At 47.8% G+C, this 72,089-nt stretch overlaps 1 long non-coding RNA gene across 1 annotated transcript; it reads left to right on the top strand.

Annotated features, from left to right (window-relative positions):
* Positions 1-16,504: 16,504 nt before the first annotated feature.
* Positions 16,505-59,843, top strand: LOC121142914. The gene is made up of 3 exons (XR_005880066.1): positions 16,505-16,640; positions 20,153-21,139; positions 56,451-59,843. It is a non-coding gene; the product is annotated as an uncharacterized LOC121142914 (long non-coding RNA).
* Positions 59,844-72,089: the final 12,246 nt, after the last annotated feature.

Below are 72,089 nucleotides of genomic sequence, written 5' to 3'. Positions count from 1 at the left end.
TGGCCTCTGATTGGACCAGTCGCCAAGAAGAATCATGAATAGCTATGTTGTATTCTACACATTTTGATGTGAAATAATGTGCACCAAAAAATGCCTTCCTGGGCTGGGCAGTAGTGGCGAACGCCTTTAATCCTAGCACTCAGGAGGCAGAGGCAGAAGGATCTCTGTGAGTTGGAGGCTAGTCTGATCTACAGAGTGAGTTCCAGGACTGACTCCATAGCTGAGAAACCCCGTCTTGAAAAAGCAAGCAACCAACCAACCAAAAACAACAACAAACCTATCGGGATTGGGGCTAGAGGATGGCTCAGTCAGTAGAGTGTCTGCCACACAAGCGTGAAGCCCCAAGTTAGAGCTTGATGCCTATGAAGAAAAGCCAGACTTGCTAGACAGAGCACACTTGTCATCCTAGTGCTTGGGTGGTGGAGACAGAAAAATCCCTGCACTTGCTAGCTAGCCAGCCTAACCTGATTGGGTGACTCTGTTAATTCAGTGAGAGACTTGGTCTCAAAAAAGATGTGAACAGTGTTACCTGAGGCTGACCTCTGCTTGTGTGTGCACACACGTGCAGGTGTATACACACACACACACACACACACACACACACACACACACACCAAAAATAGAGGTCAAAGGCAGCAATACTCTTTTTGCTTGCTGAACAGCAGAAGCATCAATCTGGGAAATGCTGTCTGTTTACCATGACTCCCCTCTGGGCAGAGAGAAGAATTTCTAAGCTAGAAGTCTGTCTTTTAGGGGGAGCTGTAAAATGCATCGATTAAAAGTTCATGTAAGCTCATGAATACTTTTTTATAAAAAATTTAAAATCATACTAAAACACATGACTTTAAAAAAATACTACAGATGCAGGAAAGAGACAGCTAGGCCTTGGATGGAAATGACTCTGTGTGTGTGTGTGTGTGTGTGTGTGTGTGTGTGTGTGTGTGTGTGTGTGTGTACTGTTAACTTCCAGGAACCTAGGACTACCTGGCAGACTGTCTACCTGTGGATCAGGATGTAAAAGTCTCAGTTACTGCTCCAGTGCCATGCCTATCTACTTCCTGTCATGACGATCATGGACAGCCCTCTGAAACTGTAATCAAGTCCCCAATTAAATGCTTTCTCTTACAAGATTTGCATTGGTTATGGTGTTTCTTTACAGTATTAGCACAGTAACTAAGAGAGAAATTGATACCAGGGACTTAGGGTATTGCTGTGACAAGCCTGACCATACTGTTGTTTGGAGAAATATGAACTTTGGAACTTTGGGCTTAAGAGGGACTTAATGTAATGGGCCATTTTAGTAGGAGCATAGAAGACAGTGATGCTGAGGATAATGTGGATGGTGGGAGCCCAGCTGCAGAGGCTTCATGGGGGAGGAGCATTATTAGCTGGCCTAGAGACCATTCTTGCAGTGTTTTGGCAAAGAATGTGGCTGCTTTTTGCCCTTGTCCTAAAAAATCTGCCTGGGGCTAAATTGAAGAGTTTTGGAATAATGGCATTGGCATCAGAGATTTCAAGACACCCTAGAATTGACTGTGTCATGTGGTTATTAGTGATAATCCTTATGCAGATCAATAATGAAACAGAACAAGCTGGGCAAAGAGAAATAAAAAAATGGACCGTGTGAGGAGAAAAAGAAAGGTGATATTGGAGCCAAGTCTTGTGCTATAGGAGATAAAAAAGTTTTAAAAAATCCTTATGCCAAATGGAATAAAGGGAGTGGTGCCCTCAGGGCAACACCCTACCCAGTAAATCGTGCAACCTTTGAAAGAAAAGGCCTGAGGAATTTAAGTACTTATAAAGTTTATGCAACTCTAGTTCAAGGAGAGGGCCATGGGTTAGCCCAAGCAAGCAAAAGAACTCGGCAGTTATAGCTACATGGTTCTGTTTAGAGTCGAGGATACAAGAAAGGAATTGTGGAATCTCCTCTGTGGGGTTAGGAAGTCGAATGTGGTGGTTTGAATGAGAATGGCCTCATAGGCTCATGTATTTGAATGCTTAGTCACAGGGAGAACTGTTTGGGAAGGACTAGGAGGTGTGGCCTTGTTGGAGTGGGTATGGCCTTGGTGGAGAAAGTGTATCAGTGGGAGTAGGCTTTGCAGTTTCAAAAGCCCAGAATAGGCCTAGTCTCTCTCTCTCTCTCTCTCTCTGCCTCCTGCCTGTGGATCAGGGTGTAAAGATTTCAGCCACTGCTCCAGTGCCATGACTTCCTGCTTCCTGCCATGATGATCATGGGATAGTCCTCTAAAACTATAAGCAAGCTTCACTAAATGCTTTCTTTTATAAGTGTTGCCTTGGTCATGGCGTCTTTTCACAGCAAAAGAACAGTAACTAAGACAGAAGTCCTGGAATAAGAGTGTTTCAGGGCCAATAGCATCGTAAGACCAATTGACTACTTAGGGTGTACACAAGTGACACACATTGTGTGAATGCAGATGGGATATGAGTGACCTTCATACTCCAAAGGTGCTGGTGCCATGGAAGAGGTAGGGACACTTACCCAAGACCTGACTGGGAACTGGACATTTCTATATTTTGTTTTGTATGATTGTAACATATCATTGTGTTGTTTTTTTTGTGTGTGTGTTGTTAATTATGATGGTTAGTTTATGATCTAGAAAGAAGCAAGTCTCCATGTGAGGTTGTCTAGATGAGACTGGATGTAGGAAGACCTATCCACTGGGAGTGAGTGGCACCTTTCCCTGGGCAGAGGGATCCAGGACTGTGTCCGACTGGAGACGTCGAGCCCCAGCATGCATGCAGTCACTGTTCTGTTTCCTGACTGTGGATGTGATGTGACTAGCTGCTCCAAGCTGCTGCTGCTGTGACTTCATCAGTGGACTGTGGCCTGGAATTGGGAGCCAAAATAACCCCTTTCTCCCCCTAAGTTACGTCCTTTCAGGACGTTTTATGACAATTCAAAAAAGAAAACCAAGACACAATCAAGACTTAAAAATGCCACCGATAACACTTTCCTGATGATGTAGCCGAGGCCCTTCCGTCCTTTCTTCATTCTCCTGCCTGGTGGTGTCCAGTTCCTCCTCTGCTCTTCTCCCTCTCTTGTTGGTTTCTCAGCATGGCCTCTGGAGCACCCACCCTCCTCCATCTAGTCAAGTTCATGAAACCTTCCTTGACACGCCCAGCTCTCCCTTGTGATCAGAGTGCCCGTGTCCCAGAGGCAGTTTATCTATGTCCTTCTGCTCTGGACTGAACTCTCTAGGACAGGCTGGTCGGTTCCTCCTGGTCCCCCTCGGTCACCCAGGGAAATTCTTCCCACTTCATCTGACCTTGCAGTCCTGCTGAGACAGGTAGCCAAGGCTTTGCATGACCGTTGGCCTTTCAGGTACAGCTGACACAGTGTCTACTTTTCTTGGTGGCCAGAGACCAGGCTGGTGTCCCTACTCAACTCTTGGGGCCATTCCGCCCAGCTCAACATCAGTCCCCAAATTCTGGGCTCTCTGTCAGCTATCGGGTGGTCTATTCAGCTCAGACTCTCCTTGCTGGGCTTTCTTGAGGACAGAAGCTGTGTCCTCTTCCTCAGTCTGTCTCCTCACGCTGGCCTAGTGCCAAGGACACAGTGCATGCTCAGTGAACAGCACACACGATGTTCAGACACTGTCATCTTGGCATTGAGATGCTCTCCCTCCCCCCACCTTCATCTGGAACCGAGGATCCGATCTCAAACTTGGCAGATCTGAACACAGAAGCTGACTTTGATAGACCTTGAGGGATTCTACCAGCTACTCCTGGAGACTGAGAAGCACAGGGAGAGGAGGGATAGCATTTCAGAGCCTCAGGGGGAGGAAGGGCAGTGGACACAGGTAGAAATCCTCTGTTCATTCCGGCTCTCTCCTCAGCAGCAAAAGAAGCTGTCCGAGCTTCCCATAAGGGATAGGTGTAAGCAGAGAGGGCCTTGGAGATGCCCAGCTTCTTTGCCTCCTCCCCAGTATGCCATACCCACTGTGGGCATTCAGGAGTGAGGTTGAAGGTTTGTCACCTGCCCCACCTCAGGCTCCATTACCTGCCTTTGGAGAGATAAACCTAGAACCCAATCCTGGAGACCAGGACAGGAGACACTTTTACCAAGGTCCTTTTATCACAGCTCACATGCTATTGAAGCATTCTTGTCATCTCAGAGTGCTCCTTTCCATCTGTGTCACAAACGGAGTCACTCTCAAGGGGTTAGGTGAGCAGACACTGTGCAAAGTGAAGTGTCTCACAGGCTGGCAGCAACTCACACTGCTTGTGGTAGGCACGTCATATGACCGTGTGTGTGTGTGTGTGTGTGTGTGTGTGTGAGTGTGTGTGTGAGTGTGTGTGTGAGTGTGTGTGTGAGTGTGTGTGTGCGTGCGCGCATGCACGCACATGTGTAAAAGAGAGGGAAGGAGAGGGAGACAGAGAGGGAGAGAGAGAGGGAGAGGGATACAGAGGGAGAGAGATGGAGAAAGGGAGAGGGAGAGAGAGAAACAGACATATGGAGAGAGAGAGAACAAAAGCAGGGAGAAGGGGACAGGACAGGGAACCTTAGATGAAGGCTTACCCCCCCACACTCAGGCTCTCTCACCATTTGGAAGCTCCTGGTTTGGTGATCCTGTCTGTTTTCTCTCACACTGAGTTTCTGTGCCCCCAGATGCTAACTGAGCCTGCTGGGACTAACCATCAGACCCCTGGAGTTCCCATCTCCTCTTCTCCTTGCCTTGTCCAAATTCATTCATTATGACACAGCCCTGTTGAGCTCTGCTGCCTTTCAGTCCCAGAACACAGGATTCTCAGAGCTTCAAGGAACCGTCAGGGCCAGGTGGCTTCTTTGTAGCCAGCTCCTCTGCTCCCCTCACCTGTTTGTCTTTCTGGTTGCAGAGTTACACTGTGATAAAATTCTAGAGCTAGTTGTGTCAAAGGCCCTTCCAGCCTCAGATAGGAGTAAACTGTTCTTCATGGTGGTACTCTCTTGGTGGAACAGGGTGAGACTGAGCCCCCCTCCTCTCCAAGGGGCACTTCTTGGGGCTCACTGGGTATCTGCTAAGTCAGGGAGCAACCTGTTTCCACTTTTAATTTAATTATTGATTGCTTCTGCCTTGATAGCAGTAAAGCTTCCGAGAAATGCAATTACTGCCTTCTACCTGAGGCTTTGATCGGCTAATGATGTCTCCGAAAGCACCCTGCATCCATCCTGCTTTTAATTAAACTAGCCTGCTAGGGAGGGAGCCAGCCAGTCTCCCACCTGCAGGGTTAAGCCACACTTGGGGGAGAATGTTCCTCTGTCCCCCAGCCATAGACTGTGGGGTCCTAGACCCTGCTAGGTATCCCAGAACCTGAATGGCATTTGATGAGCCATGATGCCATCCTGGAATTGCAACACCAATGAGACAAGTAACCTTAATGGGCCTGTCTCTGTCCCTCAAAATAAAGCCAGGTGTCACCATACAAATATGAAGTTCTTACCAAGCTTTCACTGCAGTACTCTCAAGTCAGAGGTTCCCATTGGAAGCCAGGCAGGCACAGGACCGGGTTGAGACAAGGGCCCAGGTACTGGGTCAGAGTTGAACTCTTTATGACTTTGGCAGCATGCCCTGGAAGAGAGACACCTGTCTCTCCACCACTTTTTTTTGTCTACACCAGAAGGATGACAGTCAGGGCTGCAGTGTCTTAGCTGCAGCCTTGGTGACAGGTAAGTTTCCCATTGCTGCTGCTGCTTCTTCCTCCCGGAGTTGGGGAGTATCATATGGCATATATCACAATTCCTAACGTTGCCTGTGGGGTTCAGAGTAAATACTCCCCAATTGAATTTATTCTAGAAGCAAAGCATGACTATTCAAACCAAGAAAGTAACTAAAGATTCCAGGCCATCTTGAGAGACACCAGGATAGATTTTTTTTGCCAAGTAACTTATGAAAAATCTTTTATATTTTGTTCTCTTTACACTTTGGAATGGAAAAAAAATCATGCTCTTGGGAGGCCAAGGAAAGAGGCCAGCCTGAGAAACATAGTGAATTCTAGGATAGCCTGGGATATGCAGTAAGACCTTGTTATTTTTGTTATTGTGTGGTGTTGGAGATTGAACCCTGAGTCTCACAGATGTTAGCCAAGGCTACACCACCCTGCGTAGACTCCTATCCTTAAGCCACTCAAATCTGTTTGTGTGTATGTGTGTATGCATGTTTGCATATGTGAGTACAGGTACATGCAAGCCACTATGTCCACATGCCATGGCGTACATGTGTGGAGGTCAGAGGACAACTTTGGATGTTGCTTCTACCTTCACCTTGTTTGAGACAGGATCTCTTGTTGACCGCTGGGTACGCTGGTGGGTCAACAACTTCCCATCCTGTCTCTATCTCCCTTCTTGCTGAAGGAGCACTGGGACTATAAATATACAGTGTCCAGCTTTACATGAGTTCTGGGGATCCGAACTTGGATCCCCATGCATGTGTGGTGAGTACTTTTGCCACTGAGCCATCTCCCCAGCCCTCAGTGCTGGTCTATAGATGCCACATTTTCCTTATCCATTCACCTGTTGATGGGCTGCATGTTGAACTATGTATTGGTTCAATATGGAACAGTGGAAGCAGGGTGTGGTGTCTCACATCTGTAATCCCAGCACTCAGAAAGTCGAGCAGGAGGGTCAGGGGTTCAAAGTCACTCTTGACTACAGAGTGAGTTTGAGGCCAGTCTCTGTTGCATGAGACCTTCTCTCAAAAGACCAAACCAGACCAGACCAGACCAGACCAGACCAGACCAGGCCAGACCAGACCAGACCAGACCAGACCAGACCAGGCCAGACCAGACCAGAACAGAACAGAACAGAACAGAACAGAACAGAACAGAACAGAACAGAACAGAAGGCTGCAGTGGGCATGGAAGTAGAGGGTGCAGACTTTGAATGTTAGAGCAATATAACCACATTCCCAAGCTTGCATGGTCTCATTTTCTGAGACCCTGTGGGTTGAATGTTAAATAAAGTTCTAGACACACAGTGTGTGCTTTACAGACACATGCACTGATGTGCTCAGTGTGAGCACTTATGGCTAGGGTGACATCTTCCACAGGACAGGGACTATAGAGATGCAGGCCTCTTGTCTAGAGCACACTGGTGTGGGATGGAGGAGCAGGTCACAGGCCTAAGGAATGACCCCACTGGGAAGAGGTGCCTTCAGAAGACTTCTGGTGAGGACAGAGCTGAGTGGCTTCTGATGGTTCATCCAGAGAGGCTCCAGAAGGAGGCCAAATGCAGCTAGATATTGCCTTTTAGCTGCTGGATTTGTGAGTTTTAAATATTGCTGATAGCCTGGGTTGGTAATGGCACTGGGAACCCACTGCCCTTATACTGTCAGTGAGCATGGAGGTTGTTCCATTGGTGCAGGTTGTTGTTGGTGTGGTTTTGTTTTAATGGATAATATCTTGGTTTCTGTCACAGCTGAGCATGTATATGTATTCTTCGACTCTGTAGTCCCACTTCCAGATCTTGGCTTTTCTGCAGCCGTGACTGCAGTCTATGAAGCCGTGTGATCTCTCACACAGGATCCACACCAGAACAGTAGTGTTGTTTGTGATCCCCAGACCCTGGAAGCTGCTGATATGCTTAGTGACAGGGCAATTGGTCCTTGTGGACAATCACATCCCATACCGTGGGGTGCTGAATAGATGCTAAGACAACAATTAGGTAAGCTAATACTGGAATGACATGATGTGCTCTTGTCCTACCTTTGAGGTAAGGGGTCCTCTCTCCTCTGAAGAGCATTTGGTCCTTGGCATAATGGAGATGTTGGATCAACAGACCCAGGCTTTTCTCATAAGCTGAGAGAGGCTAGCCCATCTGAAAACTCATCACCATCGTTCTAGTTGTGTTTCTGTGATAAACACCACAATCAAAAGCAACTTGGGTAGGAAATATTTACTTTATCTTACAGTCCATCACTAAGGGAAGTAAGAACAGGGTCCCAGAAGATCCAGAGGCGGGACCTCAGATGAATGATGCTTTCTGACTTGCTCTCCATGGCTTGCTTAAGTAGTTTTCTTATAGCCTTTCAGGACCACTTACCCAAGAGAGGACCCACCCACAATGGGCTGAACCCTCCTGCATCAAGAAAGTACCCCACAGACTAGTTCACATGGAGGCAATTCCAGAATTGGGGTTCCCTATTCCCAGTTGACTCTAGTGCAACCATGTTGGATTATCTCCTTGGTCCCACTGTTTGCTGTTAGGGAGTTTTCAGGTAGAGCCTGACAAAGAGATAGGTCCAAATTGGAACCAGCTACCAACTCTTTGAAGTCTTGAGAAGTCATTACTCCAACTCTGCCTCCATATCTAACAGACAGCTTAAGCTAAGGTCTGTTGTGGTAACAGCATCCCTGAAAGTCCCTGTTCATGTGACACTCTCATCATGAGTGGCTTTGGCTCTTTCTCTGGGCCCTGGGCTAAGAAGCAGGCTCTCTTTGGACCATTGCTAGCATCAGGCAGAGGAGAAAGAAGAAAGAACCTTCAGCGACTCTTAAAACACTTCCATTCCCATGCCATGGTCAAGGAGACACTCGACCAGGCATCACTGGGGCAGGCAATTCCCCAACCCAGTGGGGGAGACAGAAAGGGCCGTGGCAGCATACTGATACACAGAAACTTGAATAAAAGTGAGCACTGGCCCCTTCCGGAGTGACCGAGGAGCGACCCAGTGACATACCACAAGTGCCTGGTGTCTCTTCTTCCCCAGGAAGCCCTGAGGGTGGTAACATGTGTTCTTCCTCTCCTTCTGCTTTTAAGGGTCCTCAGCAATTTCTGTCAGATCCACAGATTCAGATGAACAAGGAAAAGATTCATCTTTGAAGCTGCTTTTGATCTCAGTTTGGGTGAGGATTTGAAAGCCTTCAGCTAGTGTTGTTTTGATTCTGAAGGTGTGTGTGTGTGTGTGTGTGTGTGTGTGTGTGTGTGTGCAATAGTTTATTTATTTGACTCTGGGTGTCTGAGGTACAGGAGAGGTCACAGAGATTTCCTGTGGCTCAATAGGAGTGGACTCAATCGTCATCCCTGCACTATCTGCATGATCTGGCGGCACCAGGCTGTCATGAGAGTCTCCATGACAGAGACACAGGAAGGTCCAAGGCAGAGAAGAGTTGGGGCTATGGAGGTGGGGGTTAAAGTGATGGAGGGCCATGAGCCGAGACATGCCAGTGGCCCCAGGAGCAGGCTAAGCTGGGACATGGGGCAGATGGCCCTTCCTGGAGCTTCCATCTGGTGCACTCTGTCCACCCTCCGTCGGCTTCTGGCACCTAGTGCCATAGGATGGTATTTCCGCGTTAAGCATCTGGTCTGTACTCTGTTACAGTAAGCACAGGGCATGAATCCAGAAGGCCAGCCAGTGGCAACTCCTGGTGAGGGAATCAGCCTGAGGGCAGGACGACTCATTCTGGCTCACAGTCTGAGAGTTCCAGTCCTTGGTCCCTCTGCCGCTTTACTCGAAGCGAGGCAGAGCACAGTGGCGGGATCGTGTAGTCGAGCTGGGTGGCTTGCCTCCTTGTGGATAGAAGGCAGAGGAACACAGACAGAGGTGGGGTGGGGGAGAGGTAAGCTTAGTGATCTGCCTCCTCCAGTGAGGCCATGCCATCCCAGCCTCTGCCACCCTGGCTCTATCACTTCTTCCGTGGGAGCCTGTGAAGACCTCCAAAAGCGGTGTGGTGAGGCATGAGCGCAGTGGGAGCTGGCTCTGTTCACCAAGGTTTCCTTGTTCTTCTCATCTTTGTTCCTCACCTGCCAGGGGACCAAGGCTCTTAATTTACAGCTGGGCTGCCTTAGGCTATAAGAAGACATGTCCCGCCCCCAGTCTCTAGGGACAGCAGAGGTTGGGACTTGAGTTTTATAAACCCTAGGTTAACCTTACTGGTGGATGTTTGGGTTGACCTGGCTGGGACCATTGCCCCTGGATGGAGCCACAACCTATAAGGACCAAATCATTGCCTTCCCTTATTCTAGTGACTTCTGCAGTCCTCTCTTTTGTCTAAAGTTCTAGCACTTCCCCTCAGGGACCCTACTCTGTTCTTCTGTAGGAAGCAGAGGTAAGATGCTTGTGTGGCATCCTTCCCTGCTAATACCCCATGTCCCCGGGGCAAGCCAAAGTTCCTGCCTATAGGGGTGCTGTCCCTTCAGGCCTTTTCCCTCCTCCAGCTTGGGTACCTTCCATCTTGGTTTACTGAGTTCCCTTTGGGGCATCTGCCCTCCTCAGTGACAAGTACTGGCCTTTGGAAATGACCTTGCCATCTCTTAACTAATCAGAGGATGGGTAGGACAGAGACCCAGGTTCCCCTTCTGTTTTACTCAGTGTGAATCCAAATCCCTGTTTGATCTCAAGACCCGGCATGATGTGGTGGTTTAGTGGCACTTTTAGGAGGTGTGGCCTTGTTGGAGGAAGTGTGTCACTGAGGGGGGCAGGCTTTGAGGTCTCTTTTCTCAAGCCTCACTCAGCACGGCAGTCAGTTGACTTCCTGTTCCCTCTGAATCAAGCTGTAGGACTCTCAGCTCCAGCACCTCATCAGCCAGCCTGCTTCCATGCTCCCCTCCGTGATGACAATGGACGGAACCTCAGAACGATAAGTGAGCTGACTCAGTTAATGTCTTTATTTATAAGAGGTGCCATGGCTATGGTGTCTCTTCCCAGCAATAAAAACCCCAAACTAAGATACATGGGAAGCGCTCTTGTGTAGCTGCTTCCTGGCCAGGGTCTCCCATGGCCCAGGACATCCTTCACCTTGTGTGGTGCCAGCATGCTGCTTCCCTGCCTCCAGTCAGGTGGTTGCCTAGTGGATCACTGGGGTGTCTAGTAGGCAATTCATCATTTGTCTGAATTCACCCATGCTCAGGGAGCGACTTATTTCTTCTTGGGACTCAGCAGATCTGAGCAGAGAGGCAGCCTTCAGTGCCTCCTTTCCAGCAGAGAAGGGACTGCTAGCTGCTGGCCCGTGCAGCCACTGGGCTTCTCCCAGTGTGCTAAGTGGTGTTGGCAGATGTTGCCCAAATACAGATATAATTTCTGTTTTGTTACCATATCTGCTTGTAAAAGTAACCTACATTCTGATGTTTCCACTAACTGAAGATTTAAGATAAAATTAATCTGCCAGGTCAGAATCCAAGTGACTCAAGGTGGAGATGAAGCTACTTAATCAGTGATGCCAGGTGGAAGTCTCTGTGTCTGCTAGGCATGTTGACTCTTCCCGCCACTCTGTATGTTTGCTGTGTATGTCCTTAAAGTTACCACTGTTTTGGTTTCAAATGTCTCCAGGCTGTGACCATCTACTGAGGATGGCTACGAATAAGCCCAACATAAAATTATAAACCTACTTGAAACGCTACGAGATATTTGGGTGTGTATGTGGCTTTTTGTCATCTGACTGTGCAGTTTTGGAGTATGGATTTTGTAGACAACAATATCATGTCATGCTGTCAAAAGTTTGGATACAGTTGATAGACTTTGCTCTTCCCATTATTCATGAGACAAAACCTGTTACTGGAACCAACCAATGTGATTGGCCTGGCCAGTCAGCTTGCTCTGGGGGCCCTCTGTCCCTTACTTCATGAGTGCTGTGATTATAGGTAGCTGACCTGTGTGCCCGATACTTATGTTGGTGCTGGGGATCTGAACTTTAGTCTTTGTATTGTGTAGCGAGTGTTTTATCCATGGAACCATTGTCCAGCCTCTACTCTCTTTGTCTTGAGAAGTCATGGCAGCAGCCTTCAGCCTCCTCCACCCTTGCTTTATTGTAGGTTTCCTCCCATGGAAACACATGCTGTATCAGTTGTGTTCCCATGTCCCTGTGGTCTCTGGGGCTTACCAGGGACCCCAGCCGATCCCAAAGTAGCCTTGGGCATTGTCATAGTTACTCTATGTTTCTCATTTCCTTCCAGAATATTATTCATTTCATAGGGACTTAGAATTCTTAGCTCTCACAGTTTTGGTAGAGCTGTCCCCATACCTTACTACAGCTTCAGGGTGGGCACAGCATCCCACACTTTCCATTAGAGTCAATGGTCATTGGCTCAGAGGACAGCACAATACTGGGAAGCCAATTGGAGTTTGCAGTAATTTTCCAGTGCTTGGGAAAAGACACACGATTCTAGGCAGGCCAATCAGAGCTTGCCCTGAAACATTTTGATGAAATAATTAAGGAGACAGGGTTAAAGATGTTAGTGTTGGCCATCGTTTTTTGGTTGTTGGCATTGGGTGAGGTGCATACCCCATTGACTTTAGTCCTTCTGAGTGCTGTACCTGGTCATAAGTCTGTCTATGTTGATGAAAGAAAAGAAACTCAAGGCTCAGAGAGGTGGTGGCTCTAGAGATGGCCCAGATACTGTTTTGCAAAGCTGGGATATGATTTTAAATCTGTCTGCCTTTCTGTGGCATTCATATATATTTAGTAAGGGACACTATGTCCCAGGGTGACCACACATCATTGTACAAATGGGAAAGGTAGGGGCCATGCACACATAGAGTCCTCAGTAGCTGCTTCTGAAATCTTAAGGACCCTCCCAGACTGGCTCAGGGCATCTCTAGACATAGGTTCTGAGATGTAAGTGGGGCTCCTCCATGCTGTTCATATCATGGTAATTTGCGAGAGTGAGAAACTAGAGCCTGTCTAAATGTCCTCTAATGAGAAGATGATTAAGTAAATTATGCAGCCAAAGATGCTTACAATGAGTTTGTAATAACACAGAGGGAGCGTCTAGCATATTAAGTGGGAAAAACAAGGTAGAAATTATCTTGGGAGGCTGATCTCAATCATGGAAAATTACAGATGGAAAGACAGACATACTCTGAAAGGCTGTAATACGCAGTCTTCAATGCTTCCCCCCGGGTCGTGAGCTAGATCCTTGCTTTTTAGTCTTCATCTCTGAATTTTCCAAAATGGGAAAGCACTGTGTTTAGAATCGATAGAAAAGAAAACCTGTTATTAACAATTCTGGTAGGGGAAATGTCAACAGGCTCTTGTCTCCCAGCAGAGCTGTGCAGTCAAGCCTCGGCTCTGAGACAGGCACTCCAGCCCACAGAGCAGGCTCCTGCGTGTCTCTTCCCCCTTGCCACCTTATCCTGTGTGTGCGACCCTTCTGACCCCGGTATGAAGCAAACTCTTCTTGTACCTTTACTTTTTCTTCCATTTGATTTGCACTATTTTTGGTGTCATGCATTCAAAAGAATGAGAAAAAAAAACAAAAAACACCTGTGACTATTCCACAGAGAAAAGTAGCAACGACTTCCCACACAGCCACCATCCCTGTGGGAAATAGAATGCTCTAGAAGTGTAGAATCCTCTAAATCTCCTTTCCTGATTCCATTTCCCTCCTTCCCTGTCTCTACTCTGCCCCAGCTCTCACATTTGTGAGGCTTTGGGCAAAAGTATCAAAAGTATAAACACAGACCCGCCTACTATACTTTCAGATATTTATGAATTACAATTCAAGGTAAAAAACTGTTTCCATTCTTCCTGTCTTGACAAATATACCTTTGTAAGAACAGTGTGGAAAAATGTACAGGTTATCCTTTTGATAACTGAAAGCTGGCAAAATATCTAAGCAAATGCAATTTAATTATTATTGCATTTGCCTGTGTGCGCTGTTGACAGACCAAGATGAATGATAAAACAAAAAATGCCTAATTTACAAATTATTGTATGTGTATTACAGTTTATTTTTCTTCCCCAAATTCTAATGATATCACTAATTAAACTATTATAATTAAGTTTTTACATAATTGCCTTTCATTGACTATAGGGACACATCACACACTCTCTCCCCGAGTCACTGTGGTTCTGAGACAGTTTCAAAAGTTCACCTTGGGGCTGAAAAGATGACTTAAGGGTTAAGAGACAGGACATTCTGGCCACACTCATTCAATGACATGTAGAGAACGGCAGGGGTTGGATGTGGCCCACAGACTGTTTTTGTCAATAGAGCTTTATTGGAATATTTCCATGTTAATGCATTTATGATTCATGGACACCATACTCACCTTACAATGACAAAGTTGTGTAGTATGGTAGAGACTATGGGACCTATGTGAAATGGGTATAGCTTCCTATCTGTGTACAGTTGCGTCCTTGCTGTGTGACAGGGTCACAGACTCAGCCTCTCTGAGTCCCAGTGGGGACGTGAAGGGATTTGTTTGCTGCCTCACAAGCCTGGTTCAACACTTTCTACCTTTTCACACTCCAGAACCCAAGAGACCCTGTGGTGGCCAGCCTGGGGTGGGTTGTTCACATCAGTGTGAGAGACCTCAGTGGGGCATTGCAGCTAGTTTCCTGCCCGTAGCAGCGCGAATGGCACCCCCCCCCACTCAGAATGGTGTCCCAGGGACCCAAGGATAGTGAAGAACTGTGTCTGGGAGCCCAGTCCTCCCTCCACTACAGCCTCTCTCCTCACTTCCTAGAATAACCAGCACTGAGAGTTCTCTTTCCCACCGTGAGGACTGTCCCTGTGGGCTGTACACTGTGAAATAGACTTTTCTAGAATAGCAGGTGTCTGGGAGTGGGGGGAGTCTCCCAAGGGGGCAGAGTCTATCTGGAGTGACCAACAGAGCAAACATCTAGACAGAGGATTCTGAGAACTTTCTAAGATGCCAGACACTGTCTCCGTGGGATGCTGACCAGCGGCCACAGCCTCCAGACTCACAGCTATTGGCTCCCTACTGTGTGTGTGTGTGTGTGTGTGTGTGTGTGTGCGCGCGCGCGCGCGCTTTGTTCTTCCTTGTTCCAGCCTTTCACAGCTCCTGATTGCATATGTAAATATGCTGTGGTTATTTTCTGCTCTCCCATCTTCCTGTGGCTTTAATTTTCTTATTCTTTTCTTCCAAAGAAGACTGAAAGTCAGTTTCAGTGAAGAAATTCCTCACGAAGGGAATGCTATCATGTTTGGTATTTGAGCCACCTCCAGTCAATTAGGGATCAACAGGATTAATTATCCTCCTTGGCTGTAAACAGAAAATGGGGACCTAGAGAATTGGGTATCCTTAACCCTCAGCGGGGAGAGACAGGGCTTTGACAGGCATAGGTGGCCCAGATCCAGGAGCAGTGTGGTACCAGCTCAGTGCTAAGTGGCCTAGGGAGATCTCCAACTAATCTGCAAAGGACTCTCAAAACTCTACCATCACAATAAGGTGTGTGTGTGTGTGTGTGTGTGTGTGTGTGTGTAAGTCAGAAGCTGATTTTGGGTGTCTTCCTTAATTCCCTGTCACTATATTTTTTGAGACAGCCTCTCACTGCTCCAGTGACAATAAATTTGATGAGACTGGCTGGCCAGTGAACCCCAGACACCATCCTGTTTCCACCTTTCCAGGGCTGGAATTACAGCCGCAAACCCCAGCTTTTATGTGTGGATATTGGAGTCTAAACTCAGGTCCTCATGCTTAAGGGTCAAGTGTTTGACTAACTCAGCCATCTCTTCAACTCCAGAATAAATACTTTTCAATGCAATAATTTTAAATATCAAAATGAATACCCAAGTCCATGATGAACTAAATATCTAAGTTCAAATACAAACAGACTGTGCTATGCTATTGTCTATCAGGCAGCAGGGGTACAGTTTCTGATGATCTAAGCTCCCAGGGCACACCTACCCCATGCAGGTCTCTAATGGCTGACCACAGACTGATGGTAGATGCTTGGCCAGAATAGGGTTGGCCAGCAGCTGCCTTCATCATGCTCCTTCTGCTTTGTGTTTGGGTCCCAGTCATCTCCAGGTGTGGTGTGAGCCATCTCCCTCTGGTGTTAGACTTTTCTAGGACAGATGTCTGCTGGCAGTGCCCACTTGCATACCTAGGTTCTAGGTATAGGTCCCAGACAGAAATGTACTCTCCTACAAAACCATGTGTCCCAGCTCAGGCATGGCCCTCTCGCCATGGCTGCCAGGCTTTCAGAGCCGGGCTTGTTGTGGGTGAATGCCCCCAAGTGCTGAGGTCTATGGTAAGGACTATTTCTGAGGGCATGCTCCAGCATCAGGCCTTTCTAAGACAGCTTGGAGACCTTTGTTCTTGTGATCCATTGAGTGGGGAGGTTTCTAAAGGGGCAGCTCATTTGATGCATACTCAGAAAAATGTAAAGCTGCAGGACTCTGGGTGGCAAGGACTGTTCCTCCGAACCCCTTGCATCTCTAATGGAAAGTCTGAGTGAGAATGGGAACAGACACCCCCCACTGGAGCTGTTAAAAAAGATACTCATTCTGTGAACAGCCCTAGACCTGTATGATTGAAATGAATCGGGGTACCTCAGAGCTGCCTTTAGCTGATGCCCCTGGAGTTAGGCAAGGAGGGCACTCCCTCTACCCTCTGACTCTGGCCACCGGGCACCAAGAGCTCGCCATCTACCATGATGCCCCAGAGCTCTGCCTTGATTTTCTCATTTAATTGTGCAAAATGGCCAAGTATATTTTATGGCCATAGCCTTGGGAACTCAGAGGGGCTTGTCCAGGGCACAAGGTGATAAGTGCCAGGATACTTTGGACCCATGTCTTCTGCATTTCATGTTCCAGACCATGAACAGCCTCTCCCTGGAAGTGATGCTGAAGGAGGCATCTTGGGAGCAAGCACACCCTAAAAGTAAAGCCCTGCTGCCATTTATTTTCTCAACACCACCCAGGAACATTCTGGAACATTCTCTGTAGATGCCAACAGGTAAGATGGGGGCTGCAAAGTTGTCGGTTCTCTGTCCTTCCTGTGTCATAGTTTCTCGAGTGCATTTGGGAGCAGTACAGATCCTGTCTTGTAGGGTGTCATGACCCTTGCATCACCTGAGGTAATCTCTGGGTCCATGCCTGGGCCTCCTGAGAGCTCAGTAAGGGAGAGCTACTGTGACGCCCTATTCATTTATGGTGTTCCTAAACGAAGTGGCTGAGTCCTCCTAGAACCCAGAACTGTAAAATCATCCGTCAGTCAGTTTCTTTTTGATTGGAGACAACTAAAATATAGAAAGTTTTTCCTCTTTTGCCCTGGCTGCCAATAAGCTCAGCACTAGATTTTGGCAATCTTGGCGATGCTATTGTGGCATTTGGGTTTTGGAGCTTCAGAAAATTTCCACAAAGACTCGTTCTGTGTAATGCTCTGCTCTGAACCCCTTTCCCTAAGTCCCTGTTTCCTGTTTCCTGTTACTTAGTCCTGATAGCATGCAGTGATGACCGAATAGGCGTGTGGCCATTGAGAGGTGGAGCTGTGGTGGAGAGGAGACAGGCGTGGCCAAGGCACTGCGGTGGCCTTGCGCTCATCTTTACCCACCTCTAAATCAACTTTAGAGGTCTCTGAAGTAGCAGGAAGAGAGAAAAGGCTTAAGAAGACAAAGTGTATTACAGGAAAGCCGTGGTTTCATGGCTGTTTGTCACCGTGAGTGCAATGCATTAACAGAGGGCTGTAATAAGAAGAGCTACTAAAAAATGATTTATTGATACTTTAGTCCTGTTAAAACAGGTTAATGCCAATACAATTAGCTTCAGATCAAGGAAATCCCTTCAGAGCAAAGTTGAAAAAACAGCATTCGATGCTATTCCATCCTGACTGGGGAAGGGCTGGGACTTTGCCTCAGTGAGGAGAGGGTTTGGGGATGGTGTTGCCACAGCCCCTCCCTCACCGTAGCCTGAGAAGAGGGCCCCCACTGCCTGGACTCCATGACTGGAGCCCGAGAGTCCAAGCCAGTTCTAAGAAATGGTCAGTTTATCTGGAAGGCACGCAGGCTTGGCTATTTCATGGATGGGCGATTCCTGAGTAATTGGGGCACTATTGAACCATTGTTATGTTGGGAAAATGGACAAAGGAGAGACGGTGAGTCCCAGGAGACTGTTGGGAGGATGAGGATGTTCTCTGCAGTGAGCAGAGCTCAGGAGGATGAAACTACACGCGCAGAGCAGGGCCTGGCCTTGGCCACATCTCTGACCCGTGAGCTTGACCTTTTCCTGCTTACCATGACTGTGTAGTGAGTATTGCCTGTGACCTCTGCCAGTGCAGGGGGGTCCTGGGCACCTACTCATCTCCCTGACCTAACTCCTGCACACTGGGGAGCTAATTCAACCTTCAATGTCCTCTGGCTGCTTATCAGTGTGAGCTAGATTACACTTGCTGTCCCTATCTCTATCTTCAGGGTCCTGGAGAGATCTTATCACTGGGAACAGCCCCCCCTCCAAGGCTGATTGCAGGTTGACCTGCCTAGGACTTATGTGGTTGGCACAATCAGAACCCTTGAAGATGTTTCCATTCTAATCCGCTAAACCAAGGGATGAGGGTTCTTATTGCCTTAATTGTCATCTTGTCATAACCTCAAGCCATCTGAGCATGAGCCAGTGAGTGAAACAGAGAAAGCTGGCCAGCAAGACGTGTTCTCCATGGTTCCCACCTTGAGTTCCTGCCCTGACTTCCTTCAATCACGAATCATGACTTGGAAATATAAATCAAATAAAGTCTTTTCTTGACTGAGTAACTGTTGGTCACAGTGTTCGTTATAGCAATAGGAAAGTTGACACACATGGAGAAAAGGTCTCTGGGGATGTGGCTAACTAAGAGTATTGGGGCAGAGACCATTTTGGAGGTATTGAATGAGTTGCCCTAATCTTCAGAGTTCTCAAGATGAAAGAGGGAGTTCAGGACTGAGAATCAGAGCCATGCAGGTATGTAAGATGCCAGCGGTTGAGGCTGGCTCTGAAGTGGGGGGGGGAGGGGATGATGAGCCCAGGAATGCAGGCACCTCTAGAAGCAGGAAGAGGAGTGTGTTTCTTGGAACCTCAGAAAGAGTACAACCCTGTCAGTGATGCCCTCCATTTCAGCTTAAAGAGTCCTACTCAGCTTTGGGTCTCTCTGTGGGTGGGAGCCAAGGGTCCCTGGGATCCCAAGCTAGGCAAAGGAGGGAAAGGCAGAGGTGGGAGGAAGACATGAGTGAGTGCTGTGCTTGGTGAGGCTGTAAGTGGGGAGCATGGCAGGGGCAGCGATGTTTCTGCCCCATGGTGGGTCCAGAAAACTTTCTACTATGCCATCTCCTGGGCAAAGTGATGATGTCTTAAGTCTCAGCAAGAAGGGGGACTTTGTGGTTGGGTGGGGCTTTCCTAGACATCCCCTGCCCCTTAATGGGATATCAAAACTTCAAGAATCTGCAAGACCCTGACCTTGGAATTCACTGGCCAATCTTCTGCCCAGTGGGGGGGGGGGGAAACTGAGTCCCTTATCAATGAACTAAGAGTGGAGACCAGACCCCTGGCTCTTGGGTCTGGCTGTCTCCCACCTCATGTCACATGGTCTTATGGAATCTTCATGAGGAACCTCAGATAGGATTGAGACACAAGTGCCCTGGGTTCATGAGGAAGCTTGTTGGTCCTAAGCTCACTCTCCAGGAAACCTGGCCCTCATCTCTCTCCAGATGGCTTCCTCTGCTTTGCCGAGGAGTCTCTAGGGTACAACTGTGTAAGGTCTATCCTGGTGCTTTCTCTGGCTTTTTTTTTTTGTCCTCAACTACACAGTACCATATCCCATAGTCCAGGTGGACTCTGTTGCTGCTTGTCAATTCCAAGTTCTCAGGAGAGGGGCACAGCTCAGGCCACACCCACTCCTGATCCTACTAGTCTTCTCTAGAAGGAAGTCATGTTGGCTACCAGTGGATAGAAATGGTGGTTACTAATCCAAGGGCTGCAGAGTCCTTGCAAGCCAACTTGCTTGTGTTGGGGGCAGGGGAACAACAGGTACTTGTGAATCAGTGGCAGAGTAGAGAGAAGCCCCCTCAGTAGCCCAGACAACCAACTTCACAGGGTCCCTCTCACTTTCCACTGAAGGATGGGCAGTCCCACTGAGCATATTTCTCGAAGAAATGCCTCTGTATTTCCTTAGTGTGGTGGCCATGCTGCCACATGACATGGAATCTGGACACTGTGGCCAGTTTCCTGCAGGTTCCTGAACCCCAGCACACCAGTTCCTGTGCTTACTGGGTCTGACTTGTTCCATCCTGTTCCCAGCAGAGACGTACGTGGAGAAAAATGTCTCCTTAGCCCTGGGACATGGTGACGTACTGGGGAAGCTGCTTGTTTTCCATGTGGCTAAAAAGTGAGGCTCTTTCTGTTCCTGGGGCCTGTTGTGCTGGGTTCTCTGAGGACATCTGCCTCTTTCTCCAGGAAATGACACTTCACAGCACTTTGTGAACCTTCTCCTTTCTCATCTAGGTCCTTAATAGCCTTGCCTGCACCAAAGGCCTTGATGCGAACAAACAGCTATTGCTGTCACCTTGGACGACTCATCCTTCCAGCAGATTTCAGGCATTTCCTTGACAGTGGCTTCAAGAATCTCATGTTAGCAAGTAATGCCCGGCTTTGTGGGAGACATGGAGACCCTCAAATGAAGATGCATTTCTAGGAGCTGACTGAGGTAGAGCACCGGGTATGGAGAAACTCAGAACCAGAACCTGAAGCCCAGAAGGTCACTTCTAAGTCTGGACACACCTGGGCTGGGTAACTTGTCTCACACCATGTGCATGTAGACTCTAGAGCATGGGACTTAGCTGAGAGAGAGACTAAGAGCACATGGAGTGTCCTCTAGGGACACAGTGTGATGTCTCTCCAATGTGCAGAGAGATCATCATGTGTTTGCCTGGAATAGATGTGCTTTGCAGCATGTAGGACAGGGGGGAAAGACAACATGTCTGCCAGGAGGAGGCAGATTAGTATGATTGACATTCAGCTCTGTTGGATGCTCCCATCCTCACACTGCCATATGCATTGTGTGTCAAGGTGATTGATGGTCCCTGAGGTTACCATGGATTTAAGGGTGTGGTACTTGGTCCTGAAGCCAAGCAATGACCTTTTCTCATTATCTGAGCATCATGGATGAAGTTGGGACTCCACTGCTTTCACAGGGCTTCCTTGAGACATCAGTGGCCTCCTGAACCCAGAGGCATAGGCAACTGGTTTTTAGTTCCTGTAATCCATTCTGGAGGATTTATCACTGACTCCCTAGGCAATCGCCATGGAGGCAAAGGGTGGCTGAATGCAAAGGTACTCAGTGATGACCAAGAACTTCAACACACAGGTTTGTGTTTCTTCTAAGAAGCCCCATGTAGGACAGCTAGAGGGCCAATACTGAAGCTGGGAAGTAACACGGTATGACCAACCTGGTCTGCTGACTGTGGAGAGAACCAGGAACTGCTGGACCTGGTGAGTAGCAGGGCCATCAGGATTACAGGGGAAGGAAAGCACCCTGCCTGGTACCCCAAACATTTCCTATAGACCCATTTCCCATTTTTCTGTCCGTCCATCCATCCATCCATCCGTCCATATATCCATCCATCCACCCATCTATCCATCCACCCATGAACCATTCATTCTTTCTCCATCCATCCATCCATCCATCCATCCATCCATCCATCCATCCATCCATCCATCCTCCACCATTTATCCATCCATCTATCCACCCATGATCCATCCAGCCATCCATCCATCCTTTCCTCTTCTCACTCATCCATTCTCTCATCTGTTGCCTCATCTGTCTATCTACCCTTCCACCCATTTATCTATTCACCCATCCTGCCTACTGTCCATTTGTCCCCCACATTCATCTCTTCTTCCACCACTGGAAACAACCTGGGTCTCAGGACAGAATAGCTGCACCCACCACTGACCAAGTTCTTAATTGTTTGCCTAGCAGATCATCTTCTTGGCAGAGTCCTTGCTTGGTAAGGCTGCATTTTCCTGATGTCAAGGAGGTCTTGGACCACAAATCTGCACAGCCAGAGTCTATAAGCCCAGTGAGGGAGACTGGGGGTGCTGGCTTTATTATAGCAATGCTGATTGTGAAGCTGGATAATACCCTGGTTGGGCTGCAGCATTGCTCTCTGGAGACTCCAGAGTCTTTGCCCTTATGGCCCCTGATGACCTTTCACAAATCCCCTTCTTTGTGGAGCTTAACCCAGACTCTGTTGTTCCCTGTTGTGTTGAGCTGCACATCCTAGGAACCTCTGCACTGGTGTTGAGCAGCTTGCAACTTATGACAAACGGAGGAAAATGGTGGTACCCAGGAGAGGAAGCAAGCACATAGGGATGCCCCAGGGGACTCAGTGATTGTGAGGACACAATGAGAAGGGCCCTGGGAAGGCAGAGGTGGTGGGAATCCCCCTGATTAGGAGGGGAGGGGAGACTGGGAGCAGAGAGGATACTGGGAGAAGTTGTTTCAATTCAGGGATTTACAGGGAAATGGGCAAGAACTATCTGGGAATGTTAGCTGACCATAGGAGTTGATTCCTGAAGCTAACCTAATATTCCAGGGGTGACCCTACCATTCAGCCTACACACCCAACAGGCTTTTGAGGGGCTTAGTGTTCTGTGCTCACTGGCCCAGGTGGTCCCATCTTATACCAAGCAAACAAAAGACAGTGACCAGGAACATGACGCTGACCCTGGAAGCCTGGTTGAGCAGAGGCCAGACACCCCTCCAGCATGCATGGGTCTAAGTAGGTTTAGGTCTGGGAGACACCAGCTGTGGAGGAGTAGAACGATTTGTTCTGATGTCCCTTGTCCCTGGTGATACACAGTAAGATGTGTGAAAGCATGGCCTGGCTCCCCAGGCTGCTGAGTTTCTACTTAGAAAAGAAGCTGCCCAGTAGGTCCCTATGGCTATGTAGCCATACCTTGCTGTCCTTATGGGGGAGAGCCTGGCCACGGACGAAAATCATCAAGCAAGTCTCTCTGTGCCTCCTGCAGGCGAGTGCTCTGACAATAGCAGTGACTGACTTAAGTAAATGTGTCACTTGTGTGCTGGCAGTGACACATGAGAGCAATTTTAATACAGAACACAGAGGTAAATGTGAGTGCTGCCTTCCCCATTAATTCTTATTATTGATACCAGTGACTCTGTCTCCATCTTCTGCTCTAGAATTTACCAGAGCTGTGTCCCTCCCTCCCTCTCTCCCTACATTCTCCCCTTTCTCCCTCTCCCCCTTCTTTCCATCACCCTTCCTTTACTTGCTTCCTTCTCCTTGACATAGTCTCGTTATGTGGCCCAGGCTGCAGTTACACTCTTCCAACCCCAGGAAAATACCTTGACCATGTGGCTCCTGCTGGGTCTCAGGATCAGGTGCCTTCAGCAGGGGTTCAGGCTGCTATGGAGAAGGCCCTACTGTCAGGGGACAGAGGTATGGTCCTCACACTGCTCACGGTTAGATGTGGCCCGTGTGAAGGGAAGCTGGGGACCCAGCTGTGCAGGGGCTCAGGTACCATGGGATTCTCCTCATGTGCCTTTGGCAGCCTCGATCTTAATATGAATGAAAACCCCAGAGCTCAGGAGGGTTCTGTTCAGGAAGGTTAACTTTTAGGACAATAGATACGGCCACAGGGTGAAGAGGGATGACCAGACAGTTGAAGGTCAGGAAATGTGAGCCCCATAGCAGCTCCAGGAGGCAGGAGATGCAGGTAGAAGCAGAGAGAGAGATTGATACCTCCCCCAAGCTGGCGGGGTTGGGATGCTGCCTTAGCAGAGGGTGTGACACCTGGGCTGATCCGTCACTCAAATAATAGGTGCGGTAGGTACTAAGTACAACTTCCCCTTTCCTTAAGCCCAGGGATGGCTGTTGTTCTGTTTTCTCAGGGACACTTTCAGAAATGCTTTCCACCTAAGCTCTAAGCCCTCTCTGGGTCCAGAGAGTGGCACAGCCCAGCTCTGTAGAAGTGCGCTTGCAGGTGGAGTGAATGGCAGCTGCCTAAGTGCTCTCTCCACTTGGAGCATGGCTCGAGAGAACTCATCTGAAATAGATATTTCCATTGCCAGGGGGATTTATTGACAAAACTAGCCATCTATTAACATTATCTGGGGACTCTGCTCTGGGGAGAATAGACACTATAAATCTTAGTTGTGTGGAAACTCAGGAGCTAGAAGGCTTTAGTGGACAGCAGATAGAAACTCCAATGAGTTCAGACCTGTTTATTTTACTTAGAGGGAAAGAACATTCTGTACCCAGCCAGGCAGGAAATGGCTTTTGGGGACGGCCACTTAGCCTAGCTGCTGGCCCTGAAACTGTGGGAGTAATCGCTCCCTGCAATTAGAGCAGGCGGCTCAAAGAACCATATTTTGTAATCAGTGATGGAAGCCTCTGGAACTTGGGGCCTGAAGCTTGAAGAAAGTATCCCAGAATCTGCTGGGAAGGAAAACCCACATGTCAAGCTGTGAGTGCAGGTTCCAGTGTCTGGTGACTAGGTCCCCGTGTCCAGTCACGTACGGCATTCTAGTGCCTCGGTATGGTTATCATTGAATCTCTTTTCTCTCACCATCCTCCTGGTGTCGATGGCCGATGACACGATTCTCACCCAGGACTCTCTGTTGCTCAACCTTCACAAAAAATCAGACAATGCAGCTGCCTAGCTTGTCTCCTAGAACAGGAGAATCTCTGAGGTGTCACACCTGAGTGTGGGCAGTGAGAGTTGAACCCATGCATTCAGTCCCTGAGGGACTGCAAGTGACCTTCCCTTTAGCGGGGCATAGAACAGAGCACGGCACATGAGCACAGGTGCCACTGATGGCTGACTGGTCACCTTGGCTAGGTTCTCACCTCTGTGCCCTAGTTGAATTTCCCTACAAAATGGGAAAATTATGGGCTCCAACCTGTGGTCAGTGTGCTATCCTATCTTTCATTTGCTTTCGTCTTGGCATTGGGGAGGGAATCCAGGACCTTAGTCAGGGTAAGCTAGTGCTCTGTCACTGAGTCACACCCCTAGCCAGGTAGAATTCTACAGTGGGTTTTATCTTAATTCCCCAGGATGTTGTCAACCCCCCACCCCCAACTCCATGTTTTTCACAGTAGAAATTTGTCACTTTCCATTTCTGGCGCCTGAGATGAGAAGTCACAGTACTGTCAGGTGATGCTCTCTGGGGCTCTTGGGAGGGTCTGATTCAAGTCTGTTTTTCTGAAGGTTTTGGCATAGTGGGCTGGCTATCTTTAATGTCCTTTGGTATATAGACAGACACATTCTAATCTTAGACATTCAGTGGCTCTGCATTGAGGACCCTAGGATGTGAGTGTCTCCTTGAAGATCAACCAGGCTCTGTATGTGCTTTACTCTAACCCAGAAAGAACCCAGGGCTACCCACTTGTATGTCGGTCACCTCATGGACCTTTGTATCTAATGTGCTCTGGGAAGTGCACACAGGTTACCAGGGCTGATGCAGGATAGCGCCATCCCTGTAGATAGTGGGTGGAGGGCACCTCAGCTCCACTTGCAAATACACAGGATGCTACTTGAACCCAAGAGTCCCATTTGGTCTTGCATACCTGCTCTGGAGAGAAAACAATGACCTTCCTTGCATGGTCACATGCTCAGTCTAGAACCAGCTCAGGACTTCACCGGTCATTTCTATAGAGCCTCCTGGAAGGTTTCTACAGAGCCTTTATGTGCCAAGCCAGTCCCTAGATGGCAATGCCACGAGTCCATCCTTTGGAAATGTCAAGAAAGGATCCTTCAAGCCCTTGACAAGTGCCAGAAGATTTGAATAAAAACTGCAGTTGCTTTGTCCTTCAGTACCGGGACTGTTCTTTGCCCTTCTCCCTCCTGGCACAAAGCAAGACAGACATCAGAAGGCAGGGGAGCCAGCTGCTGACTGAGCCTCAGTTTCCCCATCACAGGGAGCCAGGCCTTCCCTTTCGGAAATCTCAAGGTCACTCTCAAGTCTATCTTCCTCCTTGTGAGAAATGAATGTGCCCTTTCCCGGGTGAGGGGTGATTCAGAGAAAGGCGGCAATAATTAATATTGATGATGCTTCAAATGTTAAAACTTAGAATTAAGTTTAAAAAAAAGGACAGGGTCACATGTAACCAATTAAACAGCGACTTGTCTGTGGCCTCATGCCCACTTTGGGGGCAGAATGGTCCTCATTCTGCTCTGCCAATTAATCTCCCCTCACCTTCTTTGCTGGGAGCTGAGCTGTCTGCAAATTGAAGGGAAAGGAGACACCGGCCAGTCGCAGACACATAGACCATCTCCCGTTGTGCAAATGCCAGGGAGGAGGAAGCGTCGATCAATTTGCAGAGCCGAGACTGCAGACGGCCCTGGGAGGAGAGGCGGCTGCGCCGTGCCTGGGTGCGGGTGTGAGAATTAATGAAGGCGAGATGAAAGTACGCGGGCATTTGAGATGAAGCCCAGCGGGTTACGAGGGTTCAGGATGAATTTCAAAATGCAGAGATTGCAAGGCCGTGGACTAATTATCTGGCTAGGACGAACTGGAGGAGTCTATGTCTACCGCTCCACATGGCCAGGCGGGAAACTGAAGAGGTGCCCTCTGGGGACATTGGTTTGGCAGAGGAGGCGACTGTCTGGGTCATGATCTCCTGCACCCAGTCGTGTAGCTGCAAGCCCAGCATTAGGCATTCTTCCTTTGGGAGCCAAGTTTAGATATCAGCAGGTTTGTGCAGGAGCTGGCCTGCAGGAATGAACGGGGAAGGATGTCCTGGTATGCACATTGCCGAACTTCTCCTGTATCAGCTCTGCCCTTCCCATGAGGACTTCACCCCTGTGACCAGGCTGGGATGGTCCTAAACCCATGTCCATGTCAGAGGTGCAAAACAGGAGATGCTGGGTCACTAATTGGCCGTTGGCAGAGGCAAGGGTCCATCAGGCTCCTAAACTTGGGCAGCATGCTGGCTGCTTCAAACAGCAAGACAGTTAAGTCTCTGAGAAGGATGTAGAATGGCTTTGGGGGATTGGTTACTTACAGTGCAGGGGTTTCTTATAAGAAACTGGATGCTGGATGTTGGGGAGGGGCACATTTATTCCAAACAGAGGAAGAAAAGCAGTGGTCTGTCTGGGGAGGTTTAAGGGCCAGGTATGAGGGATTACATGGACACATGGCTTCGGTGAGGCCAGAGGCAGGTCTCCTGTACATCTACAGGGCAGGACCCCACCCTGAGCCTGAAGTACTCTTACAGCCACCTGTCAAGTGTTAGGTTCCAAGACAGTGTGGGCTTTGGGAGTTCTCTCCTGTGTCCTCAGAGTTGAGGTGTCTGTGAACAGCCTGGGTAGAGATGCCTGCTCTGTCACAAACACTACCACTTGGGACAGGCTCTGGAGAAGGCTGAGGTGGATGCCAGCATCAGTCAGTTGTTGGTGCATAACTAACCACCCTGATACAGTACCTCAGAGCACCTGTCATCTCTTCATGCTCAGCTGGGCAAGAGTGGTTGGTCCTGCGCTGGGACATCAGGCCTCATGGGTAGAGGTGGGCCAGTTTGCATCTGCTGCCCTGGTTACAGGCCCTTCTGGAGATATTCTGGGCAGAGTTTTTATAAGATGGGATTCCGCAAGGTCCCCTAAGGCCAGACAATGTCTTACAATACTTTTGCTACCCATGCACCAAGGGAGGAATATCTGAGCTACAGGTAGGGTGTGTGTGTGTGTGTGTGTGTGTGTGTGTGTGTGTGTGTGAGAGAGAGAGAGAGAGAGAGAGAGAGAGAGAGAGAGAGAGAGAGAGAGAGAGAGAGAGAGAGAGAGAGAGAGAGAGAGAATAGGCATGCATGTATATGCCCCTGAATGACTTTGGAAACTTCACAGACTGTCCTTGTTGGGCCATTCTTGTCAACAATCCTCAGCAAATCTTCTGCTCTTTGCAGCTGGCGCAGGCCACAGCTTCCCAGCATCCAGGAGAAGAAAGCAAGGCAGAGCCTGGTAGTTGGGGGCTGCTGGGCCTTTGCCAAGCCCTGAGCACACTTGCGTTTTACAAAATCCACTTCTTTCTGAAAATTTCAGCTTGCTCAACTTTCTTCTAACATGGCATAGTGGAAAGCAGGCTGCCCACTCCCAGGTGAGTCTGTGAGTGGGCCAATTGCAAACTCATAATTAAAGGGATTTGACAAGAATCAAAGAAGACTTGTCTCCACCAGAGGTTTGGGGAGATAATTACCAGTGTGCATCTGGCCACGATGGGTGTGTGAGTCTGGAAGGGGGCAGGGAATACCGGGGATCTGGTGGGAGGATGAAATGAGGACATTTGCGCCATGCAGATTTTGTAATTGCGAGTCTGCGGTTGACATCTGAGGGGGAAATGTAGCTTTGCTTCTTTGTATCTTTAGCAACACAGCATTCCTCATACCGCTGCCCTGCTGGCAGGAGCCTCGTTGGGCTCAGGTTCTGAGCAGTCCCTACAGGGCAAAACAGGGAGTGGAAAGGAGTTTGTGGATGGATTTGGGGCTTCTGCAGCCCTCCAGACCAGGGGCCATACAGAACTTGTGGCTGGGCTCTCTGCCCCAATGTCTTCCTCCAAAATGCTCGGCTCGCTCCCACTGGGAGCCACATCTGGCACATGACTCTAGAGGAGGCCTAGGTCTTCCAGGCTTCCTAGATCACACTTGTCTTAGGTGGGGTTTATTTGTTTAATGTTTTGCTTTTGCTGGTTCTTCTCCTTGAATGTCCTGGGACACTTTGGAAGACCCTTCCTTGTCTCTTCCATCTTTACACACCAGTGACTGAGAGGCTACAGGACCTGAGTTTGTAAGGCTGATCTCACTCTTGGGACTCATTGGCTCTCTTCTGAGCCTTCAGCTGGATTAGGAAGAGCCCTAATCCAGCGGTGTGAGAGCCCAGCCCAGCTGAGATCTGTGCCTACCCCTAATTCACCCTGCTGAACCTGGCCTGGTTGGCTGAGCTGGCCAGCATGGGAACACTTAGCATCAGGACCTTAGGTTTGAGCTCTATGGGAACAAGATGGGACTACCACATGGGTACCAGAGTGCTGGATTCAGGGGGCCTGGTAGCCATAGTCAACTTCCACCTTCTGCGTCTGACATTTGCTCAGCTCCTGGCCATGTGTGTGACCATGGGCAAACAACTTGTGGTCTCTGAGATAGAATGGGTCTCAAGAGACAGTGATGCTAATCAAACCAGGCTGAAAGGAAGGAGCCGTGTGCACAGGCTGAACATGCCCAGCATGACACAGCTTGGGCCTCACCTACGCTTCTTCTACAACCCCACTGTGCAAGCTGTCCCTACCCCAGGGTGCTGTCACCAAATGCCTATGACTGTCTCTCTGAGCTTCATCTCCAGTATTTATCAGAGCTACTGTGATGGGGAGGTTGAAATGGGGTCTCATGGCTCTAAGGGGTCCTAGCCTAGAGTCCCACTCACTTCAATCTTCAGAAAGGCCTGATGCCTACTGGAGTGGCAAGGCCACCCTGCTTGGGAGAGAGGGCTAAGCACGTAGGACTTACTGATGGGGTGGTCAGGACACCGCCTCCTGCTGGGTAAAGGAAGAGAACTTCACAGTACATTGACCATGGTCCCAGATTTTTAGGAGAAAAGCTAGTTAACTTGTCTGGAAGCCTTGGCTTTCTCTGGTCAGCTCCTGTGCTCAGAAAAAAGGCCAGGCTTTTTTTTGTTGTTGTTTTGTTTTGTTTTGTTATTTTTTATTTTATTTTGCTGTAAATACATTTTTTATTATTTATTTTTAAGTTTAAATTTAGATTAGAAACAAGGTTGCTTCACAAGTCAGCTCCAGGTCCCTCTCCCTCTCCCTCCCCCTCCTCCCATGCCCTCCCCCCAACCCCCCCATTATTCCCTCATTTCCCCTGGGAGGGTGAGGCCCTCCCTGGGGGTGTCCATAGTCTGTCATTTCATCCAGGGCAGGGCCTAGACCCTCCCCCAAGAGTTCAGGGTGAGAGTGCATCTCACATTGTTGGATGGGAGTCCAAAGTCCATGTGTATAATCAGGATGAATACTGATCTACTGCCCAAGTCTCAATAGATTACCTAGGCCTCCTCACTGACACCCCCATTCAGGGGGTCTTGATCAGTCCCATGCTGGATTCCCAGGCATCAGTCTGGGATTCAAGAGTTAACCTTTGTCAGGTCAGCTGTTTCTGAGGGTTAAACCAGCCCAGTCTTAATCCCTTTGGTCATCAGTCCTCCCTCTCTGTTACTGGCTTTGTTGAGTTCAGCTCAGTGCTTAGCCGTGGGAGTCTGCCTCTTCTTCCATCAGCCGCTGAATGAAGGTTCTGTTTCTCAGACTCTCTGGCCATGAGACTGTAGGCTGGCACTCCCCAGATCTATGTCTAAAATCCATATATGAGAAAGTACATGCCATGTTTCTCTTTTTGTGACTGCGTTACCTCACTCAGGATGGTTTCTTCTAGTGTCATCCATTTCAGGCCCTGCTTTTGTCTTGGTTGAAAGTCCCCTTCCCCATGCCTTCCCACCAAGCTGTGTCAGATGGGAGGAAGGCGGAGTGGGCTGACTGATGGTGAAGGCCATTCCTCTGTTAGGTGGACATAGAAGGCTGCTCCGCAGGTGGGACTGGAGAGAAAAGAGATAATTTACACACACACTGGCACAGTACCACAACGACAGAGCACATCTGAGTAGCTGCTGTCCTTGTGGCGCGGGTGTCTCTTCTGCACTTTCTGCAAACCTCGGTCCACATACATGCACTTCATTTGAGGGCAGCTGTCCCGAGGTACCCAGGAATAAGTTATGATCTCAATGTTGCTGATTTACTAAAACGATCACTTTGCGGGATATAATGACACGCTTGTTCTGAGAACCCCGAGAGACAGTGAGGAGCTCAAGGAGGAGGGCATGTGTCTCACCACCCACTGACAGCAGCCAGTATTCACTGAGTCTTTTTCCCTTAGAAGGAAAGTCTTGCTTTCCCTTAGATTTGAGAGCACAGGTGCCTTCAGTACAAGCACACATTGTGTACCCAGGCTTTGAGAACATCTCTCTCCATGGTTCAGAGGTTAAGAGCACACACACTGCTCTTCTGGAGGAGTCAAGTTTGGTTCTTAGCCTATAATTCCAGCTCCAGGAGATCCAACGCCCTCTTCTGGCCTCCATGGGCATTGCACTAATATGCATGCACACGTAGTCATACACACATACATATAAATAAATTTTTAGAAAAAAAACCCTTTTCCTTCTTCGCCTGGAGAGTGTTTGTTTTTTGCACAAGTCTCCCTGTGTAGTGCATACTAGCCTTGTACTTACAATCCTCCTGCCTCAGTATCCTGAGTGCTAGGATTTCAAGCCTGCACCACCATGGCTGCTTGGTAGATACATTTGCATGCCAACCCCTGGCATCTCTCTGGGGGTGAATTTAGGCCTGGGTATACTGTATTGAAAAGTTTGCACTTTGAAAAACTCAGGTACATTTGACCAGCCGTGAAGAGCTGTTGTGGGCTGCCCCATGCCTCCCAGCTGAGCTGTGCATTGTTCTAGGGGCTTAGTCACGTGAGCTCAATGCCCTGAGATGTTGCCCACTGGGAATCTAAGGGCCCTGTGTTCCTGACCTCACTCTCTTAGCGCCCAGTGCCAGCTGAATTCCCAGGACTCTGAGCTAGCTCCAGGGGTTCTGATCTCCTTGGCTAAGCCTGGCCCTGACCCCCCAACCCAGATGTGGGGAGTCAGACTGGGGCTGGTGGCATGTGTGTTATATAGAGGGTCAGCCTGACCCAGCATCCAGAGTTTAAATAGAGTCTTTGCTTTGAACGTGTTGTAGAGTCACGAGTGGAGTGTGCATGTACAGGAATATGCATTTGTGTGTGTGTACCTGTGTGTGGGTGTGCATAGGCACATGTGTTCCTACTTGTGGAAGTGAGAGGTTAATGTTGAGTGCCTGTCAGTTTCTCTCTACCTTGCTTTTTGGGACAGGGTCTCTCGTTGAACTTGGAGCTCACCAACTGGCTAGTCAGGGGTCCCCAGGGATCCCCTCGTTTCCACCAACCAGTGCTGGCTTTATGGATGCACTCCACCATGTTTGGATTTTACATGGGTGCAGGGTACCCAAACTTTGGGTCCCTGTGCTATGCAGTAAGCTCTCTACCGACTGAGCCATCTCTCCAGCCACTGCCGTTTTTTATTATTTGCAGCAAGAACTAACCTTGGTGTGCTGAAGTTGGTGGGTGGTGTGGTAGAGTGAGGATCTAGTCTGAGGTGTGTGACTTTGGATGAGTGAATTGATGTCTCTGAGCCTCCATTTTGTCACTGTAGAGAGAGTTCATAATGGAACCCCTGGGCACCAGCTGTGCGGAAGAAGTGAGACAGGAGTGGTAGGAGCACTTCTTGACCTAGAGTGACAGCATGGGGATGGCAGATATGGCTATCATCCCTGCTCATGCTGACTCCTTGGGTGCCTGGTGGTCTTGGGGGGAGGGGGCAGACTCCCTGAGAGCCCTCTCCCCCAGCTGAGTTATGTGATGATTAGGCAGGGTGTCTGTTAATGACTCAGGACCCACCCAAGGCAGATGAGGAGGGCGGGGGACAGAGGCAAAGGGCAAAGCCCTTGGAAACTGGCATTCACCTGCCAGTGTTTTGCCTAAACTGTACCTACTTCCTGCTCTTTCCCCACTTTGTAAGAAGGGAAGGTGGGCTAGGCTGGCTGAGTCCACAAGTAGGCTGTAAGGATCCTGGCCATCCTAGGTGTAGACAGACTCACACCGCCGTCAGAAGCCAAGAGAGATAAGAGTCCAGAAACATGCAAAGTATAAGGGTTCTAACTGTTGTGGGCTGAGAGTAGTCCTTGAAATCTATCAGGTGGAATACCCCTGTGACTGTGTCTGGAGGCAAGGACTTTACAAAGGTGCCTTGGCTACATGAAGTCATACAGGTGGACCCCGCCCAGCATTATGGGTGTTCTTCTAGAAGGAGGAAGTCAGGACCCAGGTAGGCACCGATGGCTGAGCTAGAAGCACACGAGGACAAGGTGGTGTCTCAGGCTAGAAGAAAGGCCTCAGAAGAGTCTTGCCCTACCTCATCGTGTGCTTGGGTGTGTGAGAAAATGGGTATGTGCTGCCTTGGTTTCCCTAGTCATGCTCATGGCTAAGGCAGAGTCCATGCTGACAGTGACTACTGTGGCATTTGGTTCACAGAGTCTTGCTCACTGGCTGGAGGTAACAGAGCTGACAAGAGACCGAGATGAGTGGGGGTTCTGTGGTGCCTGTGCATTCCCAGCCAAAGATGTCAGGAAGTCAACTGGGTGTGTGGGTGGGTGTGGTTATTATGTCCCCAGGAACCACCTCCATCTGGTCTCTGTGGGAGAACACTCTGTTCCCTGCTGGCTTTCCAAAACTCTCTTTAGGTCCAAGGGCTGACACAGACCCCTCTCTTAGACAGACAATGCTGCCAGAAGCTCCAATGGCCTCAGTGGGCCTGACAGGCCCTTGACTTTGGCTATAGTGTGCCCAGGGAGTTTGGGGCTGGTTCAAGATGCTTGAATGAGCTGTGGTGAGGAGCATCTGTGGGAGGGGGCCGCTGACTACTCCATCCTTTCTGAACCATCTTCCAGTGCAATCGCCCTCAGGGAACTGAGGTGGCCAGATGTTCCCTAGGGACCCAGCCTGAGCTGATACCTCCTTGTAGCAGTACAGGCAAATGGGTCTTGGGTGTGTTCCAGACATCCATGTGCAGTGCAAGCACCTAGGGCCAGTAAGCTGATATGCTCTGTCCATACTTGCTGGGTACACGTGGTTAGCAGAGCCCTGGTCTGGAAGGTGTGGCTCTGCCCTCATCCAGCTGGGACTTGATATAAGTATTCAAGCCTGAGTGCCCAGTCACATGACCTTTCAGTCACCCACAGTGACCACTGCCTTTCTGATCTGTCTTCTGCCTGCAATGTGGTTTCTAATGTGTGCTGAGCAGTCATTTTACTCTGCTTAATGAATTTGCCCTCTGGATGCTGCTAAAAGCTATTCCAGGTGATGTGTCCCATTTTACAGACGAGGGACAAGGCTCAGAAAGACCCCACTTGTCTGAACGGAGTGGGACTTGCATCTAACTTCTGCCTAGAGCCCAGCTGCCTAGTCTTTGAGCCATCATTTGAAATCTTCTGAGTATTGCCTTCATCCCTGGGGCCATACACTTACCCCTTGGTGACAATGTCCACATGCTTGCATTATGGAATGGTTAAAAAAAAGTGCTACATGGTACAGACATTGAATATTGAATTTAAGCTTCAAAATGAAGCCCTTTAAAAAATGAAAATGGGGCTATTGAGGTGGCTTAGCAGGTAGAGGCGCTTGTTGCCAAATCTGATGACCTGAGTTCCCTGCCTTGGACTCACACTAGAAGGAGAGAACTAACACCTGCAAGTTGTCCTCTGGTCTCCACGTGTGTTCTGTGGCCATGTACACCCTCCATAAATAAATAAAATACAATAAAAACGAGATTAAAAATGAAAGTCAGGCAGTGCACTTGGTGCATGACCCTGCGTTTGAAATGGCCTCGGGTGGCTTCTCATGGTGCTGATGCAAAACTCCAGCCAGACACAGGGGTCATGTGGCCAACTACCACCTGCTGCCATTCTTCCCACTGGTAACATTGCCTTAGGACCGGCCTGGTTCCTTGACACTGTTCTCTCCCCTGAGCCTGATGGTGTCCTTCTTCCAACTTAATGAGTCATTCTTCTCTTTCATTGACAAATATAATGCTGGGATTTTGTGTGTGTGGTGTGTGTGATCATGCAAATGGGTTTTGAATCTGACTGAAATTTCATATCAAATATTTCAAAATAATGATGACATTTCCGTCACCATCCACAGATGTTAGATGTTTCTCCCAGGACTTTAATAATTCTTCCTCAGGCTTCAAATTATAACCCTCACTCCATGTCATTGCCGAGCTGTCTCAGCTTGCATTTTTCCAGAGACGATACTTTTGCTTTAAATCCATAAACTGCATCGTGAAATGCCTTTGCATTTCTGTTTGACTCTATTTTCCAATAAGTGTGTGTTGGTCTTAGAAGTCTGTGCTGTAGGCCACAAGGGAAGGCAATTTCTATGCCCCAGTGAATCCACTAGGCTGGAATCCCCCATCCTACCACCAAATCAGGAGTTAGCCTGGCCTGCCTGGAGTTCACTTTGCAGAGGGCCAACATTCTGAGGTTCTGACCCTGGCCTCTGCAGCTGACTGAAGACAGCTGGGTCCCCAGCAGGTGCTGTTTCCTCATTTCCACCATGCTATCATCTCAGAGCTGCAGGCACACTTTGCACTCGGGCCCTTGACCTTGGAATATTCTGGAAGGAGTCCTTCCAGCAAAGGAGTCGTTCATTCTATCCTGCCATGACTTCTGGGGGAACTAAGGCTTTGCTGAGCTCTCTGGCCCCAGCTGTCCCAGCTCTCCCAGTTGCCATGGCTGCCCTGTCCACCAACCTGTCAAGACCACAAGGGACCCTTTTTATGTCTAAGAGTGTCTATTCTGGACCCACGTTTTGTTGGATGAACTGTCTGAGAGCCTAAGGCCCACCTACCTCCATATGTTCTCACTTAAAGGTCCCCCCTGCCTAGCTGGGGCATCTCTTCCACTGCCCCTGGCTCTCTGAGGTCACCTCTGTCTGTTGACAATGATTGCCAACTGTAAACAAACTTCTCTAGCTCCCAGCTTCTCCTGGTTGCCTCTCTGTTTCCATGATAAAATGCTGAGCAAAGCAATATGGGTGAAAGGAGCTTATTTTATCTTACAAATTACAGTCTGTCATGAAGGTAAGTCAGGGCAGGAACCCAGGGCAGGAACTGAAGCAGAGGCCATGGAAGAATGCTGCATACTGGCTGCCTCTCCATGGCTTACTCTGGTTTCTATACAGCCCAAGGGTGGCACTGCCCACAGTGGACTGGACCCTCCTACATCCATTATTAATCAAGAAAATGCCCCTACTCATCACTATCCCTGACTTTAAGCTCTACTGTAGAGCTTTAGTAATGAAAACAGCTTGGTATTGGCATAAAAACAGACAGATGGACCAATAGAATCGAATCATAGACCCATACACCTACCAACACCTAATTTTTGACAAGCTAAAAATATAAAATGGAAAAAGGAAACTATATTTAGCCACTGGTGCTGGTATAACTGGCTGTCAACATGTAGAAGAATGCAAATGGATCCATATCTATTGCCATGCACAAAACTCAAGTAGAAGTGGACCAAAGACTTCAATATAAATCCATTCACACTGGACCTCATAGAAGAGAAAGTGGGAAATACACTTGAACACATAGGCACAGGAGACCACTCCCTAAAGAAATCACCAGTAGCACAGACTCTGAGATAAACAATTAATAAATAGGACCTCCTGAACCTGAGACGCTTCTGTAAAGCAAAGAACATGGTCAACAAGACAAAACAGCCCACTACAGAATGGGAAAAGATCTTCACCAACTCCACAGCCTAGATGTTTCTCAACTGAAAAATGGCTAAAGAAAATGTGGTACCAGCTAAATACTGAACCAAACTCTTGGAATCCAGTTGCAGAGAGGGAGGAGTGATGAGCAAAGTGGTCGCGACCAGGCTGGAGAAACCCACAGAAACAGCTGACCTGAACAAGGGGGAGCTCATGGCCCCCAGACTGATATCTGGGAAATCAGTATAGGACTGATCCAGACCCCCTGAACCTGAGTGTCTGGTAGGAGGCCTACACAATCTATGGGGCCTCTGGTGGTAGATCAGTATTTATCTTTAGTATACGAATGGACTTTGGGAGCCCACTCCACAAGGAGGGATACTTTCTCAGCCTAGACACATGGGGGGAGGGCCTAGCCCTGCTCCAAATGATATGACAGACTTTAAAGACCCCTCATGGAAGAACTCGCCCTCCCTGGGGAGCAGAAAGGTGATGGGATAGGGAGTCGGTGGGGGGCAGGGGAAGAGAGGAGGGAGAGGGAACTGGGATTGACATGTAAAACAAGCTTGTTTCTAATTTAAATTAAAAAAAAGAAAAATGTGGTACAAGCAGATGCAAGAATCCCAACTAACCATTGGGCCAAACTCCTGGTGTACAATGGAAGTGAGGGAGGAGCAATAACGTGAACAAAGGAGCCAAGACCCTGATGGGGGAACCCACAGAATCAGCCGACCTGAGCTAGTGAGAGATCACTAACACTGTTCTGACAAATGAGGAACCTGCTAAGAACAAACTAGACTCCCTTAATATAGATGACAATGGTGCAACTGGGAAATATATGAAGCCACTGGCAGTGGGTCCAACACCTAACTCTAATGCACAACTGACTTAGTGGAGCCCATTCTATATGGAGATATACCTTGCTCAGTCTAGACACAGGGGTATGGAGCTCGAGAGGTGCCTTGGTCCCGCCTCAAAGAGATGATGGGACAGACTTAGTAGACTTCCTAGGGAAGGCCTTACTCTCTTTGAGGAGCAGATGGAGGTGGGGGGAGTGGGAGGAGCAGGAGGAGAAGAGGGAGAGGGAACTGGGATTGGAATGTGAAAAATAAATTGATTTTAAAAAAGCAAAAAAAAATAGAGAGAATCATGTTGGAAGATGGGATATTAAACTTTTTCACAGCTCTTCCTTCTATAGCTTGTTTTGGTCAGAGACCCCATGACCAAAAAAACAAAACACATAGTATATTTATGCAAGATGGCATAATTTATTAGGGTTTATGAAAACACAATAATAAAATATAGACTAGATAAAAAAAATGAAAATGCCCCTACTGACTTGTCTACAGGCTAATCTGTAGGAAGAACTCCGTTAATTGAGATTCTTTCTTCCCAGATGACCCTAGCTTGTGTCAAAGTGATGCAACTAACTGGCCCACAGCTGAAGAAGAAAGCCTCCTGGATGCTACAGGAGCTCTGGATAGTACCACTTTCTGCTTCTAGCCATATGCTAGCCACCCCCATGTGACTATTCTTGCAGGCTCCCCACCCTATCCCAGTGTCTCCCACAAGAGTGGCTTCAGCATACATGAGTAGTCAGTTTCAGGATATTCCGCAGATACCCAAATCTGCAGCTGCCCAAATCTCATCTATAAAGTAACACAGAGCCTTCATGTAAAGCTGTACATGTTGTCCTACACAGTCTATTTTGTTTTGAGCCATTATCTCTTATTTTGTTGACTAGGCTAGCCTTGAACTATGTAGACGAGGCTGTCTTTAAGTTTGTGGTTCTGCCAGCATGTCCTCCGAAGTGCAGAGATTACAGGTGTGCTCTCCCACCCGAGGCTCTTCCCCATGGCTGGGGTTCAGATGAGAACACCCCTCCACAGGCCCATGTGTTTGAGCAGTTCGCCTCCAGGTGGTGGCACTGTTTGGGAAGGTTGTAGAACTGTTAGAGGGTGGAGCCTTGCTAGAGGAAGTGTATGACTAAGGATTTTATAGCTGGCCCTACTTCCTGCTCCCTCTTTCTGCTTTCTGTGTGTGAATGAAATGTTATCTCCATGTTTCCTGACTGCCAGGCTGGCACACACCCTCCTGTGGTGGGAGTATGCTAAGATGTCCATTTGGCGCCGAGCACTCCACAGACACTTAATCTCTTTGACAGTGTGAGCCCTAGGGCTCCAACTCAGGTCCTCCTGCTCGCATAACACAACAGGCTGTTCAAGTGTTTGTTGTGCCTTTCTCCTAAACTAGGCTTTAGTTTATTGTAGACTTGAGATCTTTGTCAGTCATGTGTACCGCAAATATTTCCTGCTAATATTCTTTTCCCCCTTTTGACTCTTTCTAGCATTTTTATATGGACAGATATAGTTTTTGTGTGACTAAGCACACACAACTTTTCCTCTCTGGTTATTGTACTTTGACTCCTGTTCAAAATGTTTTCCTGTACAAAGGTCATGAAGATGTCCTCCTCCATCGTCTTTTAAAAGATTTAGTGGGTGTTTTGACATTTGACTTTGGATCTGGCTCTGTCGAGAATTAATATTTTGAGTATGAAGGAGGTGGGGATGAAGTTTCATTTTTGTTCTCACAGGTAGATAGCTGCTGGTCCCAAGGCCACCTTTCCTCACAGTTATTCTTCCCGAACCAAGTGTCCCCCACCCAGGTCTATTTCATCTCTTTTTTCCCTGTCATTGTGTTAAAACCCACTGTGTCTTAATTGGGGGGGCTTCATGATGCTCTCCATTTTCATTATCTGCCAACGGTATCTTGCCTTTTGTACTTCCATCTAAACTGTAGAGCCGGAGGCTGAGGAGACTGTTCAGTTGATAGGGTACTTGCCATGCAAACACAAAGACTTGAGGTCAGTTCTCAGAATTCACCACTGCTTGGATAGCCAAGCACAGTGGCACACACTTGAGATTCTAATGTATGGGAGGATCTCTGGGCCGTCTCCCCAGCCAGCCTAGCTGAACTGGTAAGTTTCAGACTATGAGACCCTATTTCAGAAACCAAGGTGGATGATAGCAGAGGGAAAACACCCGAGATGAGTAACTCCTGGTCTCCACACACACACACACACACACACACACACACACACACACACATATATGCACATTTATGTTAATGAACACATGCACATGTGCACACACATGCACGCACACATGAGCAAAACCTTGGGATTAGCCTCTCAAGTCCCACAGAAGCCCTTTGGGGATTCTGATTCATATTTTGTGGTGTCCCACAAATTCAGGAACGTGAGCATGTGCGTCTGTGTAGGACAGAGCCTCTAATCACTGCAAATGGCTTTCCCCCAATTTTAAAGCTTCTTTAACATTCTCTGCAGTATTTTATAGTTTCTTGAAGAAAGACCTTTTGCATTTTGTTAGATTAATTTCTTCCTCATATTTTCAGATGGTATTGTAAAATTTTATTTCTTGAGCTTTCCTTGTCAAGGCATAATTTGCATACAGTAAATCACACAGAATGTAAACTCCAGAGCAACGGGTTTTGACATCTGTGCACATTCAAGTCATAAAAGTCTCAATCAAGAAATTTCCCCAGTGCTGTTTCTGGCAACTGTTCTGTCCCTCTTGCTGAGGGAACTGCTGTGTGGCTTTCTGTCACAGTCTAGAGGTTTACTGCGTTCCGAGGACTAACTGCACCGCACTCACCCTTAGTGTCTGTCTGCTTTGGTGAACACCTTTGCTGAGCTCACCCCTGCTGTCCCCTGGACCCATAGCTATCTGTCTTTATTGCGCTTTTCATTATACAAACACACTATAATTTGCTTTCGAATTCATATGTTGATGGCGATTTGGGTAGATCGTAGCTTTTGGCAGTCATGAACGGCACTGATTCTGTAACAGGCCTAGGAAATGGTTCCATGTGTGTTGTGTCTTCATTTCCTTGGGCGAACATCTAGAAGTAGAATTTCTACCCATAGGATGGAGTTTGGCCCAACTTTGCAAGGAGATGTAAGAGTTTTGAAAGTGGGGGTGCACCCTCTGGGAAAGCCCCCTCTCCCCATACCCTCACATTGGTGGTGGTGTGTGGTGAGAAACTCTGACCTTAGCATGGGTGAAGAGACACCGGTTCTTATGTGAACCCTTCTGGGCCCTGATGATACCGAGCTTCTTCTCAAAGTGCGTGTCCACTCTCGTATATTACTTCGTGGTTAGTATGGCCAAGCTCCCCTTGGTTCTGAAGCTGCTTTATTACACATGATGTGCATTATATCACAGCTAAGTTCAATTGGATGGCATTTGACAGTGAACACAAGAAGCCACCTTACACAAGCTGGAATATTTCCTCACCCTCACTTGCTCCTGCTGTCCCGGGTCAAGCTCCATCCCATGCCCCGTGTAAGTTTGTGCCTAGATCAAGCTGTGCTTGACCTGTCATGACCCTTTGGGGGGAGGGTCAAATGACCCTTTGGCAGGGACCACCTAAGATCAATAGGAAATATCCGGTATTTATGTTACGATTCATAACAGTAGCAAAAATTATAGTTATGGAATAGCAATAAAAATAATTTTATGGTTGGGGGTCACCACAACAAGAGGAGCTGTATTAAAGGGTTGCAGCATTATGAGAGTTTGAGAACCACTGCTCTAGAGTTTTGTGTGCTTTCCTCAATGAAATCACATGTGTGGATTTCTTCCTCTAGTGTGGTAACTACTTCCTGTGCTACCGCACGAATGTTGCAGTGGGGTGATTTGCTCTCGTGGCGAGGTTTGTTGCGTGGCCAATTTAAGCCACCGCTTGTTCACCCACTCACCTACTGATGGTGGCTGGAGTTGCCCACAGAATTTGGCTGTTAGGAATAAAACTGCTCTGAGCATTTGTGGATCTAATAAAAAAGTGGAAATACAATTTGGAGCAGGCGAATGGGTGACCAGCTGAGGAGTTTCAAGGTAGCTGTCATATGACATGAGATGAAGTCCCATCCAGACTGCATTCTCTCCACCTGGGATTATATTTTTGCCATTTAGTTATATAACTGACTGCTGTTTTAGTGGCATTTCTCAGGTGACTAGTGGTACTCAGGGACTTAACATTTTTTTGTTGCTTTGAGGTAAGTTCTCTTGCCCAGTCTGGTCTGAACCCATGATCCCCCTGCCTCAGGTCTCTAGAGTGTAGGGTGAGGGGAGGGGGAGTATGAGGTGGGTAAAGTTGCAGTCAGATTGCTTTTCACATTTTATTGACTTTAAAAAAAGAAAGGGTTTATTTTGGTTTGCAGTGTGAGGGTACAGTCTATCAGGATGGGGAAGCCATAGAGGGAGAACTTGAGACACATTACATCCAAAGTCAGGAAGTAGAGAGAGGTGTATGCTGGCCATTTTGTGTGTATAGAGAAGATATCAGGGTCCCATATCCCACTAGCATGCTGAATTGTTTTCTGAAAAGATTCATTCTCGTTATTTTAAGTGTGTGTGTGTGTGTGTGTGTGTGTGTGTACACATGGGTGTGGGGACCCACAGGGGCCAGAGGTATCAGATTCTCTTGGAGCTGGAATTCCAGGCAGTTGTGAGTCAGTTGATGTGGATGCTGGGAATTGAACTCCTGTCACCTGGAAGAACAGTGTATGCTCTTAGCAGCTGAGCCATCTCTCTAGCCTGAAATACCTCATTTAAAAATATTGCAATAGTTAATGTGCTCATGGACTTGTTTTGCTGCTCTTTAGCTAAAAGCCTTTGTAGCTATGTACAAGGAAGTGTTGGTCAGTCATTTGCTTTTCTTACAGGGTCCCTATCAGGTATCTTTTGAATTAAATGTATTTTAACCAATGCATAAAAACATAAAATGCAGGTTTCCTCTTCTGCCCCTCCCTCTTATGGAAGCAATCCCCTGGGAAACACTGGGTTAGGGACTGGTGCAGAGCTCAAGGTGCCTCCTCCTGCTGAGCAAGGCCACCTTCCTGAAGTGCACCCATTAGTCAATGGCTGGGGCAGGACTGTTCCCCATACCTCTGCTGAAGTCCCTCTCTGACTGCTGGAGACAATGTACAATACCTGGATCTTTCCCCCAACTGCTGTAGTCTACAGCTGGTCTCCAGAGTGCTGGGGAAATGAGGATTTACTCTTTGGATATCAGAGCTGTCTGGGAATAATGAGAAGAACCAAAAAATTCGGAGTGCCATATTATGGAAGAAGGAAGTCACAAATGCTATCGAGAAGGAGCCCAGCTGGGAACTTGGAATGACTTGTGGATGGCAAGCACAGAGTTTAGTGAGATCACAGCTCAGACCCAAGCTTTGACGTACCTAGGAGTGATGGAACGTTCAGGAGCCTCAAAACTAAAAGTGGCACCATGAGCACCAAGGAGCAAGGTCAAGAGTGCATGGCCTGGATGACCATGTTTATCCAGCTGGGTCACACCGGAGGGGCCCAGGAAGGGCTAACTAGGTTAGTGTGCTCTAGGATGCCCTCAGTGTCCAAGCTTGAGCTCAGACAGGGATTTGCTTCCCTTGAGCCCAGTGAGGGCCATACAATACATGCTCCTGAAAAGATATCAGAGTCCCTGACTAAAGTAGCCATGTTCTTGCTTCCCAGCACAAAGGGTTACACCATGGTTAGGAGCAGAAATAGAGACAGTCTGTTAAGACTGAGATGGGAATGGGTGAGTGGACAGTGGGGACTTAGCATGGGCCATAAGCTGCACTGCCCTTTATAGATTTTTAAGGACCTGCTTTTTCCTGGTTGGTAAATCTTAGGCTTCCTTGGGCATGCTCTGTTTGTTGCATGTAGTCAAGATTGGGAGGGGCTCCCAGGCCTCTGCCAACCTCCTCTCCCTTGTTAATTTGAAACTTTTGTTTCAGGCCGTACAACTCTTTTGACACCATCCTCAGCACCAAATGACACCAGGTCAGTTTGACTGGTGTCCCCCTGACTGTGGCTTCTCATGGGTAGAGGAGGGAAGCCCTTGCTGATTCAGGGATGATGTCTTCTGCAATGATCAGCCCCCTGGGCCTTGACGGAATCCAGGGAAGCTAAATAAACCCCAGCTTGACTTACTTAGTTGCTTAATCTATGCTAAAGCTCTCAGAAGTGATTTATTGATTTGTTTAAAGGGAGATCCCAGGGGAAGAGGCCATCAACGTCTCCAACCATTCTGCCATTCAACTCAATGCTGACAGTGCTCCAGTGTGAGATCCTAAGATAAGAATTCCTTCCTGAAGGAAAACCTGCATACACCCATTGTCCTAGAGGAAAGAAAACTGCTCAATATTCACCATTCTCCAGCAGCCATTCCCTGACCAGAGTTTGCTTCCATAGGAACCAAGTCCAGGAGGTCCTGCAGGTGGCAGTCCAGGGCAAGGCAGCATGCTGGGCAGGCCCCCGGGCTTCAGATGGAGTGATGGCATAGGACTGTGTGGGATCTCGGCCTGAGGATCCAGGCTTCTGAAGGGAGGGACATTTGTCTAGGCCTGAAGTGAGTATGGGTCATGCTCAGGGGAGGGTTCATCCAGAGAAATGGAACCAGTGGGATATGTATGAGTGTTTATAGGAATATGAGCTTGTACAAACTCACCCACCAATACACATACACTCACACACTTCAGTCCTTGACAGACAGCACATGTGCCAGTGTTCATGTGCCATTATGTCACCTTGTGACATCATGTTATGAGGTGCTCACACAATGCATAGCCAATTGAAAGTCTTTATTCCAACTGGTTGGAACCACACCCAAGTGAATGGGGACCTGGGTGTTGCCTTGAGTGTCCAGAAATCACATCCCGATGTCTTGCTCAGTAGCTGCAGAGGTTTTGACAGAAGAAAGCAGTTTGAAGCAAGAAGGTTTTTTTTTGTTTTTTGTTTTTTGTTTTTTTGTTTTTTACGAGACAGGGTTTCTCTGTATTGTTTCGGAGGCTATCGGTCCAGCCCGGCCTCGAACTCACAGAGATCCGCCTGCCTCTGCCTCCCGAGTGCTGGGATTAAAGGCGTGCACCACCACCGCCCGGCTGAAGCAAGCAGTTTTAACAGAAGCTAAGCTACGTTAGCTAGGACATCCTGGCCTTTGGTTCCTAGAATAGAGTTGGGTTATTTTTCATGGGATTTTCATCAAGGAGATCAGATACTAGCTAAACCAGTAATGGCCTCAGCAAGAACAGAATTTGGAGAAACCTCTGCACTGTCTCGCCCATTACAATATTGGTCATTGTGGTGGTTTGAGAGAAAATAGCCTCCAAAGGGAGTGGCACTATTAGGAGGTATGGCTTTGTTGGAGGAAGTGTGTCATCGTTGGGGGCTGGCTTTAAGGTCCTTTTCTCAAACTTCCCTCAGTGTGACAGTCAGTTGACTTCCTGTTGCCTGCAAGATGTACCTCTCAGCTCCAGCACCATTTTGCCTATACATGGCCGTGCTTCCCACCATGATGATAATGGACTGAACCTCTGAAACTGTAAGTGAGCCTCCTCAATTAAATGTTCTCCTTTATAAGAGTTGCAAATATTAACAAAATCAGAAATGAAAAGGGAGACACAACAACGAACAGTGAGGAAATCCAGAGAATCATCAGGTCATACTTTGAAAACCTGTACTCCACAAAATTTGAAAATTTAAAGGAAATGGACAATTTCCTGGATAAATATCTCTTACCGAAATTAAATCAAGAGCAGATAAGCAAATTAAATAGTCTAATTAAAAAGTGGGGGACTGAACTAAATAGAGAATTCTTTTTTTTGCATGTTTTTCATTTTTTATTTTAATTTTAAATAGCTTGTTTTACATGTCAATCCCAGTTCCCTCTCCCTCCCCTCCTCCCGCACTCCCCTTCCCCCCCCACCCTCCCACCCTATTGCCAAATCCTTCCACATAGGGGATATCTAGAGTCTGTCACTTCACTCTGGGTAGGGTCCAGGCACTCCCCTAAGAGTCCAGGCTGAGAGAGCATCCCTCTTTGTGCTATAGGCACACGATGACTGTTTGTATTCCAGGGATAGACACTGATCCACAACTCAGGGCCCCATAGGTTGCCCAGGCCTTCTCGCTGACACTCACATTTGGGGGGGTCCAGATCAGTCCCATGCTGGCCTCCCCACTGTCGGTCTGGGGTCCAAGAGCTCTCCCCTGTTCAGATCAGCTGTCTCAGCCAATCTTTGCCAATTTCTTATAATAGTTTTGTTTTGTTTTGTTTTGTTTTTTTACGAGACAGGGTTTCTCTGTATTGTTTTGGAGGCTGTTGGTCCAGCCTGGCCTCGAACGCACAGAGATCCGCCTGCCTCTGCCTCCCGAGTGCTGGGATTAAAGGCGTGCGCCACCACCGCCCGGCACCAATTTCTTAATAGAGGAGTATAAAATGACTGAGAGACACCTAAGAAAGTGCTCAACATCCTTAGTTGTTGAGTATAGTTTTCCCTGCCAGCCGCTTGGGCCCTGCCACACTATCTGAACCCCCAAATAACACACAGGATACTGTATTAATTATGAAGCTGTTGGCCGTTTGCTATTTCATAATTGTTAATCTAAGTATTTCTCTTACCGGAGAAAGGGTCCGGACCTCTTATTCCTATGGCAGCTACATGATGTCTCCCTGTGCTTCTCTTTCTCAGAATCCTCCTTGACTCCTAGTCCCACCTATCTTGCTTCCCTATTGGCCAACAACCAATAAGAGACAGATTTACAGAATGGCAACTCCCATCATTAGGGAAATGCAAATCAAAGCAACTCTGAGATATCATCTTTCTCCTGTCAGAATGGCTAAAATCAAAAACACCAATGATAGTTTTTGCTGGAGAGGATGTCGAGAAAGGGGAACACTGGTCCATTGCTTGTGGGAGTGCAAACTTGTACAGCCACTTTGGAAATCAGTATGAAGATTCCTCAGGAAAATGGGAATCAGTCTACCACAGGACCCAGCAATTCTACTCTTAGCCATATACCCAAAATATGCCCATTCACACAACAAGGGCATCTGTTCCACTATGTTCATAGCAGCATTATATGTAATAGCTAGATCCTGGAAGCAACCTAGATGCCCCACAACTGAAGAGTGGATAAAGAAAATATGGTACATTTACACAATGGAGTATTACTCAGTGGAAAAAAACCAATGGAATCTTGAAATTTGCAAGCAAATGGATGGCACTAGAAGAAACCATCCTGAGTGAGATAACCCAGTCACAAAAAGACAAGCATGGTATGTATTCACTCATATATGGATTTTAGATATGGATCAGTGGAGTGTCAGCCTACAATCCCAGTGCCAGTGAGTCTGGAAAACAGAGAGGTTCCCAAGAGAGATGAATGATACCCTAGAGAAGAAGAATGAGCCAAGATCTCCTGAACAGATTGGGAGATCTCCTGAGCAGATTGGGAACGTTGGGGGAGGGGAGAGGGAACCAGGAAAAAGAGAGGGGGATAAGAGGAGGGGAGAAGAAGGCATGGGGGAGCAGGAAGGTTGAGTTGAGGTAAGAATAGAGAAGAGCAGGATGAGAGATACCATAATAGATGGAGTCATTATAGGCTTGAGGAGAGAGCTGACACTAGTGAGATCTCCAGAGATCTACAAGGATAACACCAACTGGCAATAGTGGAGAGGCTACATGCCTCTCCTTGATGATAAGGTTGATGACTACCTTATATGCCATCATAGAACCTTCATCTATTGACTGATGGAAGCAGAGACAGATACCCACAGCTAAACACTGAACTGAACTCTTGGAACCCAGTGACAGAGATGGAGGAGTGATGAGTAAAGGGGTCATGACCATGCTGGTGAAACCCACAAAGAAAGCTGACTGGACAAGGAGGAGCTCTTGAACCCCAGACTGATGGATGAGGCCAACAGGGAACTGATCCAGACTCCATGAATGTAGTGTCAGTGAGGAGGCCTCAGAAATCTCTGGGGCCTTGGGTAGAGTAGATCAGTGTTTACCATGAATGAACTTTGGGAGCCCATTCCAAATAGAGGGATGCTCTCTCAGCCTGTACACATGGGGGAAGGGCCTAGGTCCTGCCCAGGATGAAATGACAGACTCTGGATATCCCCCCCTAAGGAGGGCCTCACCCTCCCTGGGGAATGTTATGGGGATTGGGTGGGGGGCTGGAGGTGTGCTGGTGGAGGGACAAGGGAGGAGGGGTGGGAGAGGGAGCTGGGATTGACATGTGAAACATTCATGTATCTAATTTAAATAAAAACATATATTGAAGGGAAAAAGAGTTGCCAATATCATGGTGTCTCTTTACAGCCATAGCAAACTCTATAACAGCCATCCTAGTTTGTGTCAGTACATTCTATGCTGTTGGCATGATGAGAAAATTGCCTAATGATGTCTTTCTTAGGACACAGGCCTGATGCTAAGTGATGTTGGGGTATGTGTGTGGCAGCGAGAGTCAGATAAAGGGGACAACTCCCTCATGTGATGGTGGAACTTGGCCATCTGAATTCTGCAGAGGTCATAGGAGACCAGGTGAGACTGGTCTTGCGGTTTTGAGTCTGAAAATCTAGTGGGGGTTTTACTGCCTCTTACCAGAATGGCCTCAGTCTTTCTGGCCTTCAGCAGGTTGGCTGAAGCCCACCTCAGATGGAATAGCATTTCAGACATTAGTGATGTGACCAGGGGTCTCATCTGTATCCCATTCCCAGCAACACCCTGATCTGCATATGATCAGTCATATGGGCATCTTGGTCTCATTATATTAAAGTACATGTCAGAAGCCTTCCCAGGTGAGAAGTAGGAGGCTTGGCCAGGGGCTGGGATACCAGCTACATAGGAATACCTGAGGCTGATTGTGTGGGCAGGAGATAGGCCTGGATTTCTACTGTAGGTGTGGTCTAAGTGGTGGAGAGGGAGGCCTAGTAGATCTGTTGACACCATGGACGATGCTACTGCCTCTGAACTGATGATGTCCATTGAAGGGGTGGACAGATGACTAGAAGCTGTTGCCAGGTGAGATCAAAGGGCTGGTAGCAGGTGTGACACATTCTAGTAGGAAGAAGGACCTTTAAGACGTCACTAGAATCTGAAAGCTACCCATCCAGTGGGTTCAGTTGCTATTGCTGCCGTGGAAGTGGGCTGGTTGCTGAGGAGAGTGGGCTGCTGCAGGGCTGAGTCCTGCCCTCTTGATGCCCGTGCTACCCACTTCTGCTTCCTCCTGCCCTCTGCCATGGTGTATGCACCAGATGCAACACATCCACATCAGACTTCCCAGATTCCAGAAGACCCCCGAGATACGAATTTCTTAATCATCACCCAACCTGTGCCATTCCATCACAGCAAACAAAGACCAGCATATAGGTAGCTGTGGACACCAAGGCACATTGTCATAATCGTAGGTGTGGGGAGGGAGGGTGGGTATGAATTTTTAAAGGGTATTCTACACCGTGGTCCTACTGGGGCACTGGCAAAAGCCTAACAGCCAGCCTTTATTGGTGGGATGAAGTGGGTGTAAAGGGGGTTGGCGCAGAGGAGCAGGAGTTCTGTCTCCTTGTCACAGAGTCTCTGAGCTTCCATGGAGGAGGGGGCTGCTGGGTCCTCTCTGTGCAGGCAGGTGGTCCTCCTTTGGTGATTACACCATCCTCAGGCTTTGCAGCCCAGCTTCTTCCCCGAAGTCGGTACTGTTGGGAGGTGAGTAGGAACAGCTTAGAAGCCAGGCTGGGAGCATCCCCGACCTTCTGGGACCCGCCACCTGGGAGCGGCTCTCTTAAATCAATTTGGAAATCTCTTCCGTGTAACACAAATGGACTTGTCAAGGGAATAGAAATCGCTGCCAAGTCCCTACCTCGAGTGGGATGAAAAATTAGATGAATCTGCAAAAAGCAGGCAGCAGGCGGCTGCCTCCCCTGCCACAGGGACTCGAGAGGACTGGCAGTGGGGATGTGGTGTGGCGGAAGCTTCAGAACCGAACAGGGGCTTCCCGTTCTGGGGCGGCTACAGGGGAGAAGTTTTGGTCATGTGACCCGAGGTGCCCTAGCCTGTTGCCTAATGCTGGTGTGGTGGCTTAGCACTTCTAGCTGGGCTGTGGACTACTGCCATGACCCTGAATCATTGTGTGGAGTGTGGCTGGATTAAGGGCAGCAGGCTAGCGTTGGGTCCCAGCCCCCACGGATCTCTGTGCATTGCTTGTCAGCTGATAACCACAGGGGCATCCTGTTCGCTAGTCCTGGCTTACAGCCCCGGCCCTGCCCACCTGTCATCAATATCTAGCACGAGGAAAACACGAGCTCTTACACCTGGGGTTTCTCCACTGTGCTGTAAGTCTGTATTTAAGGCTACTCACTCCTTACAGCAGACACACAGACGCGGCACATACACACATGCATTCTCCTGGCAATAAAGGTGGCAGACACATTCTCTTAGCACAAACAGCCAGACGTCTTGTCTTTTATTTCCTGATATCTTGGGCTTGTTCACGGAGTGGACGTCACGGGCTAGGCTACTTTTCCTGTGAGTTCCTCAGGCTGGAGGGCAGGAGCATCTCCAGGGAGGAGGAGGAAGAGGAGGGGAGAGGAGGCGTGAGAAGGGGTTGTTCATCTTCATTGATAGGTTTTGGCTATGTGGAGTTCTCCATGGTTCCTAGGTTGTGTCCCCATACTTCTGTTCTGAAGTCTGTACCCATTTATTCTGCCAATCACAATGTGGGGCTACATTGATTTTTCTTTTAAATAAAACTCTTGCCTGCACTAAGACTCTCTTCTTGGTATTTTTCAAGTGGATATAAAGTGGGCCATAGAATTCTTTCTTATAAAGTGTGGCAGCTGTGTGATGTGTTGACTAGGGGAGTGCACTTCTCAAAATCCCCCATGTGTTTCACCTTCAAGAGCTGCAGGGGTTCTCGTGGGGGCCATGTAGGCAGGAAGGATGCTCTCTCCTTTGATAGTGGAGGCATCTGTCTTCACAGACTGGCCTGCCTCAGGGGTAGGAGGTGGGGTCAGGCCCCTGCTTTCCTTTTCTTCCCACCCACCCACCTCTAATTTCCTCACTTCAGTTTCTGGAGAAGAGCTTGGTTTAAACAAGACATCACCAAGACAGAGACAAGAATCTGTCCACTCTGCGAGCTCTGCCCATGCCGTGGCCCGTAGCTTGAGCTTGCTGCCTCCATCTCATGCCCTTCCTTCTGCTTCCTGACCTGTGGACTGTAAGCTCCGGTACTGGGCCCCAAGGTGGCATCCTTGGGAAACAGCTTAGCCAGCCCTGTGGAAGGTCACCTCCATCTCTTCCTCCCCCATCGTCTTCTTCCCATCACCTCCTGTTGCTGTAGTTTTCTGTCCCACCAGGTCCTGCTGCTGCTTCAGTCCCAAATAAGTGCACAGAGACGTATTAATTATTAAACTGCTGGCCGATGGCTAGGGCTTCTTATTGGCTAGCTCTGTCTTAATTATTAACCAATGTCTACAAATCTATGTAATTCCATGTGATCTTGGTTTACAGGAGAATGCCCAGACCTGCAACTCCTTTGCTGGCTACATGACAGCTCTCTCTCCCATCTCTCCCTGCCTACCTTTCCCAGAATTCTCTTTGTCTCCTAGTCCTGCCTATCTGTCTGCCTCTATAGGCCAAACTGTGTTTTATTCATCAACCAATAAGAAAACCATATATACAGAATGACATCCCCCATCAAACTCCTTTACCCCTTCCTCACCACCTCCTTCATCTCCTCCTCTCCTATCACCTCCTTTCTTCCTCATCACCTCCTTCATCGCCACATTTCTGTATGCCAGTCCTCCATTGATTTAAAAACCATCACTCACATCTAGGGATATAAGTCAGTTGTTTAGCTCCTTGTCTAACAAGTTCAAGGCTCTGAGTTCCATCACCAACTAATCTCAGAAAGAACCCAAATCCATGGAAGTTTTAAAGCACAGCAAGAAGCCCCCAAACCAAAAACTATTGCTTACTTGTGACTACATCATACACAGACACAGGGCAAACAGTAGTGGAGAAGGTGACCCTCCTGCCTGGCCTTGACCAGCACTTACTGTTTCTCATAAATATGGAAACATTTCTTATGCATACATAAGCCTTTATATGTTGGGTGCTTTTGGTTCATATGTGAACCTTCACTTTCTGTGCACATGGAAACACACCACACAGGCAATCTTGTTTTATTTACTCAATAGTGCATTTCGGAAATGGAGCCAGTACTGTCTCATGGGATCACCCCTGCACAGTTCTGAGACTTCTCTGTGAGCACACCTGCTGCTGCCTCTAATGTCCTATAGTCATGGATACTTGCAGTTCTCCCATCTTTTCATGTTACAAACAGCTCTGTGAAGAATGCCCATGTCTGGGTCATTTTGCATACACGCTAAAATTCTACAGGTAAGTTGGTTCTGTCACTGGTGGAAGGATGGGTTTGGTGGGTGTCATCCATAGACACCACACTGTGCTCCTTAGTTTTTATTGTCAAAGTAACATAGACTTCAGTCACCTGGAAAGAGGGAACCTTATTTGGGAATTGCCTACACTGGATTGGCCTGTGACCGTGCCTGTGAGAGATTGTCTTAATTGATGTGGGAGGACCCAGACCACTGCGGGCGGCCCCATCCCTTAGGCAGGTAGTCCTGGGATGTATAAGGAAGTTAGCTGAACATGAGCCTGAGCAAGCCAGCGAGAAGCATCCCACTGTCTTCTGCTTCAGTTCCTGCCTTCAGTTCCTGCCGCGACTCCCTCGGGGATGGACTGTGACCTGGAAGTGTAAGCCAAAGAAACTTTCCTCCCAAGCTACTTTAGATTAGAGTGTTTGTCTCAGCAGCAGAATGAAACTAGAACAGGAACCAGTGAACGTGTCTTTGGTCTATCCCATCTCCTTCTCATCCATCCTCCCTGGGCTTAGCCCTCGAATGCAGGAGTCAGAGCCTGGGAACATTCCCACAGTCTTTCCTGATCAGGGATCCGATTAAGCTTCTGCAAGTGAAATCTTCCTGTGAAATCTGGAGCCTAACAGGATAGGAAGCCGACTGTGTGATGCTGCGAGGCTTTGGCCTCAGTGAAGGCTAAGTAAGTAGTTTCTACCAGAAGCAGCACCATGTTTCGTTTGTGCACACAGTCAAGTCTACAATGCTGGTTTCCTGTGGCTTCCACTCTTCTTGGAGCCCCCGACATGCACTTCTCTCAAAGCTCTGTAAGCCTGTGATCCCCTGCATAAAATCCTCTCTTGATGGAAGGACCTGGAAGGTTTCCCTGACCCAGCTGAACCTTACCGGTAGGTACTTGTCCTCTGCAGCACAGAGCAAGAGTCAACTTGTCTCCGCTTTGGTAAAGAGACTTTCCTATCATCAGTTGGTTCTTGTTATTATTGGTATTCTTACGCTGTGAAGATGGTTTTGTTTAACAAGAGAAACAGCCCCTGGTCTATGACACAAATTGTCAAACTTTTCTCCAGGTTTTGGGTTAGTTTATATGAAGTGTTTGACACTAATATTAAAACAATTTGGGGGGCTGTGGGGATGGCCCAGTGGGTAAAGTGCTTGGTGTGCAAATATGAGAGCCAGAGTTTGAATCTCCAGAACCTATAGGGAGAGATGGGAGGTAGAGATGGTGGACTCTGGGGTTCCTGGGCCAGCTATCGGGCTTCTACAGCCATAAACAAGGTAGAAAGTTAGGACCAACTAAAGAGGTTGTTCTCTCTCTCTCTCTCTCTCTCTCTCTCTCTCTCTCTCTCTCTCTCTCTGTCTCTCTGTCTCTCTCTGTCTCTCTCTCTCTCTCTCTCTCTCTCTCTCTCACACACACACACACACACACACAAAAACAAAAGAAAACCACAAAACCAAACCCAAACGAAGCTAAAGGAAACAATTTTTATGTCATTGAATTTATGTTCTTCTATAGTGTCTGGGTTTTGTGTTGCACTTAATATGATGGGGCAGTGAGCCCTCACCTGTCATCTGTGGGTTCCCCTGCTTTCCAGGCTCCCTGGAAGCTTGGGGACCCTTGCCTGGCATTCCTTGGCATCTACTTCCTTCCTCTCCACTTAGCTTCACCATAGACTGGGGTGCTATGCCCATCCCCGAGCTCTGTACTCTGAATGCCAATGCTCCTGAGAACCTGCTAACAGCGATAATTGCTGGGCCTCCTAGTGAGCTGCCCCGTTTATCATTATAAAGTGACTTGTTTTAAATAATGCATTTTGTTCCCAAATAAGGCCTGTCTGGTATTGATTGTTGTCCCTGCATTTTTAAACAACGCATTTACCTTCTGTGCTTTTATCTTTGACCTCTGTGAGCAGCTTGTTTTCAGCTTATCTCTGGGTTTTCCCTCTGGAATTAGGCAAAGCTTGGGCTGAGGTGCAGATCCTTCCAGCCTGGGTCTGTTGTCATTGTTTGTACTATCTCTCAATTCACCCTGGGGATGCTTGCACTGCTTCCCCAGGGCTTTGGTCCTTCCTTCCTTCCTTCCTTCCTTCCTTCCTTCCTTCCTTCCTTCCTTCCTTCCTTCCTTCCTTCCTTCCTCTCTCTCTCTCTCTCTCCCTCCCTCCCTCCCTCTCTCTCTTTCTCTCTCCCTTCCTCCCTCCCTCTCTCTCTCCTTCCCTCCCTCCTTCCCTCCTTCCCTCCCTCCCTCCCTCTCTGTCTCCCTGCCCTGCATCTCTCTTATGTTTGGAAGGTGGGATGTTTGCTTCAAGGACCATCTCTTAACTCCAAGTGTCCTTATCCTCTTTTGACACCATAGACAAATAGTGAGAGAGAATATGTGTGCCTCAACTTCCCCAGCCTCTGGGTTCTGTTTGACTTTGTTTTAAAATCTTGACATTCACTTCTGCACGTTTAAAGTTGATTTATGTGCCTATTAATTAATGTCTACATCTAGGTAAATATTAAATATCTCTAGACTGCTTTCATATTTGTCAGATTAGGCATGTTCCTGTTGCTTGATAGATCTAATTATGCATCAGCTGATTTGTACACACCAACATTAATACTTATGACATAGAAATTAGGATTTTCTTTGGTTATGACAGATGTTGAAATCTGTGCTCTTACACCATTTCTCAAACTCCCCTGCCATTTTCCTTCTAGTCTTCCAAAGCTGAATGTTTCTAAGATGCTCTTGTGTCTAATCTGAGTATCATATCTGCTAAACTAATGTACTGCACTGATTTTAGTATGTGTGCCATAGTCAAGTGTGTGGGTCTGTTCCCCACTGACTGGTTTGAGGGTTAGCATCATGGTTAAATTTGTTTGACAAGTTCTTTCATTCTCTCTTGCTCAGCCAAGGCTGCCCTCTGGTAGTGTCTTGAAGATTGGTTCCTTTCATGCTTCTATTTGATGCTTATTATCAATTCAGAATATTAAGATTTTGACTCAAATAGATCTTTGAACTTGGCGTTTTGATTGAGTTTAGTTTCAAAAATATATTTACCATTAACTTTAAAATTTTTATTTGTTTAATTTTATATGTATGAGCAGTTTGCTGCATGTACGTCTGTGTGACATGTGCCTTGTGCCTGTGGAGGTCAGAGGTGGGTGTTGGATCCCTAGGAACTGGAGTTACAGAGATAGTTGTGAGACACCATATGGATGCTGGGAACTGAATCCAGGTCCTCTGCAAGATCAGCCAGTGTTCTTAACTGCTGAACCATGTCTCCAGCACCATCATTTGTCTTTTTATATTAAGGATAAGTTGGCAAGCTGTGAGACTTCGGGGTTGCACCTTCCTTTGGGGAGGACGGTGCAGGTATCAGTCTTCTGTCCCAGCACTGAATCCTGCTCTTTGGCATCACAGTCCAGCCTGACGGTTTACATCTTGCCCACCCATTTCCCCTTTTCTTCCCCCTGGTCATGGACCACTCTTGCCACATCCATTTTTGTGTTCTCCAGATGTTTTTGTGTCCCACTGGAGTGATTGTGCACAGGGCTGATTCCTTTATGAATTTGAAGACCCTCCTGATGGTTGTGATATAACTTGGCACGTTAGACACCAAGTAATGGGTGTGTTAGACGGAATGGGGTGTGCTAGAGGCCGTTGTTTCAAGTTTCCTTCTTGTGACCACACTGGTGAGCATTTAGTTCACAGCATAGTCCAGCTGCTCTCTGCTTTAACTCCTCTCGCAGATGTGTTTTCCTGGGATTCCTGATTCAGGCTTTCACTACTCTGGATGCTGCAAGGTTGGTCCACAGGCTTCTGCTGCATGTCTGATACCAAACCCCTTGTCCTAAGCAGGGCCGTTAGTTTCCACAGTGGTTTTGTCACCCTGTTCCTGCCACCTGTCACCACAGGTAACTTCCTAGCCACCTCTGCTCTTCTGTTTGATGTTTATTGCACAAGTCAGCTCTCTCTGCACACAGGGGCTTAGGGCTAAGGCACCCCTCTGTTTGTTATTTTCTCTTTTGGTTTTGGTGAGTGTTTGACAGGAGGAGGGGAACCACTTGCATTTAAAGGCCAATCTTCCTGCTTCTGTCAGTATCTCAGTTACAGCTGAACTCTGGGAATGGTGCACCAAGTAGGGAACCTACAGTAGATCCAAGAGAATGCATTGTGGCAGGGCAAGGGGTGGGGCAGGGATTGTCACAGAGTCCACACTGCTGTCCTAGAGTTCTGACATGGTTTGGGCTAGGCACACCGTTTGTGCTGGTCTGGCACAGACTGTGTAAGGGCTCCAAACAGGAACTAGGACCAATCGGGCTCTGGTAGGGACAACTGTGTAGGGCTTCATCACAGCAGCCAACCCACATTTAAATGAACTAACTACATGCAGTTTTTCCAGCAGTAACTTAACACAGGGCTTCTGTGACAGCTGTTGAGATGTCACCTGCATCCTCCTTATGTAGGGTCTGCTCAGGCATCAGGGATGGTTCTCTACCCTTGCCCTGTCCCAAACCCCCCCTCCCATCCCTGACTCTGAGACATGCGATCCTGACCTATACTTCCAGGCTCCGGGCTTCATGGATGATTGAACACTCAGCCAGAATCTTGATGCTTAAGTGTCTTAGTCTTTGCTCCCACCTCAGAGCCCTCTGCTGCCTTCCTGCCCCTTGCTTACCCTGGTCCTGTGCAGTCCTGAAGCTGAGGGCTCCCTCGCAGGCCCTGCCAAATGTCAGGAGTGGCAGTTCTGAGTCAGCTTGCACTTCCATTCTCTCCTGTAGCTGAGGGAGAGACGTCATATGGGCTGTATCTTCATGTCCACCTTGTGCCTTACGTATTCAACGGCGGCACCCAAGGGGATCTCTGTCTGTTTGCTAATCCTCTAAAGCAGTGTTTAGGTCACCTTCCATAGAAGCCCAGAGAGCAGGGTTCTGACTTGTGAGGAATAGAAGGGAGGGAGTGTGACGGGAAATCTGCAGAGCACTGGAGAGGCAGAGCCTGAATTAGTGTGGAAAGGTGGAGGGGTGGAGGGGTGGAGGGGAGGAGGGGTGAAGGGGAGGAGGGGTGGAGGGGCTAAGAGTTGTGTCCAGAGGAATGGGAGGTGGTGTACATATGACTCTTTTTTTCTCTTTTCCTCCAGACTCAGCCCTGGGTACAGAGACCAAGATCTGGGGTTCTCTCAGAGGGCTCCACCCGAAGATGGTGCAATGGTCAAGGCCACAGACTTTGTTCCAGGTCTGGAGGACTCTCAGAGCCCCTCCACCCCGTTGGGTGGTGGTGATAGGAGAGATGGCATTACGACTTTGTCCTTCACACTGCAGACGCCCTCAGCAGGGACAGCTGATTTACAGCAAGCTTGGACAGAGCAGGAAAGGATACAGCCCCGTTCTCCAGCCCTGCAGGAAGGTCCCAGAATAGTTGCGGTGGGGTAGCTGTTGAAGAGGTCAAGCAGGGCTAGCCACTATTGAAAATGAAGGGGGCGGGTCCTCTTCCATCTCAGAGAGATATCAACCAGGCTCTTTGAAGGAAAGAAAGTAATTTCATCACTGCAGAGCTTTGAAATTAATTTATCGCAATTAGAGCGAGAGCCCTGGTTCTGAGCACGTTCGGCTTACCGCTCAGCTCTGCGGCAGCGGCTGTGCAGCAGGAGCATGAACTGAAGGGAACTGTTGCCATTCCATCTTCAGATATCTGATTCCTCCCACCCAGGCCCACCAAAGTCACACAGGGGTGGGGAACCAGGCCAGACTGGAATCCAAGCCTAGTGCCTGCGCTGACTCTGTCTGGCTATGGGCCGCTTTGCCACTGTCCAGGCTTTGATGACCTCATAGTCGCGTCATTCCCGTGGACAAGTTCCTCCACGTGCTTCTCCCCAGCTCTACAGGCATATCAGGTACCTTTTCTGGTGCTACGACAAAATACCCCACAAAAGCCACTTAAGGAAGGAACAGTTTATTCTGGCTCATGGTTTGAGGGTAGCGTCCTTCATGGTGGAGAAGCCATGGTAGCAGGAATGTGAGGCAGCTGCGCACACTGCATCTGCAGTCAGGAAGTAGAGAGGGATGAATGCTGGTGCTCAACTCGCTTTTTCCATTTTATGCAGCCAGGGACCCCAGCCTAGGAATGGCGCCACCCACATTTGGAACGGGGCTTCCCAATTGAGTTATTCTTCCCAGGCATATTCAGAGGCTTTGTCTCCCAGGTGACCCTCTATCCTGCTAAGCTGTCACTGTGGATGAACCAGCACAGTAGACGTGTTTTCAGTTCACCCACGGCCCACACCTGATGAGTCTCCTTCCTGTGGGGACAGGCATCATTCAGTCACTCTGTCATGGTCCTCCACTGGGGGGGAGGTGCTGAGGTTACAGAGCCCTTCCTTGAGTTAGGTGTCGGGAGCACGTAGGGGAGTAGGTACACAGCTTCCCTTGTGTAGAGCACTCACTAGGAAGATGCATCTCCTGGGCCTGGATGGATGTCCTGGGCAGCTCTAACCAGTGACCACATAGCGGAAGCTTACAGCAACAGAGTTGACACAGTGTGCAGTGGAGGTGTTAGTGGGGCCGTGATCCCTCTGGGGACTCTCGGGGAGGGCCCTTCCTGTCTCCTCCCACTCTTTGTGACTCCAGGTGAACTCGAACTGTGGTCATGCTACTTGTATCTCTACCTCCCTATTCACGTGGTTGACTTCTTTTTGTGTCTCTGAGCATCTCCCCCTTCCCCCATAGATCCCTGGCTATTAGATATGGGGTTCAGCCCACTTGTTAAGATTAATTGTTACCGTCTACTTGGCTGGATTTAGGATCACTGTAGAAGCGCGTTGTACAGTGTCTATAAGGAGGCCTCCCAATGAAGAAAGACCCGCCCTGCATGCGGGTGGTACCATTCCCTAGGCTGAGTTCTCCAACTGTATAAAAGGACAGCGCTCAACACCAGCATTCGTGTCTCTCTGCTTCTTGACTGCAGACGCAGTGTGACCTCAAGCCCCTGCGTCAGTGGCTTCTTTACCATGGTAGTTTGTGCCCTCATACTGCCAGCCAAAATGAACCCTGCCATCTTTAAGCAGTTTCTGTCAGGTGTTTTCTCATACCAACAGGTGGTAACTTAGCCGTTTGACCCTTATCTTTATCACCAAGCAAGGTCACATTCTACATTCTGAGGCAAATGGATTTGGGGTAAATGACATTTGGCTCCCAGCAGTGTTCCTTCTAACTCTCTACTCTCTGAATTGTGCACAATTTTTGGGGGGGGGACAGAACAAGGTATATGTATGTGTATTATATATAAAAGGCGGGATTTACTGAGTTGCCTTATACCAGACAGACTGGAGAACCAGATAACTTGGTGGCTACCCAATCCACAAATCTTAGCAGCAGCCCCAATTTGATGCTGAAGGCCTAGAAGCCTTGGACAGTTGGACTTGAGTCCAAAGTAAAAGGTCAAAGAAGCTGGTGTTTGGTGGACTTTTGGTCCTGCATGCTTTGCCTTCTTTGGCCTAGCCCTAGCATCCGGGAGTCACCCCATTGTGAGGCACAGCCCATGCTGACGGTGGACGTTTTCCTCCTGGTGATTGTTCTGCATGTCAGCTGTTTCCCCACATACAGGCACCCAGGTCTGTCTCACCGACATTTCTTAAATCAGGCAGGCTAACCAGCAAGAGAAAAGGTCTCATGGGGGGAACAGCTGGGGCCTGTGGGGCCATTACTACTCCCCTACCCAAGTCCATACTCCTTCGCTGACCATAGCCTCACAACAGTCCCCCGAACCCCAGCCTTGTACTCTCTGGGTCATACCAGATTTTCACGAGGTCACAAGGCCCAGAGTGCCCTTGGGATAGAACTGCGCTTCTCACCCCAATGGAGCAGGCTCTTTGCATCCTGCTGCATCTGCTGAGCACTGTGGATGCCGGCTGAGACTTGCCCATCAGACTGGTCTCTGAGGATGAACTCTGGGAGGTGGTACCTTATTCCCAGTATCCAGGGACTGAGGTAGGATGGTGGACAACAGAGCCGCTGACGGGACCCTTAGACTCACTGGAGCGTCACTCCTCTGAGTGGTTCTCTGTGGTCCTCATCAGAGCATCTCCCACCCCCTATTAGTTAAATCTGTCCCATTGGTACTTGTAACATGATGGAAACTCGAGAGAAGCATCCCAGGGCCCAGGAGCTGCCGCCTGCCATCACTGTGGAAAATAAATCTCCTTCCCTGATAGCAGGCAGTGTCTGCAGTATTTCATAATTGGCGAGATGAAGAGCCCCGGTTTTTTGAGATGTTTGGGAATAACTCAGTTTAAAAGACCACGTCCTAACAACCGGAATGGGCCGATTATGCCAGGATAATCCACTGAGAATCATTGCTGCACACGGTAGGGAAATGAGTCTGAATGATTGCCAAAAGTTTGCTGAGAGTCTCACGTTCCCACTGCCAGGAGACACGTTAACGCCCATTTGTTAAAAATGTTTTTGAGGTTTATTTCCAATAGAAGGATTTGTTTCATTTAAGTGTGTCCTCCAAAATGCTTACTGTGACAAGGCCATTCATCTGCCCTCACCCTCTGACTCTGCAATCTGGAAGTTGCCTGAGGTCTGGGGCATCCCAGCCTTGTTGAGACAAGAGAAAGATGAACCCCAGCCCAGTAGGAGAAGCAGGGCACACTTACTCATGGCACCCAGGGGCCAAGTCATCGCCTAGCTGTTCCTCTAGAGGGACTACTGTGTGTCCTGCTGTCCCTGTTCTAGAGCAGTGGGGTTTTCAGGGGAGCTGGTAGGAGGCTTCATGGATACAGAAAAGAGCAGGTAGATGAGGAATGGAAACCATAGGGGCATCTAGGACCACATCCCAGCTTCTCTCTTCCATGGGGGCTTTAGGAGAGGAGCTAGGTCAGGGTATTCCCCCATGGGGACAGAGGAGCCAGGACAGGGTGTTCCTCCATGGTGACAGAGGAGCCAGGTCAGGTGTTCCTCCATGGGGACAGAGGAGCAAGGTCAGGTGTTCCTCCATGGGGACAGAGGAGTAAGGTCAGGTGTTCCTCCATGGGGACAGAGGAGCCAGGACAGGGTGTTCCTCCATGGGGACAGAGGAACCAGGTCAGGGTGTTCCTCCATGGTGACAGAGGAGCAAGGTCAGGTGTTCCTCCATGGTGCCAGAGGAGCCAGGACAGGGTGTTCCTCCATGGGGACAGAGGAGCCAGGTCAGGGTGTTCCTCCATGGTGACACAGGAACCAGGACAGGGTGTTCCCCCATGGTGACAGAGGAGCCAGGTCAGGTGTTCCTCCATGGGGACAGAGGAGCAAGGTCAGGTGTTCCTCCATGGGGACAGAGTATTGTGTGACTATCTGGCTATCAGGCTGTGATCCCAGGGCTCTAGGCTCAGAAGGTGTCTTTTCCACTGTAGAGAATTCTCTGATCTATGGGTGTGTTGGATGTTGTTCAGAGCAGCCTACCTGCCCAGATGTTCCCATTGATGCTCCAGCTGGGCAGTAGCTGAAGACCCAGCTCGTGACAGGCAGGGTTGGGCAGGTGATGCTGACTCTCATCTGTAGCCCACAGCCCCTGAGTTCTATCTGTCAACTCTATGCTGAGAAGCAAAGGCTCAGGCTCCCCCACCCCTCCTGTCCACCCAGCATCATGGGCTCCAAGCATATAGGGTTTTTGCAGCAGGCCAGGGACCAGGACCCTCTCTCTTTTAAATACCCTGTGCACAAGGGCCTCTGTCCCCTGACTTCTCCCGCGTTCCTTGATTTCTGGGTCTGCTCTGTTGGAGCCTGCTGACATCCCTCCCTGCTAGCTGAGGGATCCCTGCCAGCCCTGTGGTAACAGGTGGAGGCCAGAAACGCTGCTGTAATTAACAGCTTTATCTCAGAGTTCTCTTTGTTCCAGCCTGGGGAGCTTTTCATGCATTCTTCTCCAGCAAACAAGAGCCTTCCACTTCAGGATGAATGCTGCCAGGAAGGAGATTGTTGGCTAGGGATGGGTAATGCAGAGGAGGAGGCAAACGGTGGGTGGATTGATTCCCTGTGGGCCTCAGTCACTGGGCCCCGTGATCCGAGGTTCATGGCCTCAAATTAGAATGCAGAGTGCCAGAAGGCTTCTCTGTCATGGGAAACTGAGTCAGGCTCCACTGTGTACACCAAGCCTGGCCTGGGTTCTACCGATTCTTCCGGTCTCCGTGTGTGCCCTTCCTTGACAAAACCTTCCTTTCCAAAGGTGACCATGGAACTGGGGAGAATGAGGTCATCTTTTGGGGTTTTAGCCTCACTAATAAAAGAATTTAATACTGGGCTCCAAAAGAAATTGGGGAGCAATTTTATTAATGCTTGAGAGCAAACCCACAGGGAAGGCAGGCTGTCAATCTCAGGAAGAATTGGTGGAGAAAAAGCCGTGACTTTGAAGTTAGGCACTGAGGTAAGAGAGACACCACGAAAACCCAGATCATCATGGCAAGTGAACAGAGGCCAGTACTAGTACTTGAAAATTAAAGTAAGAGAAGGAAAGGAAAACCACACTTAGCACCAGGCCGTGGCTTCAAAGGACTCCACGCTCTTGATTCCCAGGATAAAGAACTTGTCAGATACGGACATATACAGTTAAAGGTATATGAGATTGACTCTGTGTGTGTGTGTGTGTGTGTGTGTGTGTGTGTGTGTTGTGCATGTGTGTTGTATGTGTCTGTGTGTGACAACAGTAAAAAGAGGTCATGAATCGGAGTGGGAGTGGGAGGGAGCCTGGGAGGAATTGGAGATAGGCGGGAAAGGGGAAGAAATGATGGGAATATAGTACTCATAGGAATAAGAAATAAAAACAATAAAAGCAAGAGAAATAGAGACAGGTTATTTAGACAGGAAAGGTACTTTCAAGAAAGACAGTGGTCAGGTGGGAGGAGGGAGGAGCCCCACAGAGCTGGCCCAGGAGCTGCATGGTCCTGTCTAGGATGTTCACACAGCAGCTCCTCTCCCAGGTTTGCACATCTTGGACTATGCATGCTCTGTTAGCCAGAGGAAGCACTGACTGGGGAGGGCATCCAGTGCTTCTCTGAAAACTGCCTTTTTAAAAATGGAAATTCTAATTATTGAAGAGCCAAGCAGGCACTCAAAGGTTTGGAGAAATTCACTTTTATTTGCACAGTCTAGGATCCACGCTAATGTTCTGTGTAGGTCCAGCAGCAGCCCACAGTTTCTTTCAGCTTCTATATAGGTTAGGCAGTGCTAGGTCCAAAGTGGGACCCAAAATGGCAGTGCTGCTGACAGTGTCCTTAATGACAGTGTGGGTTCAGCTCTGGCTGGACTCTGGTGAGGTAAATAGAAGGATTGCTACTTAAAGGCAGCATTCCTCAGAAGTCTTGCAAAGTGGGGTTTCTGTTTGTCAGGAAAAGCCATTACTTCCCTTATCTGTCCTTACAGCCAGTTGTCTCTGGCAAAGGGCATCTAGTTCCTGATTAACCCAGCCTTATGCAAGTTCAAAATTCCCATGCTGTTCTGGCCCTGCAAGTCACCTCCGGCAGCTAACTCCCAGGCTGTGCTAGCTAACCTCCCTTCCCCCATGCTACCTGATCCCCCTGAAACTGGCAAAGCTTTCCCACCAGTTTTCCTCTACCCTATGAGACAGCCCAGCAGTTTGATCCCCAAATAAACTTTTCTTTCTACCCACAGAGTAATCTAGTTCAGCAGTTTCTCTGCTCCCCAATACTTACAGACAGCACTGTTGAAATCCCTATCTATGTGGCCATCTAAGAAGGTGATCTTGGAGTCCCATGCTAGCCAAGGGAAATTCCCATTACAGTTCAACAGGCTTGCTGGAACAAACATTATAGGGAGCAATTCAAACCAGGGTCTATGGTTTGGTCAGGCAGTTGTGGCAACCATTCCTTATCATGCGCTCTTGAGATCATTTGCTTCTCATGATAACAGGAAGGGGCTTGACCAAGCTATCACAACCCAGCATACTTAATTAAAACCTGAAGTCATTCTATTCCTACCCAATCCTATAGTTTCTAGGCCAGGACTAGATACCATAATACAAAGTAGTAATTTGATTTTCCTAGGTTCATTTGTAAGAGAACAAAATACATATTCTTGGTCCCCGTTATCCCGGGCATAATCAGCTTTTGCTGTGTAAAGTCCAGATAAAGAGGGCTTTGAGAAAACAGGCCAGCTTCCCGGCCTGAGTTCCAGAGCCTGCAGATCGCCTGGGAACTGCACAGAGCTCCCAATCCCGGCGGGAGCATCAGGTAAACAGGCCAGCTTCCCGGCCTGTGTTCCAGAGCCTGCAGATCTCCTGGGAACTGCACAGAGCTCCCAATCCCGGCGGGAGCAAAGCACCCCAGACTCCAGATCTTCTCTCCCACCAACGATTCCAGGAAAGGAGAGGAGGCTGGGAGTACAGGGAAGTAGCTGTCCCTCTGGCATCATCAGGTAAACAGGCCAGCTTCCCGGCCTGAGTTCCAGAGCCTGCAGATCGCCTGGGAACTGCACAGAGCTCCCAATCCCGGCGGGAGCACCAGGTAAACAGGCCAGCTTCCCGGCCTGTGTTCCAGAGCCTGCAGATCGCCTGGGAACTGCACAGAGCTCCCAATCCCGGAGGGAGCATCAGGTAAACAGGCCAGCTTCCCGGCCTGTGTTCCAGAGCCTGCAGATCGCCTGGGAACTGCACAGAGCTCCCAATACCGGCGGGAGCAAAGCACCCCAGACTCCAGATCTTCTCTCCCACCAACGATTCCAGGAAAGGAGAGGAGGCTGGGAGTACAGGGAAGTAGCTGTCCCTCTGGCATCATCAGGTAAACAGGCCAGCTTCCCAGCCTGAGTTCCAGAGCCTGCAGATCGCCTGGGAACTGCACAGAGCTCCCAATCCCGGCGGGAGCCAAGCACCCCAGACTCCAGATCTTCTCTCCCACCAAAGAGACCAGGAAACTACAGGAACCAGGGAGACCAGGGGAGTAGCTGTTCCGGATCAGGTACAACAGGACCCAGCATAGGGTCCAGGGGACCAGGTAGGAGGCTAAGCGCCCCAGATTCCTGTTCTTCTTCTCTACCCACGGACCAGCATTTGGACAAGGCATAGAAGAACCACCAGATTACTGGACTTACTAGCACCCACCAAAGGGAACTCTGGTCCCCAGACCAGGAAGGGTCTCTTTCTGCACCCACTAAAAGAAGAGATGGGAAAGAGACAATACAAAAACACAGTCAGCAACAGAAAAACAAATATGACACCGCCAGATTCTAGAGACTCCACACCAGCAAGACCCCAATATTCAAACGCGAAGGAAGCAGAAGAGAACGATCTTAAAAGCACTTTCATGAAAATGATAGAGGCCCTAAAAGAGGATATTGGAAAATCCCTCAAAGAAATGGAAGAAAAAACAAACCAAAAAATGCAAGAAATGGAAGAAAAACAAACCAAAAAATGCAAGAATTGGAAGAAAAACAAACCAAAAACGGCACGAAATGGAAGAAGAAATGAAGCAAAAAATGCAAGAAATGGAAGAAAAAGCAAAGCAAAAAATGCAAGAATTAGAAGAAGAAACATACCAAATAAGGCAGGAAATGGAAGAAGCAACAAAGCAAAAAATGCAAGAAATGGTAGAAAAAACAAAGCAAAAAATAAAAAAATGGAGGAAGAAACAAACCAAAAAAGGCAGGAAAGGGAAGAAGAAACAAAGCACAAAATCCAAGAAATGGAACAAAAAGCAAACCAAAAAATGCAAGAAATGGAAGAAAGAACAAACCAAAAAATTCATAAAAGGCAACAAACGGACGAACAGATAAACAGAAAATTGCAAGAAGCAATGCAAATGCTGCAAGGGTTGAAAACTGAAATAGAGACACTAAAAAAAACACAATCTGAAGAAAGGCAGAAAATAGAAAAGCTGGACAAACAGTCAGGCACTACCAATACAAGCATTACCAACAGAATAGAAGAGATGGAAGAGAGAATCTCAAGTGTTGAAGATACATTAGGAGAAATGGATTTATCAACCAAAGAAAACCTTAAATCCAACAAATCCTTAACACAAAACATCCAGGAATTATGGGACACCATGAAAAGACCAAACCTAAGAATAATAGGTATAGAAGAAGGAGAAGAAATCCACCTCAAAGGGGCAGAAGGCATATTCAACAAAATCATAGAAGAAAACTTTCCCAACCTTAAGAAAGACATGCCAATGAAGGTACAAGAAGCCTACAGAACACCAAATAGAGTGGACCACAAAAAAAATCCCTCGCCACATAATAATCAAGACCCCAAACATACAGAATAAAGAAAGAATATTAAGAGCAGCTAAGGAAAAAGGTCAAGTAACATATAAAGGCAGACCTATCAGAATTACACCTGATTTCTCCATGGAAACTCTGAAAGCCAGAAGGTCCTGGATAGATATTCTACCTACACTAAGAGACCATGGATGCCAGCCCAGACTACTATACCCGGCAAAGCTCTCAATCACTATAGACGGAGAAAACAAGATATTCCATGACAAAACTAGATTCAACCAATATGTGTCCACTAACCCAGCCCTACAGAAAATTTTGGAAGGAAAACTCCAACCCAAGGAAGCTAACTACAACCAGAAAAACATAAGCATTAGAGAATCCCTCTCTACCAACAGCCAAAAGAACAAAGGGGCGAAATTCCACCCATAATTCCACCAACAACAACCATCGCAAATCGAAGAAGGATGAGCAATCAATGGTCATTAATATCCCTCAATATTAATGGCCTTAACTCACCCATAAAAAGACACAGACTAGCAGAATGGATTCGAAGACAGAACCCTTCCTTCTGCTGCATACAAGAAACACACCTCACCCTCAAAGACAGACATTACTTGAGAGTTAAAGGTTGGGAAAAATTTTTCAATCAAATGGACCCAAGAAACAAGCAGGGGTAGCAATCCTAATATCTAACAAACTAGACTTTAAAATAAAATCAATCAAAAGAGATGAAGGAGGTCATTACATACTCATCACTGGTGAAACCCACCAAGACGAAGTGTCTATCCTGAACATCTATGCCCCCAATACAAAGGCATCCACATTCGTTAAAGAAACATTATTAGAACTTAAATCTCATCTAAAGCCCCACACAGTTATAGTGGGAGATTTCAACACACCACTCTCACCACTAGACAAGAATACCAGACAGGAACTCAACAAAGAAGCAAAGGGTCTAATAGAAGTAATGACCCAACTGGGATTAACAGATATCTATAGAACATTTCATCCACATAAAAAAGAATATACCTTCTTCTCACCACCACATGGAACCTTCTCAAAAATCGACCACATACTTGGCAACATATCAAACCTCAGCAGCTACAAAAAAATTGGAATAACTCCATGCATCTTATCAGACCACCATGCCTTAAAACTAGAATTCAACAACAACACAAAGTGCAGAAAACCTACAAACTCATGGAAATTGAATAATGCTCAACTGCACCATCCCTGGGTCAAAGAGGAAATAAAAAAAGAAATTAAAGACTTCCTCGAACTCAATGAGAATGAAGACACAACATACCCAAACCTATGGGACACTTTGAAAGCAGTGCTACGGGGAAGTTCATAGCACTAAGTGCTCACATGAAGAAACAGGAAAACAGTTATACCAGAGAATTAACATCACAGCTAAAAGCTCTAGAACACAAAGAAGCAAACTCCCCCAGGAGGAGTAGACGCCAGGAAATAATCAAATTGAGGGCTGAAATCAACAAAGTAGAAACCAGGAAAACAATACAAAGAATCAATGCAACGAAGAGTTGGTTCTTTGAGAAAATCAACAAGATAGACAAACCTTTGTCCAAACTTACCAAACAGCAGAGAGTGAACACGCAAATTAACAAAATCAGAAATGAAAAGGGGGACATAACAACAGACTCTGAGGAAATCCAGAGAATCATTAGGTCATACTTTGAAAACCTGTACTCCACAAAATTCGAAAATTTAAAGGAAATGGATGACTTCCTGGACAGCTATCATTTGCCAAAACTAAATCAAGAACAGATAAGCAATTTAAATAGACCTATAACCCCTATGGAAATAGAAGCTGTCATCAAAAGTCTCCCAACCAAAAAAAGTCCAGGTCCAGATGGCCTCAGTGCAGAATTCTACCACAAATTCAAAGAACAGCTTATACCAATTCTTCTCAAAGTGTTCCACACAATAGAAGCAGAAGGGTCTTTGCCAAACTCTTTCTATGAGGCTTCAATAACCTTGATCCCCAAGCCACACAAAGATACAACCAAGAAAGAGAACTTCAGACCAATATCCCTCATGAACATTGATGCAAAAATACTCAATAAAATACTGGCAAATCGGATCCAAGAACACATCAAAACAATCATTCACCACGATCAAGTAGGTTTCATCCCAGGGATGCAGGGATGGTTCAACATACGAAAATCCATCAACGTAATCCACCATATAAACAAGCTGAAAAACAAAAATCACATGATCATCTCACTAGATGCTGAAAAAGCCTTTGACAAAATCCAACATCCCTTCATGATAAAGGTCTTGGAGAGATCTGGGATAACAGGGACATACTTAAACATAATAAAAGCCATATACAGTAAACCAACAGCCAACATCAAACTAAATGGACAGAAACTCAACGCAATTCCTCTAAAATCAGGAACAAAACAAGGCTGTCCACTCTCTCCATACCTTTTCAACATGGTACTTGAAGTTCTAGCTATAGCCATACGACAACAAAGGGGGATCAAGGGGATACAAATTGGGAAGGAAGAAGTCAAACTTTCACTGTTTGCAGACGATATGATAGTTTATATCAGTGACCCAAAGAACTCTACCAGGGAACTCTTACAGCTGATTAACACCTTCAGCAAAGTGGCAGGTTACAAGATCAACTCAAGAAAGTCAGTAGCCCTACTATATACAGATGATAAAAGGGCTGAAAGAGAAATCAGAGAAACATCACCCTTTACAATTGCCACAAACAACATAAAATACCTTGGGGTAACGCTAACCAAACAAGTGAAAGACCTGTATCGTAAGAACTTTGAATCTTTAAAGAAAGAAATTAAAGAAGCCCTCAGAAAATGGAAAGATCTCCCATGCTCTTGGATAGGTAGGATCAATGTAGTAAAAATGGCAATCCTGCCAAAAGCAATCTACAGATTCAATGCTATCCCCATTAAAATCCCAGCACAATTCTTCACAGACCTTGAAAGAACAATAATCAATTTTGTATGGAAAAACAAAAGACCCAGGATAGCCAAAACAACCCTGTTCAACAAGGCAACGTCCGGAGGCATCACTATCCCTGACCTCAAGCTCTATTATAGAGCTATAGTCCTGAAAACAGCTTGGTATTGGCACAAAAATAGACAGGCAGACCAATGGAATCGAATTGAAAATCCGGGTATTAACCCACACACGTACGAACATCTGATCTTCGACAAAGAAGCTAAAAATATACAATGGAATAAAGAAAGCATCTTCAACAAATGGTGCTGGCATAATTGGAGACTGGCATGTAGAAAAATGCGGATCGATCCATGTTTATCGCCATGCACAAAACTTAAGTCCAAATGGATCAAAGACCTCAACATAAATCCAGCCACACTGAACCTCTTAGAAGAGAAAGTGGGTGGTACCCTTGAAAGAATTGGTACAGGAGACAGCTTCCTGAACATAACACCAGTAGCACAGACAGTGAGATCAACAATTAATAAATGGGACCTACTGAAACTGAGAAGCTTCTGTAAGGCAAAGGACACAGTCAGCAAGACAAAAAGGCAGCCCACAGAATGGGAAAAATATTCACTAATCCCACATCTGACAGAGGGTTGATCTCCAAAATTTACAAAGAACTCAAGAAGCAAGTCTCCAAAACAGCAAAGGACCCAATTAAGAAGTGGGCTGCAGAACTAAATAGAGAGTTTTCAATAGAGGAGTCTAAAATGGCTGAGAGGCACTTGAGAAAGTGCTCAACATCCTTAGCCATCCGGGAAATGCAAATCAAAGCAACTCTGAGATACCATCTCACTCCTGTCAGAATGGCTAAAATCAAAAACACCAATGACAATTTATGCTGGAGAGGATGTGGTGAAAGGGGGACACTCCTCCATTGCTGGTGGGAGTGCCAACTGGTTCAGCCACTTTGGAAAGCAGTATGGAGATTCCTCAGAAAAATGGGAATAAACCTACCACAAGACCCAGCAACTGCACTCTTAGGCATATATCCAAAAGATGCCCATTCATATAACAAAGATGTCTGTTCCACTATGTTCATAGCAGCTTTATTTGTAATAGCCAGAACTTGGAAGCAACCTAGATGTCCCTCACCCGAAGAATGGATAGAGAAAATGTGGTACATCTACACAATGGAGTACTATTCAGCAGAAAAAATAATGGAATCATGAGATTCGCAGGCAAATGGATGACACTAGAAGAAACCATCCTGAGTGAGGTAACCCAGTCACAAAAAGAGAAACATGGCATGTACTCTCTCATATATGGATTTTAGACATAGATCTGGGGAGTGCCAGCCTACAATCCTATTGCCAGAGAGTCTGGGAAACAGAAACTTCATTTACTGGCTGGTTAAGTACTGAGCTGAACTCAAGAAAGCCAGTATCAGAGAGGGAGGACTGATGATCAAAGGGATTAAGACTGGGCTGGTTGAACCCCCAGAAACAGCTGACCAGACAAAGGTTAACTCTTGAATCCCAGGCATCAGCCTGGGAATCCAGCATGGGACTGATCAAGACCCCCTGAATCTGGGTGTCAGTGAGGAGGCCTAGGTAATCTATTGAGCCTTGGACAGCAGATCAGTACCCATCCCAAGTATACACACGGTCTCTGGACTCCCATAGAACAATGTGAGGTGCACTCTCACCCTGAACTCTTGGGGAAGGGTCTAGGCCCTGCCCTATATGAAATGACAGACTATGGACACCCCCATGGAGGGCCTCACCCTCCCTGGGGGAATGAGGGGATAACGGGGGGGGGGGATGGGGGGAGGGCACAGGAGGAGGGGAGGGAAAGGGAGAGGGACCTCGTACTGACTTGTGAAGCAACCTTGTTTCTTATCTAAATTTAAAATGGAAAATAAAAAAATATTAATATAAAAAAAAAAAAAAAAAAAAAAAAAAAAAAGAGGGCTTTGAATCTTCCTCTGCAAACTGGCCTGAGCATGCTCTATTTGTCATGTGAAGCCCAAGTAAGGAGGGGCTTCCAATCTTCTTCTGCCAATTGGTGCTTTCCTGTGTCAGTCACGATGTTTCTGTCTCTATGCTCCTGTCACAGTGTTTTCAGACATGGCTTACTCAGACATACCTGACATCCCCATTCATTCTGAGGTCACCATTGTAGTATAGACCACAATACCCACTTCTCCTGCAATCAGGCCCGTGTGACTAAGAGTTTTAACAAAATTTGGAAGCAGCCCCTCCCTGAACTTGAGCAGATCTATCTGAACTCTGCATTTCTGTTTGTTTTCTCTTTGATGTTTCAAATGGTTTAGCTATATTTTGCCTGATTTTCATGGAGCCCTACCTCGAAAGTGGCAGGTGGTCTCCTGCTTATCCAAGACCCACTGTTCCTGTCTGTTGTCCTGGCTTAGGGCTGGCTGGAGGGCCAGGCGGATCCACCTGACCACCTTCACTTGAACTATCCCTGTGAGCAAATAAAATGAGTGGGACACAGGGGAAACCACAACCTATGCCAGAGAGAAGGAGGAAGGTGGCCCAGAAGAGTGGGTGCTTCTGGGCAGGGACTTCCTGGCACTCTGAGGTCTTTAGAGATGCTTAAGGACAGTGTAGGGATGCTGGAAGGTCCCAGGACATGTAATTGTTCAAGCATCAGTATCTGCCAGTGTCTTGGAGGCAGTGTTATCATTCGCCAAATGAAAACCCGGCACCACCCCTTGGGTACCCGGCAGAGTGTACTACACCTGCATGAATGGCCGGCAGTACCCTGGCTCTGTAGGCAGGTGCAAGATCCCTCTAAGAGACAAGTTCCTCCTACTTTCGCTCTTTTACTCTTTCTCTAAGGAGGCAGGTCTCTCTCTCTCTCTCTCTCTCTCTCTCTCTCTCTCTCTCTCTCTCTCTCTCTCTCTCTCTCTCTCTCTCTTCCTCTCTCCCCTTCCCTTCCATTACTCTCTTCCCTTTCCTGATAAAGCTTCCCAAGTTACCTTTGTCTGCCTGGTGTGTTTGCCCCACCATGGGAGCTAGCAAGATCGCCCTCAATCACATATCATGACAGGCAGATTGTCTAAGAGTTATAAAGAGTCTGTAGGAACATGTCCTCTAGAGGTGGGTGGGGGACAAGTGGCCCTGGCTTCAAAGTTCTGTGTCCATAGTGCTGATCACATGATATCAGAAAGCTGTGTGACCTTCCCAAGGCTCAGCAGTCTCTCTAGAGTGTGGAGTTAATTCCAAGTGACGTAATCTGTAGTGATATAAGGATAGTCCCCATCTGAGTTCCTCAGAAGGACCACAGTGGTCATATTTTCCCTCCATTTCACAGTTTCCTCTTTTCCTGCATTCCCAAGTCTAGGCTACCCTTGGGTCCCTTGACAAGATAAATGCATCCACAGTTGTTTAGGCATGATGAATTTGGCTTCCTCAATACTTTGCTACCTAGCTTTGTCCAGACATGGTGGCTGTGTCCCTCCTTCAGGCTCTGGTTCACTTAGTGTCTCACTCCAAGTCACTCAGATGACTATATTAGGAGCATAATGAGTACTGAGTGTGGAGGATGTCACCTGTGCCAAGATACAGAGCCAGGGACCAGTAGGGCTGAGTCTAGACCCTTGTCCC

Source organism: Mesocricetus auratus, unplaced genomic scaffold (genome assembly GCF_017639785.1).
Source record: "Mesocricetus auratus isolate SY011 unplaced genomic scaffold, BCM_Maur_2.0 Super-Scaffold_100010, whole genome shotgun sequence".
NCBI lineage: Eukaryota > Metazoa > Chordata > Mammalia > Rodentia > Cricetidae > Mesocricetus > Mesocricetus auratus.
Note: the sequence above shows the minus strand (reverse complement) of the source record. Positions and strands in the feature narration are given on the sequence as shown.